Below are 72089 nucleotides of genomic sequence, written 5' to 3'. Positions count from 1 at the left end.
CGATATAAATGCACGTTTAATTTTGGAATTAAACGAAATTGGAGAATCAATTAATATTTAAATATGATCTAAATATTAAACTCATGAATAAAGGGTTCATGTTTAATTATTTATTTATTGTTAATTTTATTAGAAAATTAATTTATGAATTAATTTGTAAAATTAATAAATGTTTCCAATTTTGAAATTAAAATTGATTTTGGAAATCATTGTAAATTGGAAAAAGATTGGAAAACACAATTTGAAAAGTGGGAAAACTCCATTATCTTAACCAAGTAGCTCACATTAATCCCACTTGATTTTTTATCCAATCTTCCAAGAATGAGGAGCAGCTCATGCAGCAACCTTAATTGCATGAATGTCTTGCAATAAATAGAGAAGATTGAAGTAGAAATTGGGCATGCATCTGTTTTGTTTTTGTTGAAAAAATTGAATTGGAAAAGGTGTTCTTTAAAAGGGTGCAACAATGAGCTTCTTCTCCAAATTCCCTTCATTCAAGCTTATTTTGAGTATTGCAACTCAATCTAAGGCTCCAAGAGAATAGTAGAGAAGACCTTGAGGTGGTTCACAAGAAGATTTGGAGAAGATTTGCAGCTGAAATTCAAGTTTCAAGAGGTTCTATAAAGGTATGTCATGAAACCCTCTTATTATTGTATGAGCATGCTTTATTTTTAGCCAAAATTAATGAATTAGAATACTTATTGATCCTTGTTACTTCTGTTGCATGCTGATATATTCTTACATTCCTTTACCCATCTCTAGCTAGGGTATAGTCCCTTAGATCTAGTCCTTTTTGCTCAGTGTTAGAAACTGCCTCTTCTTCTTCTTCTTCTTCATGATGAGGCAACTGACCACTAGAATTATTAGAATTTGAGCTTGAGGGATCTGTTGTAGGAATTAAAGAGTGCTCCACCTCAATTGTTTCTGTCTGGCCTTATGGTGTTGAATCAATAGGGTTAGATTTTTGCATAAACATTTCTATCTCTCTGAAAATAACATCTCTGTTTGTTATACACTTCTTCTCTGTTGGATGCCACAGTCTAAATCCTTCCACTCCGTCGGTGAACCCCAAAAACATACATTTTACTACTCAGGCAATTAGTTTTCCCTTATTCTGATGCACAAAACCATTACACCCCAAAACCCTTAGGTTACTTAGGTTAGGTGGATGATTGGTCCACTTTTCCTCTAGAGTGAGAAAGTCTAGAGAGGTATGAGGGCATCTGTTTAGTGTGTAGACTGTGTAGGAGGCTGCTTCAGCCCAAAATTTCTCTGGTAGGATAACGTCTAATAAGAGACTTTTAACCCTTTCCATAATAGTTATGTTCAGCCTCTCTGCCACTTCATTTTGTTGAGGTATGTATCTCACAGTTCTGTGTCTAATTATCCTTTGATGTCTACAAAAAACATTGAACTCTTCTGCACAAACTTCAAGTCCATTATCTGTTCTAAGGTATTTAATCTGACAATTAGTCTGTTTTTCAACCATAGGCTTCCACTATTTGAATTTCTCAAACATCATATCTTTAGTTTTAAGAAAATATATCCAGCATTTCCTAAAGAAGTCATCATCAAAAGTTAGGAAATACTTGGCACCACTTAAGGATTGGAATGGTGAGGGGCCCCATAGTCTAAATGCACATGGTCAAGTATGGCTTTAGTTATGTGTTGAGCCTTAACAAAGCTCTACCTCTCACACAATGCTCACAGAATGATAGGTTTTGATGAACCCCCTTTGGTAGGATCCCTTGTTTGGCTAGAGCTTGTAGGCCTTTGGCATTAATATATGAGAGACTTTTATGCCAAAGGTCTCCTTCAGTAAGCTCCTTAGTAGTCACTACTAGAGCTAATTGCATCTTCTAAATTCCTTGAACTACATAGACACCATTTATTTTAACTCCTTTGAAAATTGGCTTACCATTCTTCAAACTTCACAATAGCCTTATTTCCCTCTATATTCACAACCAATTGAGTCAATCATGCCTAACGAGATCAAATTTCTCTTCAATTTAGGCACATGCCTGACATTTCTCAGTAGTTTAACTGTCTCATCTTCTAGTGTAAGAGAGACTGAGCTAATTCTAACTACTGGACATGAGTGATTGTTACCCATGTATACTGAGCCCCCATCTAAATCCTGATAGGTGCCGAACCAGCCCATGTGAGGGGTCATATGAAAAGAACGCCTTGAATCAAAAACCCAATCTAGGTTCTTAGCTAGTTCTTCATTTTTGCCCTTTGATTTGAAGTGGCTAGGGCATCTGAGTAGAAAAAAGAGTCTTCCTCCATTGAGGCTTCTCCTGACTGAGTGGACTGATTTTTCTGTTCATTTTTCCATTTCAAAGTTCCGCAGTCTTTGATTAGATACCCAATATTTTTGCAATACTTGCATCTAATCTTTTGTTTGTCCTTGCTTTCTTCTGTGGAGGTTTGTTTGCCCTCTTCTTTGTTGTGGTGCTTAGACTTGCCTTTCACAAATAACCCTTCAGCACTAGGTTTTTCTTCTTTACTGGTTAGCAATTCCATTTCTTTAATCCTGAGTGTTGAAATGATGATATCAGTAGTGACAGGATCTCTTTCGTACTTTAGAGTTATCTTTACATCTTTGTATGTGTCTGGAAGTGAGTTTAGAAGCACAAAAGCTTCATTGTCAGCCCCAATGTTTTCACCTTGAGTCTTGAATTCTGTTGTAATCTTTCTAAACTCATCAAGATTTTCTGTCAAGGTTTTGGAAGAACTCATTTTAAATGTAAAAAATCTTTCTCTCAAGAAAAATTTATTAGGCAAATCTTTGGTTTCAAAAAGTTCATTTAACTTTGTCCACATCTTAATTATTCTATCTTGATCAATAACTTGTCTAAGCACACTGTCAGAGAGATTTAGGACAAGTGTTCCATGAGCAATTAGCTCCATATTTTTCCTTTCTTCTTCTATTGCAGTAGTAGGGAGTTTGGATGGATCTTCAAGAGCTTTGTGAGCTTTTTGTTACATCTTTGATTTTAGCCTTTTATAAACTGAAGTCTCTTTTCCCATCAAATTTCTCTATGTCATATCTTGCAATAGCCATCTTTAACCTTCTTTAAATGTTCTTTGTGCTTCAAGATTATTGTCGTAAAAATGCTGATAGATGATTGATGATGTTCTATGTTATGCACGAAATGAAGCGATACTACTGCTAGATATGCATTAATTATGGATGTTCATGTAGTATGCCATGCGTTGTCACAAGTTTTTTTATGATGAAATAAAGTGTAATTCCACCGTAAGTTTCTCGGTGTGATCCGAGGTCAAACACAGGAACTATTTTAGGTTATTGTGGTATGTTCGTGATATATGCGACTAGGTTTTTCAATCTTTAAAAATAAGTTTGTACAAGTTTATAAATTGCGGTAAAATAAAGTAAGCAGTAAAAATGCGATAATAAAATTAAATACAATAAACCTAAGCTAGATGATACAAGATACAGGCTCCTGATATAAGGTGCTGAGGTCAAGGCTGGCTGTGAAGGTTATGCAAAGAACGTGGAATGTGGCGGCAAGTCTTATAAACAGAATAGAAAGAGAAAGATTAATAATAAAAACAACGCAAGTTCTCAATTGCGTTAAAGCTAGAAATACTGTTCCGCTTTTCTCTTGGCGTACACCTTTCAATGATCGGCCACGCTCCCACATGTCTGTGGTGAAACAGAGAATAACATAATGAATGCAAGGTTGATTCCATGTCTGGAAGTATTACTCGCTTTATTAATGCATTCTTCTAATCTTCTCTCGATAGGTCAGAACGGCATCTTCACTTATGCTCTTGCAGGTCAAGATGCCGTCTGGCATGCCTTAGCTAAACGTATTTTATACCTTTAACACAGATTAAGTACTTGTTTTATTCATATTAACTACCAGGGGATTAAAAAGACATCATGGAGAAAGTGATTAATGGAGGAACAGAAATAGACAGAGTATGGTATATGAAAGCTATCGAAACATTTAATATGTCTATTAAGCGTTTGATACATGGTGTGTGAATGAAAAGATAAAGAGAAAGTGAAAAGAACGATGAAAGAGACAGAACAAATACAAACATGTGCCAATGTCTTGGCACCGATTCAATGGAGATCTGCTTGCCGGATAGGATGCATCTGATGGTAGGAAGAGCTTCCCTCTCAGGCTTGCTCCCCCGGTAGCAGGTTTCTATACACAGAGCTTCGGATCGGGTATTTGGCAGATTAGATCTGAGACTCACCTCTCAGCCTTGTCTCGTCTTCTTCCCGGATTTCTTCATTTAAGCACTCAGCTCAGCCTTTTCTCTCAACACTTTTGTAGCAATTAACCCCGTATCAAGTAGCATAAGTTTTCTCTGAAATCTATGGGGTATTTATAGGTGCAGGTCTTTGACTCCGGCCTTGTGGTCCCCACTAATGGTTATGGTAATTCCGAAGATGGAGGGATATTATTCATTCTATTATACAATTAGACCGTCAATTCTGTACAACCGTTAGTTATACACATGTCTCAATCCTCTGCTTTTACGTTGCTCAGCTGCATCTTTCGATCGTGAGTTCGCATGTGGTGTTGTTTTTATTACCACATGCGGTTGAAAGTCAGCTCTGGATCAACTGTCGCATTGCGCCGTCGTTGCAGTAATTGTCTCTTCATTGTTGATTGACAAGCACAATGTGACAGAGATGCGTTGATCGGCTTCTCGTGAGCCTTGAGCACAAGCGGTGACTTGATTTCCTGCAAAACAAAGTAAAATTCGGCTTGTCTTCCATCTTTATGGTGTTAGTGGGTGTAATTGCGATCATTTATAATTATTGTAATTCTAAGTTAATTTTCATACAATCGACGCATATTCACTAACTTTTGGCCTCAATATCTAGATAAGGTAAATAACTTGTATTTCTTCAAGTTTTCAATTATCTTTCTTGATTCTTGACTGATCTTTCTCTCGTTCTTGCAGGCTCTGATACCACTTTGTTGGGCTTGTCAATATCCCACCGAGGCCCAAATCAGAAACCAAAAAGAACTCTAAAAAGCTAAGAAAACCATTGGCTTAGAAATCAGCTCGCTAAAAGCACAATCCTCGTGATACTCAGATCTGGCCGCACATGTTGATGGTTGTGATCTAATTGATCCACTTTCGATTAGAATGGTTTCTAAATGACTAACTCCATTTTTCTGTATTTACAGATTATAGAGAGAATGAGAGAAAAGAAAGAAAGAGAGGGAAATGTTGTACAATTTTTTGGAGAATTTCAATGTAGAAGATGAAGGTGGCTCAGTGCATAAAGAGTAAAGAGAAGAAGAAGAGGAAGAACAACCAGATTTTACGTGATTTGGCAACAGTGGCCTACATCCACGGAGGAGCTGGAAAAAAAACTTTTATTTCTTATCTTGAGATTTCTAGCTAGGTTTCTTTATATAGAACTTTTACAAATTAGTTATAACAGTATGTAACATATGTTTCTTAACATCCACTAATAGTAATCATCCGAACGTTTAATTAATAAAGACAGATAAAATGCTCTTTCATAGACCTCATAGATTTTATTAAGAGAATCCCACATCATAATAATACCACCTGAGGAGCCAATAGCATTAACAGCAGTCCAAACAATGCCAATTAAGCTCCAAAGGTATTTAATGATTTTTTTTATCAACATAAGGTAGCTCGTCTCCGTTAAAATGACAAGAGTATGGACTTGCAGTTATGATAGCTCCTTTGATGATGGTTCTTTTTTGGGCAGAGCCTATACCTCTTACATTCTATGAGAGTATCTTCATGGGCAATCATTTACCCCCTGGTTGCTATCGGATTGAAATCTTTTTGCACTAGAATAGAGATGATAAAAAAATTGTTTTCGTTTAGCCATTCATGCAATTCCTTCATAAAATCGTCTTTGCTTCTCTCTTGCTTGTTCATTGTATTCACCTTCTTAACACAACTTCAAATAACTCTTCCAAGTTATTGCTCTCTAAAGCCTACTCTATTGTGGGTATAATAGTTTCTGTGAACTTCTGTGGTGTGTCTTCAAGGCTAAAAATGGGCACATAATTTGTAGGAGAATATTCTCTCAAGTCAACATATAACTCATCAATTTATTGGTTAACCGTTGTGGGGTCTCCAGTATGGATCAAGCCTTTTTTAAATGAACCGGGGTTTTAATTATCTCAACTGTTTGGTTCAACGTCGAGGGGTTCTGCATGCTTTGGGCTTGGGCTTCAGCGTTTGCAGTTCCTTCATGTATAGTTTGGGCTTTTTCATGGCTATCCTGCTTCTTTTCTGGGCCCATTCGCTTATTCTGTTCCTTGATAATAAAAATTACTGGTGCAACATTAACATCATAGATAGTAGTATTTTCTGGGGAGGGAAAAAATACCTTCTTTTTATTTCTGCAATACGGTAAAATTGTCATTCTATGTTGTGTCAAGAAATTCCATTTTGTTTTTACATTTCATATTCCCCTTTCTAATTCTTTCTTTCTTTAGTTGATTTGATTTATCACTGTCAACCGGCCTTGGGATGCTGGTATAATAGCCTTAAAAACAGAAGGATCCAGAGGTCTGGTATGTTTCATCAAAGCTTGAGGCTGCTTTCTTGGTAAACAAGTTATGGATTTGAGGATGTTTTCTAGTTATCCACTTCCTGTTTGCTGGTGAGATCGTCTTGATCAGGTAACTTTTGAAGGGATCGAACTCAAGTAGAAGCGTGTGATCTTTTTACAATTTTGTTGTTGATTTTACATAAACAAAATACGGTATAAAAATAATAACATAATAATAAACAATTAAGATTAGCATGCATTTAAGAGAAGAAAAGAAGGAATAGCTAAACCTTACCTCTATAGATTCCCAAAATCTTCACAATTCCCTCTGCATCTTCTCTAGATCGTCTCTTCAATGATCAAGGGATGTAAGTGAAATCTTGTTATTCTCTAGGATCCCAAGAATTTGATGTGTTGTCTCCAAGACTAAAATTTGATGTGTTGTCTCCAAACTAGAATTTGATGTGTTGTCTCCAAGACTTGGAAGAAGAAGTAGTAGAGAAAGGATGAGAGATTTTGAGAGAAGTAGTAGAAGACATTCCGAATTCCTAATTCAACTATGTCACAAACATGACCCATGAAGACCTATTTATAGGGGATGACCCCCTTCTCCTTTGTCTTCCATATTTGTTCTAATTTAATTAAATAAATTTTATTTAATTAATTAGTCCAATAATTAATAAACATATATATTAAATCCAATTTAATATAATAAATAAATAAATAAACATAACATATTTATTTATCTTTACTTTTGAAAAATTAATTAATTAATTAACCATTAATTAATCAATTAAACGACTATACTAAATCATATTTAATATATAATTAATCAACATATAATTATCACATATTTATATGTATATATCTTTTTAATATTTGAATCTTATTTAAATATTTTTCTCTCTTAATTATAGATCACATCTATAATTAACTATATTATATTAATCTCATTAATATATAATTGATTTGAACAATTAAAACAATTCCTCTTATTATGCTCGAGTAAGCTAACAAGGGAACTTTATGGACCTACATATTTTAGAAGCTCCAATGATATAAGATTAATCAATTAAACTCTTTAATTAAATTAATCAATTTTCATTAACTACCGGTCACTCCACTAAGACCGATAGCTGCACTCTTCGCACTGTAGATTTATTTCTGTGTCCATGGATATAACCAATCAACAGAAAGTCGACCCTTCACAAATTGGTCATAACTATAGCTGGGTCAAAATACCATTTTACCCTTACCTTAAATACCACTAATCCCTCTAATAAATAAATAGTTTATAGTCCCGCTATAAACGATTACCTCTAGGACCAATGAGAGGCTGAGGCTTCGATGTTCAAGACCCCAAATCGAGCAATTTATCTACTTTCCCTAAGATTGGGAAAGGAGTGGATTCCATCTTGTTTAGTTGTATTCCCTACACCCTACTCGGACAAATCCCCAAAATGGTAGTCTAAACAAAGTAGTATTATATATAAACACTATTCATTTCTCGATTTGATCTGGTCTGGTTTTATACAAACAAAACAATTGTAACATCTAAGTAGGCGATTCGTAGTGTGGTATTCAACTACATTTAAGTTATCACTAAAACGTGATCCACCTGTAACATACACATTTAATTTTCATAAAATAACCTTGAATCTTAGTTTATTAGATTGATTTTAATTTTATTAGATATGTAATTTGTACAAAATATTCGATTTAGAACATATACTCTAACAATTTTGTCATTCGTGGTCGAATATCTATATTATGAATGGAACAAAACCACACCATTTTGATTGTTGTCCCAATTAAAGTTGGGTATCATCTTTGAATCCACCGCTAGCCAACATGCCACAGATGAAGGGGGATTCCCCTAAATTAGCTCAAATTAGCTTTAGTGTAGAGTGGATTGAGGAGTTCCTTTTTTCAATTTCACCATAAATGCACCAATCACAACCCAACCTTTGGTGTAGCAAAGAAGCCTTGCAGTATCTCGAATTGATAATAGAGCTCAGTATGGAAAGGATTAAATGAGTCAATAGCCTCATTTGATTCCCTTAGCGCTTTAAGGATTCAACTTCAATCATCATGAAAGGACCGCCTAGTGAGAATAATCATTGAATCTCGTTTAAAGTTTTCTTTCTTTTGCTAAATTTTTCCATGTTAAAATCTTTTTTTCCCTATAATTTGGACAAAATTAAAATTCAGTCTCTGCAGTTTTTAATTAGAAATTAAGTCCTATAATTTAATAAAATTTTTCTAATTATAGACTATTTAAACTAGAATCCAATTCTAAATATATAATATCAAACACATTTAAACTATTATTTAAACTAGAATCCAATTCTACCTGCACAAATATAAAAACATGAAATTCAATAACTCTAGGGTCGCCAGATATTGCTTTTTAGAATGGCCAAATGACTACCTCTGTATACTTTTTAAAATCTACAAATAGATAGATTTACCCATAGTCAAATCCCAATTATTATGGTGTATTTTAAAAACAAATCTAATAAACTAAAAACAATTTCTAATAAAATCTAAACTACCCATCCCAAAAACGTAGAAAAAAATTTGACCAGTTTAACAAACTGAATAAATAATTTTGTAAAGAAAATACATAAAATACATGGAAAATTCATAACAACCTTTAAAGAAAATACATGTTATAAGGGCACTCTCCTTGTAGGAGTTAAATTGAATGTTTTTATGATTTGGTGTAGACATGGTTAAGCACAAATATGATATTTTATGTGATAGAGCAAAAGCGTCAACAAGAACATACAAAAGTTCACAAGCTATTAAATTATAAAATATTGTGAACAAACATCTACATATATTGGAAATATATTTGCATTTGTGTTAAACCTATAGGGGAAATGTAATATTTATAGTGTATTTATTGTTTACAAAAGCATTTGATATAATAAGTACACTGTAAATGAAAAGCAAAAGAAAGTTAAAAAAAATAATTAATCACTATAATTACAAAATAATTAATAAAATATATAATTTAATCCTACACGATTAAACAGATGATAGAGAGAAGATGTAGAAAATAATGTGAGATAATTAAAATAAGATATGTGACATACAATAGAAACAAAAAATTTGACGTCACTTCTCTCAAGCTTCTAGAACCTTCCCTCCTCGCTTTTGACATTATTATTTATGAGTGTTCATGGGTTGGGTTAGGTTGGGTTGAAAGATTTTCAAGACCTGACTCAATTGTTAAAATAACTCCCGTAAAAGTGGTTACACAACAAAAATCTAATTTAATTATTTTCATATATTGAATTAAGATTAACAATTCAATTTCAATTTATATAGTGGAAATTTTCTTTGTAGGGTGTAAATAAACTATTTTTGAGAGTTGTTGAATAATAAATTATTCAAAAAATATTGAAATTAAATAATATTAAAATCAATATATATAAATAATTGTGTTATAAAAAAAGATTGTTTTTAAATATAGAAAAATGAACCAAAATATTAACAAAATTTTAGAATTATCATGCTAATAAGGAAGGGTTGTAAGGATAAATAAGGAAGGAAACCATAATAAAAATGAATCTAGATTTTGTATTTGGTTTTTTTTTTTTTTTGAAAATGTATTGTAATTAAAGTGCGGTGAATCGAATCTCAAACCTATGAGTGCTATGCCAGGCTCTTGTTGGCATTTGGTCATATTTCATCAAAATGATTTATTAAAATGGTGTTGGCATTTGGCCATATTTCATCAAAATGATTTATTAAAATGGTGTTTTACTTTGGCCATTATATACCATTTCTCATCATTTTCATTTGGATCCTTGTTTTCAAATTCTTTACCAAACAGATTTTATTTGTTCTTGAGTAGTCATAAGACTTTTAATTATATTCAGTAATAGTTCTCTCTTTTTCTTTTTATAAATAAAATTACTTATATATAATTATATTGTAGGTACTAATTGTGTTCTTATTATTTACCTCTAATTTTATTTATTTTCCGTTAAATATTTGGGTTGCATTAATATCATGGCTTTTAGACTTTGCATAACTTAACGGAAAATTTAAACAAATTGATAATAAATGCTATAAATTACTTAAAATTTTGAAACGCAACCGTCTTTGTCTATTTATTTATTTTTTTAATGTAATAAATGCATATAAATACAAAATGATCGTTTCTTTTTTTCTTTTTAACAACTAAGATTGACCTAATATTATTTTCTCATAATTTATAATTATTACATAATGGTTTAAAATAAATATACAAGATAAAATTTAATTTAAATGATAACATTGAAAATTAAATTTTATTAAAAATTACATCTACTTTTAAGAAAATCCAAAAGCTAGAAATAACTCATTTTGAAAAGGGTGTGAAATTAGCATACTAATTTGTGACTTTTAGATGTAATGGCTAGAATATGCTTACTAATTTGTTTCAAATTTTTTAAAAAGGCAACCTGAGCATACAGTTAGTAAATACTGGTTGGAGCTATAAATCTCCCACATAAACTAAATAATAATAATAATAATAATTGTTTAAAATGGTCTATATGGTTTTATTTTTTTTATTAAATAGTTACATTAAAGTAATCGATTTTTTTTTTAAAAAAAGTAAAATACAGTTAAGATTCTTTTGCAACTATCTCCAAGTCAATCCCAAAGCTTCATTCTCATTCTTATCTCTCTATTTCTTTTTAAGAAAAAAACAATAACTTATCGCTCAAGTTATTATTTATTTATTTATTTTTCAATATCACAACTTTGAAATAATTCATTTAATTTAATATTTTGTGTACTTATAAATAGAGAATTATTTGACCACAAAAAAAAAAAAAAGAAGATCTCAATGCACCAAAATGTTGCTCTATTTTTTAATTAAGAAATTTTCTTAACCATAAAAAATTTGGAATGGGATGGATTTGGAATGGAATATAATAAAAAATATATATTTGGATTGAACATTTTCGGTTCGATTTGTAATATCAAATTCATTCCATTCTTATAATTTTTAATCCAATTTTTTTTCCTATCGTTTTTATACTTCACGATCTCATTTATTCTGTCATCCATGGCTGAAACGAAATTTGATTTAATCCTGGGTCGAAATCAATGGCTGTAAATCGCTCAGTTTAAGAATGCAAAAGAAAAAAAAATCTCATGGCTTCAAAGTTCAAACAAGCGAAATCACCGAGATTGCGCCCACATTTGCAACTTGTTAGGAAATAAGAAAACTGGATTTTTTTTTTTTGTATTCTAATTATTGTTATTATTGTTCTAATATATGATTGCTATTGTTCTTTTTAAGCTAGTAAATTAGATTTTTTTAATCGTTTTTCACTGTGATTTATTCTTCAAATTTATTGTGGATTTTAGATTAAGAAATAATATTGTCAGATGGGATTTTTTTTTAATTTTAATTTAAAATTACATTATAACTCTATGAAATAAAATTTCTCAAGTAAAAAGTCTTTAAACAAAATAACAAAGTAGGTAAACCTAAAAAAAATAGCAAATGATACTTTATATCAATTTTTAGATTCTTTACACATTTAACAAAATTTATTATTCAAATTTAACCATTGGTGTAATTCTCTTCCTTTTTCTTTTTATTTGTTGAGACTAGTTATTTTTCTTAGTACACAAGCAAGACAATGGAGAGGAAACTAAATAAAAAGAGGAATATGTTGAATGTCAAAAATGCAACATCTAAAAATTATATGAAACCGAAACATTAAATTATTAAATGACGTATTAAATGTACCCTACAAAACAATAATTACACAAAAACACATTAATCCAAATGGTTTTTTTTAAAAGTATTTTTAACTTTTTTTTCTCTATAGCAAAATATGATGCAGCCCACTCAACAATGAATGAGTCGTAATTTTTATTATAAAAAAAAAAAAAAATTGAGTATATAACTTCCCACGGTGAAAATTAAAGGATTGATTAGAATTTTAGAGAGGAATTTGATTGAAACCGGTGAAAATGCAGCAGGATGTGGTGGGAAGTAAAATCGATGGGAAAACAAAATGGGATAGATTACAAACCGAACTCTTCACTTCACAAGTAAACCAAACGTGGACTTTCAAATCCAACCCATTCACATTTTCTATGTGTTACCGCGATATGCTTTTAAACTAATATTAAAGTAAGATTTATTAATAATTATGAAGATATTACATTCCTATCCAAAAGATCAAATGATCAATCCCCCACTGTTATTGTGCTAAATTTTTAAAAAATTCCAGAAAATTTCCACACGGAGAATTTTTCTAGTACACCTACACTTGAGTATTACTTAAAAAAAATATTTATTTATTAAGTTTTGCCGCCAATGGATTAAAACTTAATTAAAAATTAAAATTAAATATGTTTCCGGAAAGGAAGACGAAAGAAGAAGATCAACCAGGGGAATCGTGAAACGCTCAAAGGAAAGAATTAATATTAATAATAAATTCTTTTCAAAAAAAATATTAATAATAAATAACAATAAAAAGTGGGCCCACAGTCCACATCCTACAACCTCCATGCTTGTTCCTCCCTATTTGTAATCTCTTCTATTTCTTCCCCAAAAGTCGCTTACAGATTTTCCCATTTGAATCTTTCCTTTCCCCCTCTCATCCGTGTGAAAATTCTGTAATTTCACTCCCACAACCTCTCGTCCATTTGAAGCGGGAAGAAAGTGTTTCTGGTGAGTTCTTTCAAACTCTTTTTTCTCTCTTTCCGTTTCCAGCTCTCTTTTCAATTTCACTTCCCACTGATTTTCTGTTTTTCTTTTCATACGGCTCTCTCTCTCTCTCTCTAGTTGCGTGTTTGATTAATCGATTACTTGAATTTGATCGGAAGTAATCGGTTTGATATTGGAAGTTCTTTTTCATTTTTCTCTGTTCTTCTTGCTTTGTGTTTTTGTAGGTTTTTTTTTTTTTTTTCTGTTTGCTTAATGGACAAGAAAGCTACTCCGGCTACTGCGACGGATTGGAGAACGGAAATCACGAATGAAACTAGACTGCAAAAATTCCGTTTAATGTAATTAATCTCTCCAAAAACTATTCTGGTTTATTTATTGTATGTCTATTTAGACGTTTCGAGATTGAATTAGGAGACTGATCGAGAAATTTGTGTTATGTATTGATTAGTCAAGTTTAATTCGATTGCTGCTCATTGATATTAATTCGGATTACTTTGTTAAAGCTGCATTTACTATTTGCTGAACGGAACTCTTGTTTTTTTCTGATTTCATTGTTGGATTGAAAATTTCACGCATTGCTTGAGTTACTCAAATTCTATTGGTTCCTTGAAGGATGAAGGATATGGATTTTATTGATAATAGCATGATATTGCAGATGTATGATGTTGAATGAACAGTGGTCTGCTCACCATGCTGATGGCATGAATATGAAAGCAATTAGTGAGCTTGCGAGGGAACATGAGATGGAGTTGTTTAGTATGGCGAAGTCTAAGGTATATTAGTAAATTTTCAATGTTTTCTGATATGAAACTGTTGTTCTGACTTTGGGATGCATTTGTGCTTTACTATGGTCTTAAGTTTTCAATTTGCAAATAATTTGATGTAATCTGCTTATGCTTCTCAGGATGACTATTTGAATGCTGGAACCAGAAAGATGAATAGGAGAGAAAATCACCATGGAAGCTCAAGCACTCAAGTAGCCGTGCCTAATCCGCAATATCATCAGTCAGCAGAGCCTAATTCACTTTTGCGGCAACATATTCAGCCAACAACACAGCTACACAGACAAAATCTGAATGTCGGACAGACGCATCAACAATTTGGGATGCACAATCAAAGGCATGTTAGTCCACAGAATACATTAAATTCACAATTCCAGAGACGAGATTTTGGAATTCATCCGTCTCCAGAAATGTTCACACAACATCCAAACTTGGTGAACTTGCAGCCAAATGAGAATTTGACAACTCAAGTTAAAGAGGTATTGGATTCTGTTTATAATTAAATCTTGGTTTTGTCTAGATGTGTGTAATTGGGTAGTTTGCTAGTACATCTCTGGATTAGATATATTGCGTTCTGAAAGTGAAGTTGTACATAACATAACAGGAAGTGAATGGTGAAGGTTTTCAGGCCTCAAAATCCTCACATCAACACCATACTGCGATTGAGCAGTATAAGCAACAACAGTCCATGGGAGCTTCCGCAGGTAAGTTTAAGGTTGTGAAGGGTTCCTATTTTTCAGTCAGACACTATAATTTTAAGCCAAATATAAATTGAGAATGCAGGAGGATTTTGTTTTAGCAATCTGTTTCTTCCATTTGCCTTTTGAGTTCATCATCCTGTTTAATCGGCATTGTATTTTAGCTTTTTATTTGTTAGAGTTAAGCTTGTATTTAAACAATATATACATTTTGTTATTCTGTTTCACTTTTCAAATAGGCTTTTGAAATCTTAGTGACATTTGAAAAACAAAATATAAAAATTTTGGGCACTATTTTGCTTTTTATTTTTTTCTTTACCCAAAAGGTTGGCCAAAATTTGATAAATGTATTGAGAACAGTGGATTTGTGCAAACAAGCCTTTAGTTTACATGAATCATTTTTGTCACATTTAAAAATGGAGAACTATCGACAAAATCATTATATAGTGAAAACTTAATTACTACCCTCCTGTAGTGCCATGATGGCGGATTACAATTTATAGTTTCATATATTTCACTTCTTTTTAATGTTCTTTCCTTTGATGGTTTCTCAGTTTAGATGACTTTGTATGTTTAAAAACACGGAGCTTCAATCTACTTTTCTAACGAACATTTGGGAAATGGAACCATACCTAGGATAGTAGGATGTTCTGTGCTAATTTTTCATTTTGTTGTACAGTTCCAGAAGAAATTCCAACTTCAGAAGATTGGCATGATGTTGCATTTGCTGAGGTAATTTGTTTATACTAGCATCAGTGTGAATTTGTAATTTTATTAATGCTGTAAATAAAAGCACCTTTATTATTATTCACGAAACTTGATATTTATGATTGTTTGAGTGAGAAATGTGAACTAAGAATGAGAGGAAACTTCTGAATGCCAAACAACATTCAGGAAGTTGTAAAAAGGGCATCCAATTGACCAAAATCACAAAGAAATCACAAAGAGCAGTTTTATGTTATTAAACTTGAATAACTATTTGTAAAACTGTTATTATACTTATGTTATCGTTTATTTCTTGTTATATCAATATTTAATATATTTTATTCAAATAGTTTTATATTTGAAAAACAATCGAGTAAATGAATACATGAAACCATTTTGTACACTATCATTTCTTATGCTTTGATTTATTTCTTGATATATCAATTTTTAATATATTTTGTTTAAATCATTTTATATAAAAAAACAATGGATCATATGCGAATAGACTACCAAAATAATAAATAAAAGGAAAAATAACTCTATTAGTCACTGGGATTATGGTTAAGTTGCCTTTGGGTCCCTCACTTTTCAACTCAACAATTTCTTAGGTTGGTAGCATTATTGGTCTATTTTCACGTGGCACATATATTTTATTAAGAACGATTATTTTAACCAGACGCCCAAGGGATTTTTAATTTTTTTTTTTTAATATTATTAGTTTTTAATATGGGAGTTAATAAGTGCTAAACCACTTTTTTCTTATTGCAGATGGAGCGGCTCAAGAAGACGTACTTGCCTCTTTTGGAGAAGGCATGTGAACTGTCTCTGCAGGTACTAAACTGACTTTAAATTAATATTTTATGGAAAAGCCATGCATTGATCTTCATCCGACTTATCTCATCCGTATTTTAAACTTCTTTTGTGTTAACGTTGTATATTCTATCCATATTTCTTGGTGGATCTTAATTTTTGTAGGTTGTACAAGCAGAGCAGATCCAGCAGCAGAAGCACGATCCATTGCGTGGAATGATGAAGTTTTTGCAATTGCCTAGAGACAAAATCATCTTAACTTATGACAAAGAGAAGTTTTATCGATGTTTGCAAACAATTGAGAAAGTTGGAAAAGCAATTAAGAGTAAATTTAATCTTGGTAATAAGCAGCAGCCCCTTCATGGTGGGCAGCCTGGCCCCGGTGGATCTCGCTTAAACCCAGTTCAGCAAAGTAATAGTGTGAAACTCCATCGTCAACCAGTGATCCGAGCCACAACTGGCTTTCCTGATGGTACTTCCCCAATAGCATCACCAGAGAAAGGTTCTGTAAGGTCAGAAACTGATTGTATTCAGATAAATCTGTTGCAGAATAGGCAACATTTTGAAAACATCGAGTCAGAATTTCGGTCCCAGTGGTTACAGCCGAAGCAGAATGCAACAGGAAACATCCCAGCCATTTATAGATCAGGAATGTCTTTGAATCATTATTGCTCAAACGTTTCTCCTCAAATACATGAGGCTTCACAGCTTTCTCAATTTGCTGAGCGACCTCTTCCAACAAATCCTTGCGGTTCTTCATTGCATGGAAGAGCTTCTCCAGCTCCATCTTCCTCCATAGTTAGGCTTGACAAAAGCTCTCCAAATGTTTCCTACCTTTCAAGTTCGAACTTTCAATTCCCTCAAAATTGTAATCCTCTTGAGTTTCTTCATCCCAAAGCAGAAATCGAAGTCCAGTCTCAGAAGATTAGAAGCTCCAGTGCAATGACCTCTCCGTTTGCAACACCTACTAGTCTTGGAAGCAATGGGCAATTGCCAACAGCAACTCAGGCTCATAATCGCTTACTTAAAGCCGTAAGTCTACGTTGTATGCAAGAACATCAAATCAAATGCATATTTCAAATACCCTATCGAACATTGTATTATTTTGAATGTGAACTGACAGGAATATATGTCGCATTTGCCCAGTCTACTGGATTTACCTAGGATGATAATTTCATTTTTCTTTTTTCCCTTGGGCACTTACAAGTAGTTGATTCTGAGATGTGACAAAATTTGCAGGTTGAGTCATTATCAAATGAAGCACTGACAATAGCTGTGTCTGGAATAAGTTCAGTTGGGTATAGCGATGATGCAATGATAGATCCCTGGTGTCATGCAAAGGTAACAGATGTAAGGTTGCAAGACGGATCCGGTTCCTCAAATAATATGAAGCGCAAAATAAATGCAACGGCCTTAAACAACATACCATCGCCTTGCAGTGATATTACTGGCTCTGAACCAACAGTTACATCAAGAAGAAAGAAGCTCAAGAAGCTGGTATGGCACCATCTCTATCTAGTCTCTTTGGAACCGGTACCTCTACACTTTTTTCTTTTTAATAATGTTCATTTTCTCTGCTGACAATTGTGCAGTCCGATTATTCCCTCTTAGAAGAATTGAGAAACATAAACAAGCAGTTCGTCGAAACAGTCTTGGAACTAGATCTGGACGAGAGTCTCAATCGAAAATTAGCCAATGCAGGTACGGTTCTTCGATGCTCATATAGTGCTGCAACTGAGTGTAAAAATTCAGAAGCCTGTCCTGTGAAGCTACCAGTACTTTCTGTGAAGTTGCTCGTTCCTCTTGATTATCCAGAAGACTACCCCGTGTTCCTAAGCAAATTCAACACGAACTCCGGGTAAGACCGACTTGTTATATATGTGTCCTTTGAGTTTAAATGGCTCTAGTAGTTTCTTGTACCTATCGCTGAATTTCTTGCTTGTGTTTATTGTAGCAATGTGGATAAAGAATTTAGAGATCTGTCAAACGAAGCAACGTTGATGTTACGTGCATTCCTTCGCACTGCTCCGGATTGCTTGTCACTTTTAGAGTATGCAAGGGTATGGGATGAATGTGCACGCTCTGTGGTATCTGAGTATGCTCAACGTGCGGGCGGGGGATGTTTCAGCACTCAATATGGGACTTGGGAGGACACCGTCGCCGTTGCCCAATCTCCCTTTATTTTGAACTGAATTCAACCCACCAGGTCGTAAAATGGATGAACTTTTCTTTCCCTTTTAATATATATATATGTTTAGGTTCACGTGGATCTGAATTTTAGTTATGCTTAAAATTTAAAACTAAATGTTCTTTGAATGGAAAAAAAATGTTGATAATACTCCAATTTTAGCAAATGACAATACTCTAATTTTTAGTAAACAGACAACGATCACTAAGTCAATTCTATTGATCGATACCAACAAAATGTAAAGAGGATTATGTCAACAAAATGTAAAGAGGATTATGTCAATTACTATTGAGATAACTCACTTTGGCTATTTTATTTTTTTAAGGATAAGAATAAAGATTTCTTATTTTTTTAAGGATAAGAATAAAAATTTCTTTTGATATCTTATAATATTTATAGCAGATTTATATATATTTTTTTGGTGGGAAACTGAGGTTGAGGACGAGAAAATCCTTGCTTAAGAATCAAACAATTAATTTTCTTTTAAAAGATGTTGAATATACTTTAATTATATATACACACATTTACAAAATACTTTTATTCTTGTGTCCTAGGTTTTCAAAGTTTCACTTTAATCCTTAATTTTGTTTCAAAATTATTCTCTGAGAGATTTTCTTTTTAAATGAAATCTTCAAAGTTTTTCTTTCTACAAATAGAGTATGAAAATTTGTAAATATGCAATTACGATTGAATTATACTCACCTTCTTTTAAAATGTATATAAGAATTATATAGTTAAAACATATTATAAATACAAAGGAGTATAATGTAAATTTAATCATAAAACTAGATTACTTTGTTGTAACTTTTAAAATAATTGTTCAAAATGTGTTCTCATTAGTTTGTTCAATTTCAAAATTTTAAACATAAAACATTAATAACCAAACTAGACAAATAATTTTAATAATTTATATATTGGTATTTAGTTTTTTTTAGTAAATTGATGTTCAGTATAATTTACTATAACTCGATTACTTGTACCTTAAATTACAAACTAGATTTTGTTATTATTCATAAATTTATGATAGAAGACTGAGAAAATAATCGTTATATAGAATTGTGATAAATAAATGTAATTAAAATTTAAATTGCTCTCTTTTTGACACCATTATTCTTCTAAATCGTCCTAAATTGGACAAAGTACAACTTTCTTTTTGGAAAGAAAAACAATAAAGAAATAAAATTTTAAAAATTAGAGAGAAAAAAAAAAAAAAAAAACAAAAATAACCTGGTTGCCAAGCCAAAAGCTGCATGGGTTCACACATTCAAATCTTGAATTTGACCCGTTGGAAACAGTAGAGTCCTTCGAATGACGAATGTAAACCCACGACGGTCAGGTAGAGTCCTCCGAATGAGGAACTGTTAAACCCACGACGGTCAGGTAGGGTCCTTCGAATGACGAACTATAAATCGTCAAGGCACGATAATCAAGCAAAGAGCAAAACCTGCAAAATAGAAACGGTCTCGGTTGCAGAGACCGCTCTCGCCTTTTATAGGGCATTCAGCGTGTCAAAAGGTAGGTAGGGAGTGAGAAGAGCTCCGGACCATTTCCCCCCTTTTTTCGGTTAAAAAAAAATAATAACTTTTATTAAAAATAATCACACATGGGTACCTACATTGGTCTTATCTCCTCTCAACATGGGTATCCACATTGGTCTTATCTCCTCACTCCCTCCAAAATATGGGAACATGGGTACCCACATTTTCAAACTACATCAAATTTTCCAATGTGAGATTCTCCAATAAAAAAAGTTAGTTCCGACCCAATAGGACTAAAGAACAAAATGAGGCAAGCTCATCACGAATATTAAATTAAATAATTTATCTACTAATTTAGGATTATTGTGTACTCGACTCTACACATACTGATTCAATTATTTGTTCACTACCAAAAATATCACTTTTATTGATTCAAGAAAAATGCAACTGAAAGCTAAAAGTTGTCACTAAAACTTTTAGGAACGTATAGAAGTTCGTCGCTGTGGGGAGGGCCAGAGGATGGAGAAAGTCGGCTCCATAACTTATTCTTGCAAAATAATAATAATACTACACCAGTATTCTCCTAATTCAACCAATCAAGAAATAAAATTTTTAAAGAATTAGATTGGAAAAAAAAAAAAAGAAAAAAATTGTAATTGAAAAAAAGATGATGGTGGCCAAACGAAAGCAATGGAAAATTTGGGAGAAAAAAAAAACAAAAACCAGAGACTTATTTTTAGGCAAATAGAACTTACAGCCACCCTAACCGACCACACCCAAAATCGAAATAACAGTATACGAAAAAAACATCTTTCTAAATAAAAAAGCATCTTCGAAAGTAGATCAAGGCTGCAATATCATCAACGGACTTGAGCGATAACACAAAATTAAACAATATATATATATATATATATATATATATTCTTAATGAAGATCCCAATTTCAGGAAAAGAAAAATCCTTGATGGAGTCTTATGTTGATGCAAACAAAATCACAACCTTGATATTTTACTTGAATTTGTTTCAAATCTTTGTAATTGTTTAATTACACAAACTCCATAACAAGGCTAGAGGACTTGAAAAAACAATCATTATTGATGAAAAAAGACATGGTTTAAAAAGAAGCTAATTATTAGTGAATCTAAAATCAAAAGCGGTTATTTAGGAGTTTTGAAAATCAAATACTTAAAAAACGATTTTATATATAAATTCTTTAAAAATCTGTATAACTAAACACCTAAAACTGTTAGGATTTTTCCAAAATACATTTATATTCTCCCAATGCAATTTTAAAAGCAGTTATCTATTTTACTAAAAAAAGATATTTTTTTGCAGCGCGCGCGCACATATATATATATATATTAAAAAATATCATTTTGGAAAAAAAAAAATTATAAAGAAAGAAATTTGAGTTGAGGTTGTGACATAAAAGTGGAATACATAGAGAATATGCATCTTCGCCGTATCCATCTTTTACCGAATAGAAAAATCTTATTAATATTATTTTTCTAAAAAAAATTCTCACGTATCAAATTATAATAATTTGGTGAGTTGGAAAAGATGAGTAGAGTAATTTTCTAACAAAAAAAAGACCGAAATAATCTTATTGAGCAATTTTGGCACATTTCATTTTTCATTACATTATGATCAGATAAATATGGGTAAAAATTATAATTTTATCAATTAAACTTCTAAATTTTCATAAGTGAATCAATTTAGATTCTTAATTAAAATTTTCTTTGAAAATTATACATGCATCAATTTTAATAGTTCATTTAGTTAATCTGATATTTGAAAAAGTTTATACATATATAAGAATTGAATGGATTAGGGTGTTTATGGGTTGGGTTGGGTTGGGTTGAAAAACTTTTTAGACCCAATACAATTGTTCGGGTTGTAAATTTTTCAACCTAATGACCCTTATTAAAAAACGAACCCAATCCAACCCAGGTTAATCGTGTCATTTATTTAAAATTTTATTCTAAAAAGAAACGAACGTGAATATGTAAAAATCTAATTTAATTATTTTCATATATTGAATTAAGATTAACAACTCAATTTCAATTTATATAGTAAAAATTTTCTTTCTAAAGTGTAAAAAACTACTTTTAAAAGTTGTTGAAAAATAAATTATTAAAAAAATTAAATAAAATTAAATTAAAATCAATATATGTATAAATAATTATTTTATAAGTAATAAAAAATATATTTTAAAGTTAATAATAAATTCGGGTTGATTTAGGTTATATTAGATGAACTTATAATCGTCATATTTCTTTTTTCTTTTTTTAAAGATGCCAAATTGAGCTATGCTGATTTTGGCATAATCGTTATATTTCTCTTCTCAATCTTTGCCCATCAGTGTAAGCAAAACCCTAACCCTAATAGCCATCACCACAACCCCATTGCCACTTTGCAGCCCCGCAGCTTGAAATTTATTTTAAGTAAGAGTCAAATTGATTAATATATGAAGCATTAAGGTTAAAATGATACCATTATTAATTTGAGTTTCAATTGATAATTCCTTTAATGTTTAGGCGTTTAAATTGTTTTTTGTTTCCTAAAACAATGCCATTAATTAGTCATAAATATGGATATTAACCCTAATAATTATAATTTAAAACGTTTTTTTTTCTAGTTTTAAGGGGGTAAAATTAAATACATGGTTTTAAATTTCTGCCTTTCCATATGTCTACCACTTTGTTATTGATATGAATAAAAATTTCTATAATAAGATAGAAAATCCAGGAAATATACCAAAAATATCAACACATCAACAATGTGCACTAACATAGCAATAAATGGAAACTTATTTAAAAGGGTTGTTTCTAAATATAGAAAAATGAATTAAAATTTTAGAACTAATGTTGATAAATTAATTGAAGTCTATCCGTCATTGATAGTTCTAAAATTTTGTTATATTTTATAAATATTTTCTGTTTTACTATTTGAAATAATTTCACTTTTTAGTGTCTAATTTCATTATTTCTTATAAATTTTTCACAAAAAAAAAAAAAAATCAGATTAAAATTATTTTAATCATTAGCTTTTTTAAAAAATAATAGTAAAAGAAATTGTGCAGGTTCGTTCTTTAACGTTGGCTAACTAATTCTCTATAGAAAACGTGGGATAACTAATTAATTTCTTTCTGTTAAATTACAAATTTAATTTTAGTATTTAAATTTTTAATAAATATTAAATTTAATCCCCACTTCCAGTTTATTATTGATTTTTAAATTTATTTATTATCTATTTTCATTTTTTAACTATTAATTTGAAAGTAAGAGACTAAAATAAAAACAAATTTAAAGTAACAAAGTCGTATTCTAAATTAAATTTTATTACACCATATGATTATTTATGATGCTTTATTATTCTAACTTTTTCAAAGCCAATAAATACTTCCTTTGTGAAAAAATAAAACAAAAATAAAAAAAAACCATACACACTAAATTTGTAGTTTTTCAACCAATATTTTTATTTTTATTTTTTAGGTTTAAATCTTATTTTAATCATTAAATTTTGAGTCTTATTTATTCTAGTCTCTGAATTTTTAGATGAAATCTGTTTAAGAATGAAATTACATCTAGCATGAGTTGAAAAAGATAAATGCAAAGTAAAATATCAACAATCAGCGTGTCAGAAAATCCTTATAGAATAAGAATCTCTTATAAAATATCAACCGCTCAAAATGACTTTTGAGATCTCTTATAGAAAATCGTCTTACCACCCAATTCAAAAATTAAAATCTTAGATATTTTAACATAATTATCTATTTGGCAACCTAATTATAAGAAAATATAAATCATCTCACTATTATATTAAAAGCTCATAGAACCTTAATAGTAACAATCAAAATAATCATTTTTTAAAAATTTAAGGATTAGAATAAATATTTTTAAAATTTAGAGATTAAAATAATTGGAATGATTTAAAACTACTTTTTATATTTCATTAACAAACTTTAAAAACGAAAATAAAAAATAATAAAAATAATATAAAACCCAAAACCGTCGCGTTTCTGATTTCTCAGTGTCCCGTCAGTCATTTCTATCATCTTCTTTCACTGAAAAACCAGAACCCTACGCCATTCGCCGTCCGCCATGGCCATTCTGAGCATCTCCGACCGCCAAATCCCCCTCAACTCCCACGACTACTACGATATCACTTTCGACAACGATGCTATCCTGACTCTCCTTACTGCCTGTCTTTCCGTGGTCGACATGTGGATCTCTGAAATCCTCCGCATCCACCGCCGCAGACTCCACCGTCTCGTCGTCGGGCTTGACATTGAGTGGCGCCCTAACTTCAATCGTCGTTACCGTAAACCCGTTGCCACTTTGCAACTCTGCGTTGGTCGCCGCTGCCTCATCTTCCAACTCATCCACACCTCCGAAATACCTGAGTCTTTGATCGATTTCTTGGAGGACGATACCTTCACTTTCGTCGGCGTCGGAATCGATCAGGACGTTCAACAGCTCTACAATGACTACGATCTGAAAGTCGCTAACACTGTCGATCTTAGGGAGTTGGCTGCCAATGAGATGGAGAGAGATGATTTGAAGAATGCGGGACTGAAGATTTTGGGAAGAGAGGTTCTCGGAAGGGAGATTGATAAGCCGAGAAATGTGACGCTGAGTCAGTGGGATCGTCAATGTCTGAGTCCTGGTCAGGTACTCTATGCTACTGTTGATGCTTTTTTGTCGTTTGAGATTGGAAGGTATCTGCTGAGTTAACTGGAATCGAATCGAATCGATATGAATGTTTAGGGATTTTGATATTGGTTTTGGTTGTGAAGATGAAGGGTTGTTTGTAGGATTTGCTTTTATTTCACGGATGTTTTCATGAATTCTGTATAGGATAGTTTCTTTGGGCTTTGAAAATGGAATATCATGTTCATAACTGTTCTTCTGGTATAGAAATTTCGTTTTGGAAATCCATGTTCATAGGATTAATCTGTTTCATTTTTGTTTGTTTCTTGTAAAATCTGCTTCTCTCTGCTTGTTTTCTTGCAGGTATTAGTTTTAGCAATCCTTTGATTATCAGTTTCTTCCATCATTCAAGCCCTTTCCTTCAGTTTTCTTTTCTCTATTTTGAATCATTTTGAATTGTTCTTGAATAACATTTTTCTTCTTCATTTTTTGTTCTCGTTTTTTTAATCACTTTTAGTCCCTAAACTTATATATAACAATCTAATCCCGGAACTTTCTTAATTTGTAACAATTTAGTCTCTATTGTATGTTTCGATTTAACGAGATTTCATGCATAAATAAACCGTTAAACTAATTAGAAACTTGATATTTTTACAAAATATAAAGTTTTACATAAAAAAGAATTAAAAGTTGACATCTAATTTTTTATTATTTTTTTATGTTAGGAACTAAATTGTTACAATGTTGAAAGTATAAGGACTAAATTGTTGCATACTAACTAAATTATTAAAAAATTGAAAATATAAAGACTAAATCATTACAAACTAAAATTTAGGAACTAAATTGTTGGACAAACTAATTTTTTAACCTAAAACTATAATGAACGTTTTAGTTTTAATTTTATTTTGGTCAATATATTTAAATAGCCGTCTAAACTAAAATGCTCTAAAATGCTTTATTCCATCCTTGATGGGTTTTTTTAAGATAGGAGATTTGGCCTTTGGAAGAAGATATATTTTTACGGCAATTGAAGTATGTTTATATTAGCCCATGAAATTTGCTTATGCAACTATGCCAACATGAACATACATTTTGTTTATTTTAAAAATGTTAATTTTAATTCTTAAATCTAGATATTGATAAATTTGTGAATTGTGTTTATCTATATCTAGATTGAATGTGTTTAATACTATTTTAGAGGTCTCTTGAAATCTTCCAAAAAGGCATTAATTTGTGTTAATACTTTTTTTAGGTAATTTTGTCTTCATTTTTGTTTGAATTATATATATATATGTATGTCCCTCAAATGATATTTAATACGAAATCCAATTATTGAGTCTCAAAATTTGACCTCTATATCACCAATATTAGTTTTTCTTTTTGTGTGTGTTTTTTTATTATTATTTAAAATGATATTTCCATATGTTCAAATATGTTAATGAAATAATAATACAATGCAACATTACTTTTTCTGTTAGCAAATTTTAACCCAAAAAATGACTTGATTAAAAATTTTCAAACTCATTAATAGAAAAATTGATGCCTTTAAAAATCGTCAATAAATGCCTTGGTCATTGATAAAAAAAGAAAGTTGCACACGAAAGCAGAAGAAAAAAAGAAAGTTACACATCAAAGATGAAGGAAAGAAGGAAAAAGCGGATACTTGATATTAAAACTAGTAATTTTACCCAAGTAGAAGGTCAAAATTTATTGGTTTTCAAATTTGGGGTTAAATTTCATTTGGACTCCTTTTTACAATTTTTTCCATGACAGTGAACCATGAATGCTTTAGTCCTAATCAATGTTCAGAGATTTTTTTTTTTTTAATTTTTATTTTGAAAATTGTTTAGTTATTACTTATAGTATTAAATTCTCGTCAGATTCGATATGGAAATACAAATCCTTGTCGAATCCCAATAATGGAAATACATTTCTCTCAACCAAAGAAAGATAATGGAGAGTTAAGCTGAAATAGAAAACTTGTGCAGCAAGCCTTATATCGGAAAAAGAAATATATATATATATATATATATTAAATATCTATCAAATCATTTCTCAGTGTGCTGTCCCTATCAACATCTTCTTCCTCAGTTTTCCAAAAAGCAAAACCCTCAGCCATTGATTCCGCCATGCCTCTTCTGAAAATCTCCGGCTTCTACTTCCCCTTCAACTCCCACGCCTACTACGACATCACTTTCGACGACGATGAAATCCTCACTCTTCTCACTTCCTCCCCTTCCATGGTCGACAATTGGATCTCCAACATCCTTCAAATCCACCGCCGCCGCCTCCGACCTCTCGTCGTTGGCCTCGACATCGAGTGGCGTCCTAGCTTTAGCTCTAACCCTAACCCCGTCGCCATTTTGCGCTGCCTCATCTTTCAACTCATCCACGCCCCGGCAATACCTCAGTCTTTAATCGATTTACATCCATCACTTTCGTTGGCGTCGGAATAGACCGGACGCTCTAAAGCTATACGCAGACTATCGTCTGAATGTCTTCAACACTGGATCTTAGGGAGTTGGCTGTCAATAAGATGGGGAGAGTAGAGTTGAGGAATGCGGGACTGAAGAATCTAGGGGTGGAGGTACTCGGGAGGGAGATGGATAAGCCGAAAAATGTGACTCTGAGTCAATGGGATAGCCAATGCCTGGATTGTTCTCAAGTACTCTATGCTACTATTGATGCTTTCATGTCATTTGAGATTGGAAGGAATCTCATTAGTTGACTGGAGCAAAATCAAATCGAATAGAATGTTTAGGGATTTTGATGGGGAAATCAGGTTTGTTTGTTCTCTTTTGGTGGCTGTTTTGATGGATTCTGTTTAGGATACTTTTCCTGATCTTCTGGTAGAGAGTTCATTTTGGGAATCCATAGATTAGTTTGTTTCATTTGTTTTTGTTTTCTCTGTTCTCTCCAATTTTGAATCTCTGTGTGTTCTTCACCATTATTAAAACTAATCATGAATGCTTAGATTTTAATTTCATTTCATTTTAGTCAACATTTAAATATGTGGTCGCCTTTATATACCTTCTTTAATGATCTTACTACTCCACCCAACTTAATAAACATTTTGTGGATTTTTTAAAATGTTTATTTCAATGGATGGATCTGATCATTGAATTTTGAAATACATTATCTCGAGCTTGGAGTGTGAACGATCCCAAATTGGTTAGATTTGATTGGTTAGGTCTAGCGGTTTGGTTATTAGCATAGGATAAGTTGGTTGAAGTTAATCAAATTTCATTTTTAATATAAAACATTCGGTGGAGTCCGCTAAATTTGGCACCTAAATTGCCAAACCAAATCGATTTCAACTTCATAGAAATCGAATTAGGTTTGTGTTTTTCAACTCGAGTAGACTTCAAATAGTGTTCTTTTAGGATATGGATGACCTATAAATTGGATAAAAAATGTCAAATCATCCAAATTTTTTTAAAAAAATGCTGAATGATCCTTTGTTGATGTCAAATTCGAATGAAATTACCAAAATATACTCGTGCACATGTAAAAATGCATCTTGCTCTTGCTTTCTCTATATTTCTCGCTCCTTTTCTTCTCTTTCACTCTCTCTATATCTTGCTTATATATCTCCCCCTCTCTTTTTCTCTATCTCTTTCACTCTCTCTTTTCTCATTTTCTCTCGCTTTCTCGGTATATATCTCATTTTCTCTGGCTCTCTCTCTCTGACTTTTTTAGAGTTTTACATGCACTTGCTAACAATTTTAACCTCGGCGCTAAGCAAAGCTCAAAATCTCACAGTCTTGTTCTCTCTTGATCTCGCTTTCTCTCAGTCTCTCATTCTTTCGTTCTATCAACCCACCTTAATCTCGATGCTAAGCAAATTCCCATGCAATCGGCTCAAAATCTCATGGTCTTGTTCTCTCTTGATCTCACTCTCTCAGTCTCTCTTTCTTCCATTCTATCAACCCTGGTTTTGCTGAAGTTGATTGGAGAAGAAGTTGTGAGCATCATCGACAGAGAAGTGTTGAGTTGCATGTTTTAAAACTCATGGTTTGTAAACTTTAAACATATTTTATTTTGCAATAAAGATGTTACTAAGGTTTATTCGGTAAAAGATGTTATTGAATATGTGAATTGCACCATGGAGAGAAATAAAAGTGGATCAAGTTCGAGTAATAACCAAAACGGTTTATAGTATAGGGATTAGGCCGGTACCTTATGACGCTAGTGATGCGGCCTACCTTGTAATTGTTACAATAGTTGTAAAGTATTACAAAAGACGTGATCCTACCTTGTAAAGTGTTAGAAATGTGGCCTACCTTGTAATTGTTACAATAGTTGTAAAGTGTTACAAATGACGTGATCCTAAAACGTTATGTGGAGACATGCGAGTGGGGTATCCTAAGCAATGAGATTGCATAAGACGGGGCTACGAAATAGTCACTTTTACTTTATAACGCCGTTTACTATTAAGATTGACTATTTTAACTCTATGACTTAGGTAATTCAATCTTAGTTAATTATGAACCATTGTTTATTTGAGATTATCCTTTAATCTGCATAAACAGGATAAACGGGATATTATCTTTTAATCTGTATAAACAGGATAACGGGATATTATCTTTTAATCTGCATGGTTTGAGATTGTCTTAACATCGTCAACTCAATAAGCCTTCTATTTTAGGAGTTACTTGGGAACACGGTTTTGCAAGATGAAATTCACTCCTATTCGCTCTAGCGTTAGTAGATAGGTTGTTCGAATCAAAGTATTGAATAAGGAGTCTCACCTTCTTTAAGGCTTGAGAGGGATCCAGTTTGAAAGCAATTATGAACAACCTTTCGACTTATTACTGGGTTTTAGTAAAGTGTCTCAATAGCTAACGAATATTGGTTAATTGGTTAATGAGATTAGTCGATTAATCTTAGATCGTTACCTTGAAATAGAATGTTGAGAGAATTTGAAATGTTCAAATTAAGTTTATAGAATTATTAATTATATGCGATATAATTAAAACGTTTAATTATCGAATTAAACAAATTGGAGTTTAAAATATTTAAATACGATTTAAATATTGTAAACATGAATAGGGATTCATGTTCGAGATAGATGTTATATTAATTTAATATTTGATATTAAATTAATTAAATTATTTAATTAATTGTTTAAAATTAATTTTATTTTAAATTAATTATTTGAATTAATTTTTTTTTATTAAAACTAAGTTAACTCATTTTAAATGAATCAATTTAAAATGAAATTTTATGATTTTGTGAAAATCAATTTTGAAAAAGAAATGATTTAGTGGGTTTATCCCACATTTTCCATTTACAAAACACCTATTTTCCACTAGTTTTAAGATTGTTTTGGTGTCAATATGTCATGCATTTGAATTGCATGATGTTACTCTTTAAAAGAGAAGAAAATCACATTGAGAGAGGTTCATGCAAGTTGGACATTTGAAGGAAAAATAGTTCTTCCTTATTTCCACACCAAAACTCTCTTAAAATTTCTCAAAGGATTGATTTAATTTTGAGTTCTAAAAACGGTTGTACTCTCTAAACCCTAATTATTAAATATAATGTATGATTGTTTTCTAAAATTAATGAAACTAGAATGCTTAATATCCAAACTGTTTCTCCATATTAAATGTTAACACCTTCAAAAAGAACAATCGATATCTTATATGTTGGTTTTTCAACGCCACTAATAAGAAGAAAAGAGAAAAAGAAACTTCACTCAACATGACATCAACAAAAGGTCATTTGACATTTTTCTAAAAAAATGTGTCATTTAATATTTTGACTCTCTAAAATGAGTCAGATTTTCCATTTTCAACTTTTTTGGTGTTTTTTTTAATTATTATTTTAAATAACTATGATATTTTAAATTAAAGAAAACAATTTTAGAAAAGAGATCCAAATGTTTTATTCCACTCCTTTCTCATTCTCCGTTCAATCGACGAATCCTTATAGGACGGTCTCAGGGAAAGTAGACATCTCTAGGCAATAAGCTCCCCCATGAATGTGAAGAGCTTCTAACCAATAGAGAATAGGAAAATGGTATTAGGTGGCAAATTAAGTTTTAAGTTTAGCAAAGATACCTCAAACTTTTTAAATTTTGTGAATATGGTAAATCTTTCACTACCTCAAATCACGTTACAGCGAGGAGATATTTTCGGGTCAAAATTTTCTCTTATTTCAAAATTTCCCTGGAGGGATTTCTTTCCTTTTCTCCCGGTTTTCTCCCTACTTCATTTTCTGATTCTTCTATCTTTGACATTGCATTTGTTTGGGGACGATTTCATCCGATTGAATAATTTTTTTTTTTGATTTAGTTCAGTAAAATAGATTAAATTGTTTTCTACACTGATAAAGAGACGTCGCCGAAGCAACGATCGAAGAGAGTTTTGGCTATGAAGTATAAGATCACAAAGGATAAGCTCTTCGGGATATAAAAAGCAAGAACATGAGCAAAAATGTGCCCAACTATGTCCAGAGCCTCAAGCCTGATAAGATGAAAATGGTTGCGAATGTTTCAATAAACCATCTCTTAGATGCTTTCTCCATTCTTTTCACTGCTTTGTGGATGAGTTTCATATAATTTCTATTTTGTAATTTTCTCATGTAGTTGAATAAATAATGGAAGATTGTTACCAAATAGACATTAGAGAAGGTCGTTGTGTCAAATACAACTGAAATATAAGTTGAACAAACCAATTAGCGGATTGTACATTCTAATTGATATACTGACCATTATGCAATTTCATCTCTTTGTTTATTTTTCTTTTAAGTTTTTTTGTTTAGAACGTTTTTTTGAAGTGTTTATCTAACAACAATCAACATATAATCTGGAACTTCTTTTGAAGTAAAGCAAATGTGTTTTATGTTATAAGTACAATATTTCAAGTGCATTGAAAGTATATTAATTCTAAGACATGAGTGAATTAGACATATATCAATAAGTGCTTGAAGTAATATATGAGTGTATCAATGGTATATCTAACAACAATCAACATTCTAGTGTATCAGTACATCTAACATCAATTGACATTAAATTAATAGCTTGTTTTGAAGGTAAGTATGTGTGCTTCATTTTATAAGCATAATATTTCAAGTGTATCAGAGATATATTAGACCTAAAATACGAGTGTATCAAACATCAATTAATAGATATTTGAAGTAATCTAACAACAATCAACATTTTAAGTGCATCAACCATATATTTCAAGTGTATCAAGTGTATAAAGTGTATAGTAATAGTGTATCAAAGTATATCAAGTGTATCAATTACATACCAAATATAAGACATGGGTGAATTAGATAGTAAATGTTTGATTAATTAATGTAATTAAAGTGAAGTATACCAATATATATATATATATATATAAGGTATATCACTTCGCAAATGTACTTGATATTTAGTATATCAACGACAAAAGGTATTTTAGACTTTCACTTTTCTAATGCCTTAGGCTGGGTCGGATTTTGCTACATCTACAAAAGAAGAAAAAGTGAGACACGCCTACAAATATCAAATCCTATTTTGATATGCATACAATTGCCACTAAAAAATATTATTAAAATTTTCAAGAGTTGAAAGTCGTCTGAATTTCTTTTAAGACAGATAAAATCAAAGTGTTTTAGTTCGGCCTCATTTTGATAACCATTTTATTTTTTGTTTTTAGTTTTTGAAAATTAAGTTTATTTTCTTTCCATTTCTTACAATGATTTGCATCTCTCTTAAATACAATGGATAAATTCTTAGTCAAATTCCAAAAACAAAAACAAGTTTTTGAAAGCACGACCCCATTTGGTAATCATTTCATTGTTTTTTTTTTTTTTTTTTCAAAATTAAGCATATTTCCTCCTCATTTCTTATCATGATTTTCATATTTCTTAAGTAATTATGATTTTCATATTTCTTTAAGTACAATCGTTGAATTCTTAGCTAAGTTCCACAAACAAAAACAAGTTTTTAAAAACTATTTTTTTTAGTTTTCAAAATTTGACTTAGTTTTTTTAAACCATTGGCAAAAATAATAATAATAATAATAATAATAAATAACAAAAGAAGATATTTGTAGATGATAGAAGAAAAAAATTTGGAGGTACAAGTAATATCTGTAGACTTAATAAAAAACAAAAACAAAAAATCAAATGGTTACCAAATAAGATCAAAATATTTAATTAGTTTCTCTTTCAAAAAATGCTCGTAAAGAAAATGTGTAACTCTCAAACGCTTTTTAAGGGAAAATTGACAAAAATGACCTATTTGGAGTTTGATTTTATTTTTTTACCTATTTTTTATAAACAAGTTTTTTTTACCCCTTGATGATGAAAATAATGTAAGCATTAAAAATAGTAGTTGTACAATTACTCTTATGCTCCTTTAAATTCTTACTTTCAATTTCAACAACCAACCTACCAAACTAATTCACAAAAAATTCTTCACCTAAAAAATTTAGAGGCAATTGCAATTTTAATTAAAAAAAAAATGAAAATTGAGCATGTGTCTCTAGGTTTTGCTTTTTTGCAAACATTTTAAAAAAACTTTCACCTTAAAATTTGATTGTTATCTGATTTCTATGTGATTGTTATGTGATTGCTATCTAGATTTATATGTGATTCCTATGTGATTGCCCACCTGCAATTACAAAAAAGTTGAAGTCATGTCTTTGATTTTTTAAAATGTATTTACCATACAATGCAATTTCCTTAAAATTTATTCACAAAAAATCAATTTATCCAAAATTAATTGACAAAAAATTATTCACATTTCCACACAAAAAATTCTCCATTAAATTTGATTTATTTACAATCTCACAAAAAGTTCTCTTCACCAAATTATTTTCGAAAAGTTTTTCGTCAAGTCCAAAACTTGTATTTCACGAAGTTGTACTTTTGTACACTTCGTGAGAAGGTATGTATTTCATTTTATACGTATTTAATTGTTCGATAATTTCTGAAAAAATTGACAAAAATATATCACTTTTTTAGAGTTTGATTTATGTTTGCTTTGTTGATTGTTTTTTTTTAAAAAAAATTATAATGCCCTGCACCTGATATTTATAAAAAAAAATGAAAAAAATAGAAACTTTTTTTAAGATACCTGATCAGGCTTCACCGTGTAGAAATAAAATGAATTAAAATTACCTGATCGGGCTTCATCGAGTACAAAATAATTATTGAAATAAGTTGGATGCCCAGTCGGGTCTCACAGGGTATTCACCGTATAGAAAGCAAATGAGTTAAATTACTCGACCGGGCACACAAAAAGTACGAATACTATTGTTTTTTGGCCCGATGTTGTAACCGACTGAGCCACTTTTTTTTCTTTTTAGTTTTTTTTTCTTTTGCTTTTTCTTTAACCACATTACATTAATACATTTTTGTTATAAATTGTAGAAAAATGCCTCGTGTTTGGATTTGTTTCGATGGCGTTTGGAATGAAAGGGAAAAGGACTACGATGGAAGAGAGTTGCGGGGGTTTGACATTGAGGTCGGCACAACGTATAATGAATTCTTGACCGAAGTTTATAAAATAAGTGGTATAATATTAGATGAGTATAATCTTGTTATAAGATGTATATTTCAATTGAGATTCAAAGCCCCCGCATTTGTAATTTGGAATGATGAAGATCTACACACATTCCTCACATATATCCAACGCTTCCAAATTGTTAAAGTAATCAAGGATTTCATCCAAAAAAATTCATATATCCGACGAACTGAAGAAATTCCTTCAACATCTAGGCTAGTACATTGCAATATAGAGTCAGATAGTCCATTTTTTCCCACATATTTTAATTCATCACTTATTTCGTCACCTAGTAATTTGGCGACATAAACTAAGGGATATATGGACCAAGGTCAATATTTCAATTATTGGTCTTGGAGGGAGAAGGATGATGGAGAGGAACCCAAGAATAATACCCACCATACACCTCATGCAGAAGAACAAACAATGGAAGACTATGGAAACTCGTCACATGCAATGGGTCGTGACTTATCACATTCATCTAGTAGCACAATGTCATGCTAGGTTAGTCATATTCTTATGAAGATGTGCAATTTGGTAACATATTTATAACTAAGAAGGATTTAAAGATGCGGTTATCTATGTTAGCAATTAGAGGTACTTTTCAGTTTAGGGTGAAGAAGTCGACCACAACATATACAAAGTTATATGCTTATTTGAACAATGCAAATGGAGACTTTGAGCCGTTAAATTGAAAAATTGTGAAATATTTAAGATCTCTAAGTATGACAATGTCCACACATGTAGAAATGAAATATTGACTAACGAACATAGACAAGCTTCTAGTTGGGTTCTTGAACACTTAATAAAGTCGAAGTTTGAAGACGTTAGTCGTTCATATAGACCAAAGGACATTGTGAAAGATATAAAACAAGATTATGGTGTGAGTTTAAGTTACGACAAGGCATGGAAGGAAAAGGAAGAAGCGTTAGTGCTTGTTTGGGGGTCATCAGAAGAATCCTACAAGAAGTTACCTAAATTTGATGAAGTCTTACAAATTGAAATCCTTGTTTCAGCATTCGAATATGATCTATAGGAAGATAAATATTTCAAGCACGTTTTCATGGCTCTTGGTGCTTCCATTAGGGGGTTTGAACTACATTCTCCCTGTTTTAATTGTAGATGAAACATATTTAACGGGTAAGTACAGTGGTAAACTCCTGCTTGCGACTGAGGTCGATGGAAATAACCAAATATACTTAGTCACATTTGGTATATCTGGTGAAGAAACTGATGAATCTTAGGTGTGGTTTTTTCATCAATTAAGATGTGCAATTGGGCAAGTTTGTGATTTGGTTATTGTATCAGATAAACACACAAGCATAAAAAAGGAAATTATCACGATCTTCCCAGAAACATTTCATGTTATTTGCATCCATCACTTGAAAGCTAATTTATAAACTAATTTTAAGAATAAAGATATTTTGGATATTTTCGACAAAGCAACCAAGGCAAGTCATGAGTCTATGTTCAACTACCATTGGAGTCAATTTATAAGGTATCCAGGTCCACGCAAATACCTAGAAGATATTAGTCTCGAGGTAGGGTGTACCGATGCAACAGAAGGTATAATCAAATGACGAAAAACCTTTCCAAGTGCATAAATGGAGTGTTAAAAGATGTACAACAGTTACCAATCACATCATTTCTAGACAATATTAGAGGTTGGTTACAGGACTTGTATTACAAACGTCGAACGGATGCATCAAATAGTACGTCAAGATTGTAGCACTATCCGATGGCAATAATTCGTGACATGACAAACAAAGCAAATAGACAGTTACGCCAATTGACCAACATGAGTTCGAGGTGATTGATGGAGGTATAAAAGGTCATGTAAATATTCACGTAAGTGTTGGGATTGACATCCTAATTCTCCCGGAGTCTCGTTGTTTTGTAAAGATACACATTGTTCAATGAATAAAATAAGTGTTATTTAATTCTAACATTTACTCATATCCAATAAACAAAGCTCCTTGGTTATCTTATGTGAACTTAAGCATGTATATGTGATATACAAGTGGATCATGCCTTAAGTGATAACCTGAATAGGTCTGTAGTATAAAGATTAAGGTAGGATACCTGATCCTGGTGACACTACGGATATGACCCGCTTTGTAGAGGTTTGCATAACAAAGAGTTTGTATAAGACCTAAACCACGAGATGACTAGACTCTGTATATAACGTCGTTGATACTAAAGAGTTACATCTCACCTAAACGACTATAGGTGACAGACGTCAATCCTGAGTGTTTTGGGAACTCCTGCCTTTGGGGGCAGTTCTTTGATTAGTATGGGTGAGAGTGGCCAGATTGCCAACTCAACATGACTACCTTTTTGGGGACTTGTCTGATCTGGAAGCTGCGAACTCAATCCACAATATAGAATTCACTCCTTTCTCGAAGCAGAGATAAATAGAGAGATTGCTCCCTTAAGGGCTGATTCCGAGGCTTGAACATAGTGGCCACAACTTCTCTTTGGAAGAGAAGACTCAGTCATAGTAGGACTATGACTTATGTTCATTAGAGGGTTCAGTGGTACTTAAGGAGACAAATGTAACTACAAGGGCATAATGGTTATTGGCCCAGCTGTACTTACGAGCAATTTGTGAAGGGTTGTCGCACTGCTGATTGGTTAAGATGGACACATAATATATCTGTGGTAAGGAGAGTTCAGCTGTCGATCTTTAGTGGAGTGCTTGACAGTTAACGAATGGTGGATCCCGTGACTAGAGAGTTTAGTCAGTTATTCACATACCGTTGGAGCTTCGAGCTACAGGTCCATGAGGTCCCCTTGATAGCTCAATGAATTCAGTTGAGGATCAGTTCTTGATGTTGATTTGAAATGTTCAAATTGACAAGAGGCATTTTAATTATATATGATATAATCGATATGATGTATGAGATACATCTAGTGGAAGATTGATGTAAATGAGATTTACATTAAGTACCATGGAATAGAAAAAGAACTATGGTTTATATATTTCATGATATGAAATATTAAAACTATAGGTTATAAATATAGTATGATAAGTTGGTTATCATTTATGTTTATAATAATATTAATTATTAGATAATTAATTCTTTTTCTTTTAAATAACCAAAGTAGTGAGTGGTTATTGGATCATGGTAATCGTGGTTTTAAAAGGAAAATTTGTTTTCCTATTTTGAAAAGAGTTTTTATAAAAGATTGAAAAAGTTTTGAGTTTTCTCTCCGCGCAAAAGAAACTCACGAAGTCGTCAAGTAAATTCGGATTTACTAAACGACGGCTGGGCGAACTAAACGATCGTGCAAAGTAGAGCTAAACGATCGTGCAGTATTTACTAAACGATCACATAGTTTTTCTAGACGATCGCTGGCCCAAGGTAAACGATCGTGTAGTGTCTGTAGGCGACAGACCGAGCTAAACGTTTGAGCTAAACTAAACGATGAGCTAAACGATCGCATAGCTTTATCTAAACGATTGGGCATCGATCTATACAATAGGTCTCCACCATCTTCCACTTGTCTAGTCGTGTACGCGATCGTTGTTTCCTCCGTTCGTCTGCCTCATACTAAGTCCGAACAAAACCCACCCTCTGGATTCTCACATTGAGAATACCAAGGTCGCCTTGTTGGTGGTGTCAGACTCAACTCGACACCGTCGAGGTTTTCTGGAGAACGTTCGTGGTGTTGTGGAGGCTGTTCGTGTTGCAGAGGAGTTCATGGCCGAGGCGATCGTTGAGGACGAGTGCGAAGAGTTTGTGCTGAGGAGATCGTTCAGAACGAGAGCGAAGTGTTCGTTGCGGAATTGCGGTCGTGTAGATCGGGCGCTTGAGGTTGCTGTTGTTCGAGCATTCGCGCAACGGAGCATGGAGACGTTTCTGCCTATGTGCGTACAATTTTTCTCATTGTTCATTTGAGATTTTCATGCTATAATTTCTGTATGATGTGCATAACTGCTTGTTTGAAGTCGACTGTAAATATTGTTCATTCATAATTGTAATTTGGAATAGTCTTGTTCCGCTGCTCATGGAAATCTCGCTTCCGATTTCCATCAATTGGTATCAGAGCCAGGTTCTCTGATATTCCAAATAACAGATCTGAATTGAACGCATTTTTCAGTCGCAGTAGGTTTCTGCATTTGTGCTTAACCGTTTTCTGCATTTGTGGATGAAATTGATGAACGTTTCGGGTTTTAAATTGCCTTTTTGTTAAAGCTTTCGGTATTACAAAGTGTTAATTGTAAGGGCCCCTGTGTTTTTGGGCGAAATTAACTTTACAATCGAGTCTGTAATTCAAAAAGTTCGAGTTTGTCGAGTCGTTCGTGATGAAGCTTCAACGCATGTTGATGCAGTTCTCAACGAAGAAGAAGACTAAGCGTTGGTCGGATCATGTAGCCTCAGGTAAACGATTGTTGGGACTTCAATAAGCGATCGTTTAGATATTTTTTTCTAGACGGTGGTGTAGTATTTTCTATCGATCGTTTAGCTAAACGATGGGGTAAATCGTTTACCATATTGCATAGCGTTGGTTGCGCGATCGCGTAGGCACTGGAGGTAGAAGATCGTAGTGGGAGCATGCGATGTTCATCGTTTAGTAGAAGGCGCGCGCTAGACGATCATGTAGTTAGCAAGCTTCATCGCTTAGTTACTACCTATGCGATCGCACGTATGTGATATGGAGACGCTAGCTAAGCGATCGCTTAGGCGATGGTACTTCGCGACATCGTAGTCGCTTAGACGATCACAGAAGGCGGGCATTTTGCGGAGCGCGCTAAGCGATTGTGTACTTCAGGCTTCATCGCTTAGTAAAGGTACACGATCGTATAGTAATAACTAACGATCATTTGGATTTTTTTAAACGATCGTATAGTAAATGCTAAATGATCGTTTTAACTCTGAAGCGCTGGTAAGCGATAGAGCAAAGAGTTTGTTTTATCGTGTAGGCGATCGTGGGGTGCTTGGTACACGATGGATGGTTGGAGAAGCGATGCTTTGCCAAGCAGTTCAAGACTCGATTCACCTGTTTGAACTGGAGACTCCTTGTCTTTGTAATAGTTAGCTTTCCTTTTTGTATTTTAAAGCAATTTTACCCGGTTCATCAACTTTTATTGCTTATACATGTGATGTATTGTGCTTATATGCCAAAGTGTTTGTCATATAGTTAAAAATCCACCTTAGGTTGTGCAATTATTCATGCATCATGTATTATAATTGTTATAATATTGCATGAAGAAATTACTTGAAAGCATGCACATGCATCATGAATTATAAGAGTTATATTTTGCATGCATTGAGCATTATCATGCATCATCCTTTTATTATATTTGTTTTAGTCTAAGGGTGAATGAAAGCATGTTTTGCTTGTTTCATTGTTGTTTTGTATAAGTATTATATAAAAGAAGTAGCAATGAATGGACAATTGATGCTTGAATTTATGAAGTGTGGAATTATGGATGATATGTGTTGATGGATAGTGTTGTGCACTCAAGTTTCCCCAGTGGAATCCAAGTGTAAATTCCTTTGAGTTTCCTGGTAAGTCCAGGGTCGAACACAGAGACTTGTGAAAATAATTGCGTTGGAAATTTTTATGAAAACTTGTGGTAACCGGTTAAATAAACAAGTGTTGGGTTGTTGTTGTGTTGATGAAATTAATAATAAATGTAGCGGATTTTGAAAAGAGTTGGTAACGGGAAATACGATGAATATGCGGTGAACGGGTTGAGAAGGATTTCGGCTAACACTCCCTAGGAGGTGTTCATGCCTTGCGATCATGCAACATGCATACAATAGTAAACCACCTCTCGGCGTGAATGCCACGGCTTCTAAGGCAAGAACGCATGCGATAATTATGCGATAAGTCTACAGGGTTTACACATAAACCTCTATCTCTATTTATGCGATAACGACATGACATTCACACAAATATGCGACCACATAATATCACTCCTATTCCTAGGATGCATGTGATGCAAGTTGACAAACATAACTTATCTCTAAGTCCCTATCTCTTGTTTATGCAAGCCTAATCCTGCTTTTTTGAGTCCAGATTCTAACCTAGCTCTCTCGAGACATTAGGTTCTTTCTTTAGATTCTCTCTCGAGTAACTCTAAAAGGGTATTTTGCACAACATAAAACAAGACAATCGCAGGCAATGAACTTCCTAGGTCATGTTAGCTCAGTTTCTCTCAACCCATTTAACTACTTTAGTTACTCATGCGTATTAAAAGAGTGATCAAATGTAGAAATAGAACTTCCATTGAATAGATGTAAGATGAAGTACAGAATAACAATGCAAGTATAACAAAGAGCCTGGAGCAATTTCTTGCCATCAGGCGTTACACTGTTTCTACTCGTGCTCTAAAGATATTCTCGCTTTTGCGAGAATCAGCCCACTCTCTGCTCTTACGCTCCAATGTTCTCTCTCAAGCTACCTTGGACGATCTCTGACGTCACAACTCTTCTCTAGCTCTGTCGTAAAATGGAAAAGAAAACTATGCACAGAGGTTATAAAGTGATGGAGTAGTCGACTGCTTAACCCCTTCTCTGAAGAATGCATTTGGTATTTAAAAAACATCAAAAGTGAGAGGCGGCTTCTCTCTCCTAGTTGTAAAGATGGGACAGCTTTAATTCCTGACTGACGCGTCGGAGATTTGTCACTGATAAAGCTAGATGTACTTGTGACTGTTATCGACTGTCAACTTAATTAGGATCCGACTGCCGTTAGCTTTCTGTCCCATCGATCTTAATTGTCTTTTCGTCCGGATGCGCCCACCATTTGCACCGACCAAGTTGCGATAATTCTTCTTGGGTGGATGTTTGCGAGCACGATCAATCGCAAAGTCTTACGGTGAAGTTGCGCTCGACTGATGTATTCCTATGATCACATTCTTTGCATTGCATTAATGCATTATTCTGCATAAAAACATAAAGATCAACTGCTTTAATGCGTTGGACACATGCGACCGCAAAAGTATAGAATTTATGCTTAATGGACACAATTTAACATATTTTATCAACACAATCCAACATTGTTTAAGAACTTAGCACTAGAATAACGTGCATTTCTGCCCGTTATCAACAATGCATTGAGCATGACACTTAGGCCGTTTATAATCGTTATAAATGCCTTGCGTGTGTTAGCTTCGCATTGTGGTGGTTGTTTCTGTTTATAAGTGTTATAAAGAAAATTAGACCTAAAATCAATAATTCAAAGTTGCATGCGGACTTAGGGTGAACTCAAGTTTTTTTAAAAGGGTTTAAAAATTAGATTGAGATAGACTTAAGTTCAAGTGGTTCTAAAGAGTTTAGTAACCTAGATTAATCTTTTAAAATCGGTTTAATAGGATTAAATTGGTTGAATAAAAGATTAAATTTGTTGTAAACCTATCTATAAGGGACCTTTTGTCTAAGGCAGGTTCTGGCTAGGTTGAGGTTCTTAAGTTGACGGAAACATAACACCTCTACCTAGGAACCTACCTGGAAAGGTGAATTAGATAGACTTTCAACAAGCATGCAGCGTTTTGGTCAAAGACTCCGTTAAAGAGTTTAATGGATGATGATCAAAAGTTGTTTCACTATCCAAGGTAAAAGTTACTCTTGAGAAAACCTAAAAGTCACTTAGTTAAAATCCTTAGCCGTGTTTTTTCTAAGTAAACCCTAGGTTATAAAACACTCAGTGGGAGGAAGAGGCGTATCAGATATGTCTATGATTCCAGTCACATTTCTCCCTGTATGTTCACACGGTGAGATTCATGCTTGGCCTCGAGATGCCCAGGATACATCCCCTTTCGAATGGTGCTTGCATGAGTAAATATCAAGATGGACGGAGAGAGTATTTATAGTAAGTGGATGAAGGGTGTGTGTCAACACGTCCTATGGTCTCTATCATTGGTTCACATCGTGAGATCATTCTATACGCCCTTGTGTCACCTTCGGAGCGTCCCCCTTCGGATGGATTTTATGCAATTGGTCAATATCAAAGTGGCTCCAGAAATGGATAGGGTCGCTTTAGGTTTTGCCCCAATCGGATTTTTTCCTTTCGGATTGGCCTTTTGAGACGGACCTCTAGGGCTTAAAATGGCGAGTCACACTTACGGGAGATTGTTAAGTAAATTAATGATCTCTTAGCGAAATCAATGATGGCTTGTCGTTATAGGAACAAGAGTTGTTCTAGTATTAATGACTGGTTGAGAACTTCTCAATTCAGAGGAGGGATGATTGACCTCCCTTCGGTGGCTTTTGTTCTAAACCTTTGAAGCGTCATTACGAAACTAGATGCCACACAGGGTTCATGTTAGTTTTGCTAAAATCTTATTAGATGTTGTTTTGTTTTACAACGGGTATTTGCTTAAAACCTAACGTAGGTCAATGTGTTTTTCTTTTCAGCAACTCATTAGTATTTCCATTTAAAGCTTTTAAATATGACCGATTATTTACAGTGGAAAGAATCGTGTGAAACAAATTTCGTGGCAAACGACCTCCATCCCACTACTCTCCAAAAGAGGAGACGAGACAGTAAATATGATTTATTGGTCTTGAAGACATGTCTGGTAGAGAATGATGATTCTGTCTAGATCCTTGATTCAAGTGCTACCAATCATGTCAGTTCCTTTTACCAAGGATTCAGTTCCTGGCAAACGTTGCCATAGAGAGAAATGACTCTTCTAGTCAGTATTGGTGAGGTTGTTTTAGCTGTTACTGTAGGCAGGCTGAAGTTATTTGTTGATAAAAAACGTTATCTGTTACTGGATAATATTTTTGTAGTTCCTCATATTAAAAGGAATTTAATCTCGATTTCTTGTCTCATTGAACAAAGTTACACTGTCTCCTTTTCTGAAAATAAAATGTTTATTTTCAAGAATGGAATGAAGATTGGTTATGATTCAATGGAAAATAACTTATATGTACTAAAACCGTTAGTCATAAAAGCCTTGTTTAATACTGAAATGTTCAATACAGCAACAATAAAAGACCAAAGGTTTCTCCAAAGGAAAATGTCCATCTTTGGCATCTTAGGTTAGGTCACATCAACCTCAATAGGATTGAGAAGTTGGTGAAAAGTGGACTTCTAAAGAGTTTAGAAGAAAACTTCTTGCCGGTATGTGAATCATGCCTCGAAGGCTATATAACCAAACGACCTTTTACTAGAAAAGGTTACAGAGCCAGGGAAGTCTTGGAGCTTGTACATTCAGACCTCTGTGGTCCGATGAATGTTAGAGCTCGAGGTGGGTATGAATATTTCATCTCTTTCATAGATGATTATTCAAGGTTTGGGTATCTCTTCCTAATGCAACATAAGTCTGAAGTCCTTGAACCTTGAAAGGTTAAACAAGAGTCATAATGGGAAGGATGAACTTGAAAATTCAAAATCAAAACCCTCATAAAATGTACATACATACTTGATGAAGATGATGAACCAAAATGTTAAAAGAAAAACTGAAAGAATGTGAGAAGTTTTGAAAGGAATTTGAAAGGTTAAACAAGAGTCATAGTGGGAAGGATGGGGTTTTGAATCTTTTTCCTAAAAAAGAGGATATAATGATCTTTTCCAACCTATGTTAAATTTTGAGGGGTCAAAAATACATTCTTTTTAAAAATAATCATTTTTTCCAAAGAAAAACTTCTAATGGGTCATTTTTGTTAATTTTCCCTTTTCAACCATATCTCAAATCATGATTTTTCCCTACTGTCTCATAGATATGTGATAAATTTGATCTTCGAAAAAATTGATTGATGTATTAGATAATAGTTTAAAATTTTAAGTTAAATAGAACCTTGAAATTGTCATTTGATTAGCAATATTAGAAAACAGAATAGCTCATCACTAAAAAAGAAAAAAAGAAAAAACCAGATATTATCAGTAAAGAAGAAGCCTAAGAAGCAAGAAGAGTTGATGATGAGGTGAGAATCTGGTGTACAAAAATCCATCAAAGAGCCAGAACAAACAAAAACCCTAACAAACAATCCCGAAATTCCCCTTCAATTAGACGATGATTGCAAATGCCTTCCAATCTCAAAAGAAAAAAACGCATCAATACAAGCATACTTAACCTGATTAAGAGTCAGCCATTCTTGATCCCATCTACTCATCGTCACGCTCTTTGGCTTATGAATCTCTTTCCCCAATACCTCTTTCCCCAATCTCTTCAATCCCGCATTCTTCAGATCTCTTCTTCCCGTTACACTCTCAGCCAAATTCCTCAGATCCACCCTCTTCCCCACTTTCAATCCGTAGTCACAGTTCAGCTTCTCAGCATCCTCGTCGATTCCCACTCCAACAAATGTCAATGATTCGTTTTCCAGAAACTCGAACAGAGATTTAGGGATCTCGGGTGTGTGTATCAGCTGCAAAATCAGGCAGCGGCGGCCCATGCAGAGTTGTAAGGTGGCCACGGGATTGTCGTACGACCGGTTGTTAGGGCGCCATTCGATGTCCAGCCCCACCATGAGAGGTGGGGTTTGAAGGGCGAGGGTTTCGGAAATCCAATTCTCTACCATGGATGGTGAATTGGTGAGGAGAGTCAGAATCGGCTCGTCGGAGTCCAGAGTTATATCGAAGTAATTGTGGGAATCGGACGGAACTTGATGGTCAACAATGGTGATCGCCATGGCAGAGAAGAAGAAGAAGGAAGGAAATTCAGAGAGTAAAGCAGGTGACGTTGTACGAATTAGAGAGAGTTTTTACTTCAAAATTAATTATTATTGCCTTATAGCTTTTATTTTACTGAAATACCCTTCAAATTTTCAAAAGCTTTCCCTCCCCTTTTTCCTCTATTTTTTCCTATTCTCTGAATCAGAGTATCTTTCCATTAATATATTTATTTATTCTTATTCTTAGTATTTGGGCATAGTTTCCATTCCGTCCTAATGCTATACTTTTTGTCTTCTATTTTTTTTTTTCAATTTCGTCACAGTTTTATTTTTTAGATTTGAATTTAGTCTTAATTTTTTATTAAAATATTTATTAACTAAATTAAAATTTTATTTTCATAATTGATAGACATTGACGTCAATAATCAATATTTAATTAAAAAAAACAAGGTTAAAAGTTTGAAATCTAAGGATCAAACTAAAATAAAATTCAAATCTCGAAATTAAAATTGTAATATTTCGAAACTTAGGAATTCTTTTGAAGTTAAATTAATTTTTCTCGATCCATCACGGGCAACACCGACCACGAACACCATTGAGATTTAGTTAAAGAAATTAACTCCTCTTAGTACATTTTTTACCTATTGTCGCAACATCATTGCGATGGGTTCTCTTTTGAGGTAAAAGACTTGGAGTCACCACCAATCATTTTAAAGTGTGATTGGTCACCCATTAAAAAATAAAAATAAAAACAGTTACTTTTCCAAAGATAGGTTTAGGGGATATTGAGTATAATGAAGGTATTAGCACCCTACAATACCTTTTAAAAAGACGTATCCAAAATTGTAATGAAAATTAATAAAACGAAAACTTATGAGAATTGACTAGTTAAACAATTTTCAGGTAAAGGTGTTGGTCAAGTTGAGTACCTCGGCCTAGACAGAACTATTATCTTAGTCAATCATATTTAAAATGTATTTGGTAAAAAAACGTGTCACTGGGTTTCACAATAATTTTAAGAATAAAGTATAGTTGAATTTCGTGAATAACAATGTATGTCAATTTATATTTAGATTCTCTTATGAAATATTGACTTTTAGGCATTTAGCAACATCAACTCTATAATAGGATTGTGCAAATGTCTCATTTAGACTAATTCACACTTCAGAAAAATGTGAATTAAAAATTATGAGTGGCACAAGTCATTCAAGAAACGTTTGAAATTCATTTGAAAATTTGAAATTTAAAACTAACTGAAGTTTATTTTGGAAATTAAATCAATGCTAATTTAAAACTTATCTAGGAATCTAAAACATAATGAAGTTTGAAATTCAAAGACAATTCTTAGATTAAATCCCAATAAGGTATACTTATAAAATTATAAGTTCAAGTAAAATTAATTTTCATTTTGCAAAAATGTGAATTACAATCTATAAGTTCATATTTAAAGTTTATAATACAAGCAATTTTCTTCCTTTATTTTGTAGGTGATGGCGGCCGTCGTGGGTCTTCACCGGAAGTTGCAATAATCCGTTGGAATGGAGGTCCATCCGTCGTTGGAGTCGTTGTTCATCGGATTGGTGCTCGTCGGAATACTTCTTTTTCTTTGCTCTCATCTTCTATACTTTTCACTCTATTCTCACTTAGTCTCAATATGATTTTTTCCTTCTTCCCTTTGACTTCAATCTTTTCCTTCCTCCTATTTTATTTTTTCTTCCCTTTCTTCTTTCTATATATTTTTTTTCTTCCCCTCCAACATTGTGATCAATTTATAGGAGAAGCAAGGTGGGAGAATTGAGATTTTTTTGTAGATTAAAAAATAAAGAAAAGGGAAAAGAAGAATGTTGGGAGAAAGGAAGGAAGTTGCTGAAGAATAGTTAAAAGAGAGAAGAAAAAAAACAATAAAATAAATAAATAAATAATAATAATAATAACAACAACAATAATAAATAAATAAATTGAATAAAAACAAACACACAAGTCACTTAAAAATAAATTAAATTAACTTAAAAATAAAAATAAAAATATGAAAAAGAGGGGGAAAAAAACATAATAATAGTAATAATAATAAACATTGGACCAAAAATGGTGTCTACAGTTTGCCCTCTTTGTGTATCCATGAAGGATTGAAAGGGTAGACAAGGAAAAGACAGAGTGTTGGGAAAACGGATATTTAATTTTAAAATCACAATAGAATTTTAAAAGATGCCTAAATGGTCCAACCTTGAATTGGACTAAATTAAACAAATATGAAAAGCAAACAGACCTGACTCGACTAGGCTCCAACCTCAATTAAATAGCCGCGTTCGATTTAACCAATAGTTAAAAAAAATGAAAGTGACTTCATCAGGCTTCGAACTTTAATCTTGAATTGGGTTCAAATTAATAAATATGAAAAGCAAATGGACCTGACTGGACTAGGCTTTGACCTTAAAAAGTTCGATTTCACCAACAATAAAATAAACGGACCTAACTTGACTAGGCTTCGACCTCAACTAAATGGTAAGATTCGATTTACCCAACAGTAAAATAAATGAAACTGATTTGATCAGGCTTCAAACTCCAATCTTGAATTGAGTTCAAATTAATAAATATGAAAAGCAAACGGACCTAACTCGACCAGGCTTCGACCTGGACTAAGTAACAAGGTTTGATTTAACCAACAATAAAATAACGAACCTGACTTGACTAGGCTTCAACCTTAACTAAATAGCAAGGTTCAATTTAACCAACAATAAAATAAACAAACCTGACTCGACCAGGCTTCAACCTCAACTAAATAGCAAGGTCCGATTTAACTAACAATAAAAAATTGAAATGCTTTTATTGATGACAAATGCTTGAATGCATGAGGTGAATGTAACATTTTATATTACTTCTTATTTTAAAAAAAGATGATAGCTCGATCACCATCTTTACTTCTCATTTCTCCAGAAACTTGAGGTGAATCTAGCAGCTTGATCTTCACAACACTATCTTTGTGGCACTATAAATAAAATGGCTTTGTCCCATTTTCAACTTTTTGATGTTTTAACACTTTTCTCGAAATAGTAAGCTACTACAATTGTTTTGATTATCAATGTAATTATTTAGGTAATGCCAACATTCTCAACTTAAAGAAGAAGCAAATGACAATTTATTTCATAACGAGTATTTTATTAGGACCAAAGTATAAAATATACATCAAAGGTTAAAAATGAGAATGAGAAAGAAATGCAATCCTCTTAGATACTTGCTGAAAGTTTGCCTTTTGAAATTTAAGCATGGTACTCCCACACATGATCTGAATTCACTGGATTAGGCAGTCTTTTACCATCCATATTTTTCAAGATTAGGGCTCATCTAGAAAAGGTCTTTTCTACTACGTATGGTCCTTCGTAATTTGGAGTCCATTTTCCTTGGTGATCCTTCTGAAACGAGAGAATTTTCCTTAAAACTAGATCTCATTCTCTGAAAACTCTAAGGCATACCTTCTTGTCATAAGCTCTCCCATCCTTCTTTGATATGTTGTTAATCTTTTCTTCCACAAAATTCAATCGTTCATAGCGATTTCAGACCCATTCTACTTCTTTTAAATTAACTTCCATAAGAACTTGTAACAACGAAATTTCCACCTCAATATGAAGAATAGCTTCCATGTAGTAGACTAAAGAAAATGGTGTTGCCTTAGTTGAAGTCCAGACCGATGTACAACATCCATGTAGTACAAAGGGAAGCATTTCATACCAATCCTTGTATGTTACTATCATCTTTTGCATAATTATTTTTATATTCTTGTTAGCAACTTCCAATGCCCCATTCATTTTTGGCCTATAGGAGATTGAATTAAAATGCTTGATCTTAGACTGTTCACACAACTCCTTCGTTGATTTGTTGTTTAGATTATGGGCATTATCAGACACTATAGTTTCAGGAAGACCATAACGACAGATAATCTCATTTTTTATGAATTTAATCACCGCTTCTTCATCACCTCTCGATATGAAACTGCTTTCACTCACTTGGTAAAATAATGAATTACTACTAAAATAAAATGGCGCCCATTTAATGCTTTAGGTTCAATAGGGCCTATCACATCCATCCCTCACATGGAAAAAGACAAGGGAGCTTTCATGACATTTAACTGAGAGGTAGTTGCATGCTTTATCTACATATATTTGACATTTGTGACTCTTCCTCACATGCTTAATGCAATCTGCTTCCATGATTAACCAATAATAGCCATCTCTCAATACTTGTCTCGCCATCATGTGTCCATTTGCATGAGTTCCGCAAACTCCTTCGTGGATTTCTTTCATGATCTTATTTTCTTGTCTCGTCTACACATCTTAAGAGCACCATGTCGTGGTTTCTTTTGTAAAGTACCTCTCCATTTAAGAAGAACTTCATTGTTAGCTTTTTGAGTGTGCGCTTGTCATTCTCTGAGATATCCTGTGGATACTCTCTATATCTGATGTACTTTTTAATGTCATAATACCATGGTTTACCATCAAATTTCTCTTTAATGGTCATGCACGTGACCGACGCATTTCACTTTCCAATTTTAATAGGTTGGACCTCTTGACTGAGATTTAAATTGAATAACACCCCAACGTGGCTAGAGCATCCACCATCTGATTATTTTCCCTCGATAGATAATCAAAAGTGTCTTTATCAAATTTCTCGGATAATTCCACTATTAGCTTTTTATATGGGAGAAGTTTAGCGTCTCTTGTCTCCCATTCTTCTCTTATCCGGTGGATCACCAATATGGAATCTCCTAAAACTTGAAGCTTCTTGATTTTCATATCTAGTGCTACCTGAATACCCATAGAGCATGCTTATTCAGCCATATTATGAGTACAATCAAAATTTAGCTTGGCTATGAAAGGGAATAACTTTCTTTCTGGTGACATTAAAATGTCACCTATTCCATGTCCTAATTCGTTAGAGGCTCCATCGAACAACATGGTCCATGTCTTTGGTTTCGATACTTCTTCCTCTTTTGCTATGGTAGAGACCAATTCATCAGGAAAATCAAATTTCATTGGCTCATAGTTGTTTATGGGTTGCTCAACTAAGCAATCAACTAGTACACTTCCTTTAATTGACTTTCGAGTAACATAGACTATATCATATTTAGATAAAAGAACCTGCCACTTTGCAATTCTGCTTGTACTTTATGGGGTCCATCTTTGAAATGAGCCATGTTGTGTAGTACAACATGTATGGTCTTAAGCGGCGACCGACCTATGCTAATTCACAACACGTCTTTTCAAGCAAGGTATATCTTGTCTCACAACTGGTGAACTTCTTGCTTAAATAATATATGGCCTGCTCTCTTCTGCCTAAATCATCATGTTGTCCTAATACACATCCCATTGAATTCTCTGTCACAATAAGATACAAGATAAGTGGATGGCATGGGGTTAAAAGAACTAACACGGGAGGATCTGTAAATATTGCTTGTTTGTTTCGAATGCCTTTTGACAGTCTTGATTCCAAACTCCGACATCATTTTTATGAAATAGCTTGAAAATGAGCTCACATGTTGCTATTAAATGTGATATAAATCTCGCGATGTAGTTTAGCCTCCCCAAGAATTTTCTAACTTCTTTTTGGGTACGCGGTGGGGGCATTTCTAAGATAACTTTTACTTTATCAGGGTCAACATTAATCCCCTCTTGGCTTACAACAAATGCCAACAACTTCCCTAATGTTACTCCAAATATACATTATTTGGATTCAGCTTAAGTTTGAACTTTCTCAATCAATCAAACAATTTTTTTCTAGAATAGTTGTGTGATCCTCCCCTTGTTTAGATTTAACGATCATATCGTCCACATATACTTCAATTTCCTAATGCATTAAGTCATAGAATAAGGTAACCATGGCACGTTGGTAGGTACCCAACATTTTTTAACCCAAAAGGCATAACTTCATAGCAGAAAGTTCCCCACAGTGTTATAAATGTAGTTTTTTCTCGATCTTCTTCTAGCATTCTGATTTGATTATAGCTTAAGAATCCATCCATAAAGGAAAAGGTGGAAAACTAGCAGTATAGTCTACCAACACATCAATATAAGGCAATGGAAAATTATCTTTAGGACTTGCTCGATTCAAATCTCTGTAATCAACACACATCCTTATTTGCCCATTCTTTTTAGGAAGAGGAACAACATTCGGCACCATTCGAGATATTTCGCTATTGCGAGAAATCCTACATTAATTTGTTTTCTCACTTCTTCTTTTATTTTGACAACATGTCAGGCTTCATTTTGCACAACTTCTACCTCACCGGTTTACACTCACGCTTGAGTGGTAAATGATGCATTAGGATATCCGTATCTAGACCGGACATGTCTTGATATGACCAAGTAGGGTTGGCAACGGGCCAGAGGTGGGGGGGGGGGGGGGGGAGGGGGGGAAGGCGAAGGAGGGTCTCTCGTCCTCGGCCCCGTGGGGGAAGTTCCCCCCCATCCCTGCCCCCGTCCCCACCATTTAATGGTGGGGATTCCCCGTCGGGGAAACGGGTCCCCTCGGGGACCCATTCCCCGTTTCCCCACAGGGATTCCCCTACTAATTCCCCGTGGGGAATCCCTTATTAGATCCCCGCGGGGATTTTCCATTTTTTTCTTTTAATTTTTTAAGTTTGGGCTTGACTTTTGGACTTAATTTAGAATTTATATATTCAATATTGGGCTTACAACACTATAAATCTATAGTATATATTATAAACATACATATAAATAAGTTATTTTATATATTAAAAATATATATTTATAAAATATTAAAAATATAACTATATAAAATCGGGGTCAGGGTCGGGGATACCATCCCCGTCCCCACCCCGTCCCTAGATGGGGCCCCAAAAAAATTTCCCAGTCAAACCAGGGATTCCCCGCCCCTATGACCAAGCACAGACATCAACATACTCATGAAGTAAATCTATCAACTTTTGACAAATTTCAAGTGACATATTAGCACCAATTTTAACTTCTTTTTTATCAGTCGTGGACCCTAACTTCTTTCAAATGACATATTGGTTCTTCATAAGGTCCTAACATTTTTTTTTTTAATCTTCTTCAATCATTCTCAATAACTCAGGGGAAAGTTCAAGGTCTTTTTCATCATTAATTATTCCTTCATTGATTCAATATCATGTGTAAAAGAATCGAGTTTGTATCTAAGATCATTTGGCTTTTAATTTCAATGTCACTGTTCAAAATGATGATTATTTGGTGTGATGAACAGAAAAATAAAGAAATGAATATAAATAAAATAAGATGAGAAAGAAACAACGATTTTTATTGATAGGAGAAATGAATAATAAAGAACATAAAACATTCAAATAATAACAAAAGCAAATAATTACTTTGATAAATCATTAATAATTGATGGTAGCTCCAATACAGTCCAATTATTTAGTTCAAAGTTCTTTGGGCATAAGTAGGCTAGAGGATCTTCTTCATCTTTATCTTTTATTACTATCGTCACTTCAAAATTTTGACTTTCTAGATGAATTGTGTCAGCAAACTTGAAGGATTGATAAAGGTGGGGAATGCTACTTAGCTGCCTTTGAGGCTCGTGATGCTCGAATTTCGCCGTTTGATTTTCCTTTTCTCGTTTCTGTGCTCTAATCATCTCTTCCTTGCTTGGTTTATATCCTATACCAAAAATTTTCATGTTTTTCAACACCCTGAACAAGTCATCTAAACTCTTTCCATTTCCCTCTAAAGGTAACTTTGCAAACCGCGACTTCTTTCTCTTTGTCCTTCCATAAAAAATGGTTATATTTGCAACCTCAAAAGATTGAAATGATGATTCAAAAGCCTCTTCTATTGCTTCTATGTATGGCATTAAGGATGGCCTTAATACAAAAATGTCTTCTTGTCTAGATACGATCACTAGCTTACGGTTCATTACAAATTTAAGTCGTTGGTGCAATGATGAAGGGACTACTCCAACTGAATGAATCCATGGATGCCTAACAGAAAACTATAAGCTGAGTTGATATTCATGACTTGAAAAGTTATTTCAGAGTTACATGGGCTTATTTGAATAGTAATTTCTATGTCCCCAACCACTTCACTACGTGCTCCATCAAAAGCTCTTACAATCATGGTGCTTGGTTTGAGGTGTGACATGTCGACAGACAACTTTTCCAATGTGGACATAGGCATTATGTTCAAAGAAGAGCCATTATTAAACAGAACTTTTGTCATGTCAAATTTCTTACATTTTATTGTAATGTGCAAGGCCTTTGTGTGACCCGTGCCTTCAGGAGGTATTTCATCATCGGTGAAAGTTATAGAACTTGATGTTGTTATGCTTCCGACGATGTGGTCTAGATGGCATGTTGTGATGTCTCATGGAACATAAGTCTAGTTCAGGATATCCGTTAGAGTTTTGTGATGTAGGTCTGAGGATAATAATTAGGCCAAGATGGAAATTCTAGTAGACATTTTGCTCAACTGTTCAACCACTTTATAATTGCTCTGCTTTACAAGTCTTAAAAACTCTTGGATATCATTTTTAGATGCTGGCTCTTTTTCTTCTAAACTTCTTACCACCATAAGTTTCTCTACCTTGTAATCAATAGCATTGTTGACTTTTGTTTTTCCCTTATCCTTGTGATTCAATAGTTTTTCTGGGGTATAATACCTCCCACTACGTGTTATACCTCCAATTTCATCAACATTGATAATAGACACTGGTCCAGATTCAACAATTACCTTGTACTCATAATTCCATGGTACTACTTTTAAGCTTTTATACTCGAAAGGAGACAAAATCTGTATGGTAATTGGTTTTGGATTGGAATTGGTAGTATTAGGCTTCTCTCGGTAGAAGATCATTAATGGTTTTCGCTTCAGAAAAATCTTCAAGCATTCTCCTACCGAGATCTCTTCTATGGCGTATACTTCATACTCGCCCTTTTGTTGTTTGACTGTCTTTTGAGATACTGATAAGAAACGAGAATCTGATAACTATTTCACCTTTTGGCGAAAATGGGGGCACTGATCATAGAGTGGCCTTTTGCCCTAGGATGATACAAACATATCAACTATCATCATATTCGTTATTAGAGACATCAACTTGCAAATTCTCTTATTTGATCAATCCATTGCTGAACAAGATTTGAAAAAGCTCTTCTTTGGATGTAATCATGCTCTTGACATCCTTCGAACCAACCTCCTATACATCTACAACATTTACTTGTGGATTCTGGTGGTTTGGAAGTGGGTTATTACTTGCATTAGGCCTGTTGTCTTTCTTAAATTCAACCATCCTGCCTTGATCAATGCTTGTACCCTGTACTTAAGTGTAGTACAATTCTCAATAGAATGCCCAGTTGCTCCTACATGATAATCACAATGAGCATTTTGATCATACCACTTTGGGTAAGGAGGTTGCAAAAAATCTATTGGTATGATGCTAGTTGGTTATTTTGGAATAGTTGTGGCAGAAACTCAATGTAAGTCATTAGGATGGGTTTAATTTGAGTTTTCTTTCGGCCTCCTTTATTGTTCCCTTGTTCTCAAGCATAATAATTTTATTGGCCTCGAGGTTGGTGTCCCTAATTCACATAAGGGCATGGGTTTTGAGCAGTTGGAGGATAACATTGTACTATTGCATGATTAACATACGGTTGATAGTATGGGTTAGGTGGTGCATAATAGCTATTGAGGTAATAGGGAATTCCAAGATTTGGGTACGCTGATTGTCCCACAGTGCCACGATTAAACCTTTTACCATCTATAGCTCTTCTTTTTTCTTTGAAAAATTAACTTTCTTTGTACTAGAAGACAAAGTCCCCGTCACATCGGTTATCTTGCCATGCTTAATCTCATACTCAATCCTCTCCTCAATTGTCATTATATCATAAAAATTATTTGATGTGCTCCTAATCATTCTGTCATAGAAGGGAGTTTTTTCGAGTATCGATGAACATAGCAGACAACTCCTTATCTATTAGAGGAGGTTGTACTTGTGCAGCAGTGTCCCTTCATCTCTGTACATACTCTTTGAAACTTTCTATACTCTTTTTCTCCATCCTCTGCAGATCCAGATAATCCGGAGCCATGTCATAATGTGCTTGTATTGTTTTAAGAAGGAATCTACCAAGTTCTTCCATGTGTTAGTATAAGCCTCATCCAGTTGCATATACCACCGAGAAGCTAGCCCTGTCAAGCTATCTTGGAAGTGTATGAGTAACTTGTCATCATGGACATACGGTGCCATCTTCCTACAATATATAATAATATGACTTTACTTTTTGGGCACGAGGATCTGTCAAAATTTTCAAACTCCAAAACTTTAAATTTCGCTGGAAGAACAACAATTGGTACCAAGCACATATGAGTAGCATCTATGTTGTCGAAAACGTCTGTTCCTTCTATGACTCTCAATCTTTCTTCTATATTTTCATACTTTCCACTAGAAAAAGTTCTAGGCTCTTACTTTGTCAAATTTCTTCTCATCTTAGGATCATCTAGGTTAGGAATTATGATCGTAAATTTTGATGGATCCTCATTGACGGATCAGAAGCCTCATTGACTTGTCAAATGAGTTGGCTCACTCTTGGTTGAGAAGGGAAAAGGAAACTGCTCAATAGGAACATTGTAAAGAGGATTATATGCAGTGTACTTTGGGATAAATCCTTCAATTGGTGGATACGGTGGCAAATTTGTCGCAGTTGTAGTACTGGGTTGAGTTATATCGATTGTGAATTTGCCCTTCTCCAACATATAAAGAATAGTTTCCATCTTTTCTTTTATTTCCTCGATATCTTTTCTAGTTTTTTCCATTTCTACATTTTATTCCTCCATTTTTCTTAATCGACACTGAGTAATGTGAGTGCGATTGATTCGTGGTGATCGAGCTATCTTATCTTTCTTTTTTTATTTAAGAAAAAAATAAAAAAGATAAAAAAAATTTAATAACGTGACTGAAAAATTTTAAAAACAATGAAGTAAAACATTCAAATTAATAAAAAATAAAATGAACTAAAAAAAACAATAAAAAAGCCAATTGAAGAAGAGGATTAATAAAATCGCCCCCAATATTCTAAATCTAGTACGCAACTTTTCCAAGAATTCGAGCATGTCTTTGTCGCTTGGTTATGTGGGTGCAATGATCAATGTCATGACACGTGCTTCTTCTGCCAGGTCATCTAATTTCTTTGTAACTTTTCTTATTTTTGTAAGCATATATTCCGTTTTGTTGCGCAAAGGCGCAGTATCAAGTATCAAGTCTCAAAATCTCGTAATCTTCTTTTAATCCATCATATTGTCCTTTTAAATTTGTATGATCTCACATTAACCCTTCAACAACATCCTGATATTTGGTAAATCGAATTTTGAGGGACTGGATGGATTCCCTTAAGGTCATGTTTTCCTTGTTAATTTCACATAACTGTCATTCTCTTATATCAACTGTTTGGTGCAATGCCTTATTCTTTTCTTCTAAATCTAGAATTTCTTTATTTTTTAGATCAACTCCTTTCTCCAATTCTTTTACTAACTCATGGAGCAAGGATATATTGGACTGTAATCATGAGATTTGATTATCTTGAGACTTTAGAGTTGTTTGTGCACTTCCTTATCCTTCCTTAATTGATGTGTTTTTCTATTCAAATCACGAGCTTTTATTCAATTTTGACAATTCTCTTTCTAAATTCATTTTTCTTTTTGACACTATCCTTTTGACTTGCGTAGTTCTTTTTCAATTGTAGTGTTACGCAACAAGCATCGATTCACTTCAACCTTTAATCGTTCCTTTCCTGAACTAATGATGCATTCATCCTCTTTAATTCCTCCTCGCGCAATTCATATTCTGTCACTTAATTAGGAATCATTACTTCCTCTTGGGGATGTATTTTAATGCTGGTAGATAGAAATGCATCCATAATATTTACTTTATTCAAATGCTACATCTTGTAATCTTCTGTGATGTCATCATGGAATTTACTGCATTGAATTTTACTAATTTTCTTCCAAGACTTTACAATTTGCTAAATCTTTTCTTCACAAAATTCTTATTGTAAGCAAATTTCGAATTATTGAACTCATGTGTTGTAGAGATGAATTGGTGTATCCACATCTGACATAACACCAACAAAGGAGCGTAGGATATACATCCCCAAGGGCCTAAGAGAGGTAAATTATGGAACTCACCATATTTGTACATCATTGGCCTGATGGACATCCACGGAGCCTTCCATACCACATCCTCGATTTTCAACTCAGCAAAGAAATCTTTCTGAACATTGCAAAAATGTTGAGCTCCAACCAGATTGTACAAACTCCAAAATAGGATTTTGGACTTTGTTCCATGATTTTGAAAGTTTGACTTGAGGACACTTAAATTCCGATAAGCATTTCACATGACTTAGAATCCAAACATACAACAATGGACCACAACCGATAAAATTTTCAGCTTTTTCTGTCCTGCAATGGTTCAATAATCGGAATGTCTCAACCAATATCGATATAATAGAATCTACTCCTTTTTATATCTTAAAAAAAAATTTGCCCATCTGTTCCTCGACATATCCTTTTACCTTTGAGAATAAGATTACGTTGAAGATACCTAAGGCCAACAATGATAATCTCTTGTCCTCATCTACAAATCTCCGTTGAAAGGAAAGTATGTATTCCATAGGCAAGCACATACTCATCCCTTTCGTCTTCATATGTTTTTCAATTTAATTTGTACGAACTTTGCCTAAGAATGCTAACAACACCCTTTTCATAGTAAGCGACCTAATGTAGGAATATACTTCTACTTTCTACTATGATGGTGTTCTTAGAAGGGACTGGTATTCTTCAATAGTTGGAGTCATGTCTATAGACTGGAATGTGAAGCATCGATAGGTTGGATCCCAATGTTGTATTAAAGCTTTTAACATAGAAACATTAACTTGCACATAGATAAGTTAGACTATTTGGCCATATCTATTGATGAATCTTTCCTTCCTGTTGGGGTTGATACCCTAAAGTCTGGTATCCTGTAGTTTGTAAACAGTTTGTACGAACGCTTGTGTTGTATAATATATGATATTTACTTCACATCTTGTTTTTTGCTCAGTTGCATGTTTTATTTGCTTTTCCACAAACCAATAAACATAAAATCCCTGGTTATCTGTATGTAACTTAAGCATGTATGTGGTGACATACAAGTGGATCATATCTTGAGTGATAACCAAAATGGTCTATAGTATATGGATAAAAGAGGGAAATCTTATCCTGGTAATGTTATGGATGCGACCCGCTTTGTGGAATGGTCACAAGTGTTGTGACTTGTCACAGATAGTCTGATCCTGATCATTCGTGTTGGGGACATGTAAGCGGGGGCGTCCTATACAAAGAGTTTGTATAAGACCTGACCATGAAGTGTTAACGTCTCGTTATATAACACTATTCATGACATAGACTTCACCTCACTAAGATGACCATAGGTAATATAACCTCAATCTTGAGTGACTTGGGAACTCCTGCCAGCGGTCCTTTGATATGTATGGGTGCAAGTGGCCAAGTCACCGATTCAAACCTACCATTTTGGGGATTCGTCTGATTTGGGAGCTGGGAACTCAGCTACACAAGATAGAATTCACTTCTTCCTCGAAGCAGGGGTAAGTAGATAGATAGCTCTTTTAAGGGCTGATTCCAGGGCTTGAACAATGTGGCGCCATACACCTTTTCTTGGCCCGAGAGGTGTTCACACATAGTTGGACTATGTTGTATTGTTCATTAGAGGAATCAGTGGTACTTAAGAAGTGAAATGTAACTACGGGGGCAAAACGGTAAATTGGCCCAGCTATACTTACGAGCATCTGTGAAGGGTCATTGTACTCATGATTGGTTATATCTGATGGACACAGAAATATATTTGTGGCAAGAAGAGTTCAGTTGTTGGTCTTTAGTGGAATGCCTGACAGTTAACACATGGTGGATCTCGTGGCTAAAGAGTTTAGTCAGCTATTCGCGTACCATTGGAGCTTCGAGCCACAGGTCCATTAGATCCCCTGGGTAGCTTGGATAAAGTCAAGAATCAATATTTAGGTTAATTTGAAATGTTCAAATTGGCAAGAGGAAGTTCAATTATATATGGTTAATTATATATGATATAATTAACTAAATGTATGAGATACTTTATTTTGGAGAAAATTAGATATAAATATGATTTATATCAAGTAGAGAAGAAATTACTATAATAGATATGTGATATCAAACTATAGGTTAAGAATATAATATGATTATATTTATTAATTATTGAATTGGTTAATTAATGATAATTGGCCTAAAATTTCTCTCGGACGTGCGTTAGTGGGAGCAGCCGCTTCAGTTATGGTAACCGAAGGATAAAATGAAAATTAGTTTCATTTTGCAAAGGTTTGGAAAAATTTGGCATCGATGTGGAAACGTAAGCGATTGCATAAGTTGAGAGCCTATACGATAGTCGCTTAGCGCCTAAACGATCACACACCTAGGGCCTAAACGATCGCATACTAGCCCCTAAACGATCGCTTAGCTTTCCTAAACGATCGTCTAGTATGCTGTGTCTTCTAAACGATCGTCTACCTTTTACTAAACGACCGTTTAGTAAAACCTACACGATCGTGTAGCTTGTTCTAAACGATAAGCATTTAGCTATACGATAGCTTCCTTTTCTCTCCCACTTGCTTATCGTCTACACGATTAGTTCTTTCTTCAACCTCTACCAAACTCACCAAAGACCACTCTTTGGATTCTCACTCCGAGAATACCAAGGGCTCCATTTTGGTGGTGTCGTCGCTGCTGCATACACTTGTTCGTGATAGTTCGTGTTGCTGCCATTCGTGTAGATGATCGTGCTGCTGCAGACGACTTGTTTGCTGGGTGATAGAGATCGCGTAGAGGTCTTCCATTGCATCAGAGTTCATCACTTGAAGAGCATCTTCAACTGGTATGAGAACTCTTTCCCTTATTCTTTAGTGTTCAAAGCATGCTGTTAATTACTGTTTATTTGCATAACTGTATGTTAGAATGTATATGTTGTATTTCGGTCACGGTAAAATCGGAAAGATCCAAATGCGTTCATGGATGCTCTTTGTTAAGAGATCCTACAATTAGTATTAGAGACAGGTTTTGATATTCCAATTTCATTATTGCAAAAAATAATATATACATTATTGGTGGGTGGATTTCTACTTTGTTAAACTGTTAAATTGCTGTGGATATGCAGATTAATGGATGTTTTCATGGATGTAAGCCTCGGTTTGATTTAATTCTTTTACATTTGCGGTTGTTTGTAAAGGCCCCTGCGTTTTTGGGCATTAATAACCATTATCGAGTCTATAATTCAAAGTCTGTTTGGGTCTTGATTCGTTTGTGAAGAAGATTAAAGCAGACATTGCAGTTCTTCGAGGAAGAAGACAATCAAGGGTTGATCGCATCGTGTAGACGATTAGGTAAGTGATCGCTGAGTATCGGGTCGTGTAGACGATGGGATACTCGCGTATCGTTTATCGTGCACGCGCACTAGACGATCGTTTAGGTCAACAAGCTTCATCGCTTAGTAACTGACTAAACGATCGCTTAGTAATGCAAGGTAAATCATTTACTTGTCACCGTGTTAAGCGATCACATAGACGATCAGGCTTCGCAGCCTCGTTGTCGTTTACGTGATCGTTTAGGTTTTGCGTCTATCGTCTAGTGCGCGCTGGATGATCGTTTGCCTCCGGCATTTTCTACACGATGGAGTCCTCTTGGTGGTTCAAGACCCGGTTCGCTCGATGAAAAATGTAATAGATAGAGTTATTTCATTCCGATTTTTGTAAAGGATCATCCCGTTCCATTAATCCTTTATTAATTACATGCGATGTGTGGTTTTAATAATTCATATGATATTAACATATAGTAAATCCCACCTTAGGTTATGCAATGATCATGCATCATATCTTTATTGTAAATGTTATAATTTAGAGAAGCATGATTTAATTATGTAAGAGCATGCTCATGCATCATATAATATAAGAGTTATATTTATGCATGCATAAAAAGTATTAACATGAATCATCTTTATATTATAATTGTTATAGTATAAGGGTGAATGGTAGCATGTTTGCTTGGTTATTACGCGTTATATAAAAGTTATGTATAGTAATAACTGGACATTGCATGAAGCATGACACATGACACATAGGTTTCTTTATAAGTGTTATAAACACCTCGTTGTGTGCAATGGTTTTTTAGTTGTTTCTTTTTAAAAGTTAAAGAAAAATTAGAACTAAAAGAAATAAGAAAGTCATGCATGCTCACTTAGGTTTAATTCATGGTTTTAAAATGTTTAAAACTTAGATCACATAGACCTAAGATCACGGTTCTAATATGTTTAGCAACCCTAAGGTTTTACTCTTTTACTTAGTTTAATAGGATTAAATTGGCTAATAAAAGGTTAAAGTGTAGTAAATCTATCTATAAGGACCCTTTTGTCTAAGGCAGGTTCTGTCTAGGCTGGGGTATTTAAGTTGACAGAAACGTAACACCCCTACTTGGGAACTTACCTGGAAAGGTGAATTAGATAGATTTGATGCATGCATGCAAGTTAAGGAGAGTCCATTAAAGTGTTTAAATGTGACTACTTGAACTTGTTCATATTTCATAGACAAACGTTGTTTATGAGCAGAGTTTAAAAAGATGACTTATACTAAAATTAGTAGCCAAATTGTCTAGGTTAATGAACCCTTGGTAGAACATTCAGTGAGAGGTACTTGGGGCATAAGATGCTTCACTTAAACCTTTCACGTTTCTCCTAAATAGTCCATACCCTCGACCTCGAGGCACCTTTGGCGTGTCCCCCTAATGGATGGTATTTGGGTAGGGCAATATCAAGGTGGATGGAGATAATGTTTATAGTAAGTGGGAACGGTAAGTGCGACAGTATATCCCTCGGTCTCCCTCATTAGGTTGAATAAAGTTACTATGCATTGTCTCGGGGCACCTTAGGAGTGTCCCCCTAAAGGATGGCTAATAAATTGTAGCAATACAAACTATTATAGCATTTTACTTAGAATTATGAGGGCTAATAAGCAGATTATGCGTCAATAATACCAAGAATTCATGTGGAAAAGTGAGCTTACGTCGACCAGCACTAAAAATCCTCGCTAACCCTATATCATGCATTACCCTATGTCAAAATGTCTATTTTTGTAGCAATTGTAGGAATCAATCGTGTGCGTTGATTTCAGACCATCGCAAAGTTGATCGCATGCGTTAATCTTCAAGAAGATAAGTTCATCGCATGAATGTTGCAGCTACAGAAAAATAACCGTGATAGAAGGTTGATCGCAAGGTGGGTGGAATGCGTTGGTACTTTGGGAGAAAAAAGCATGAACGCATACCTTGGGAGTATCAATAAGATAAGGTGATGTTGACATTGCCCATCCACGACAAAGGTAGTAGTGAGTCAGAATGCAATCATCAATGTTGTCGACGTTTAAGCTCTATAAATAGCACCTTGGATCTTCACTTCAAATCATCTAAGGTTCTGCCTTAAGGCGGATTCTTGTGATCACAGATGAGAGCATGAGCAGACACTCTTTGAGGATTCTCCACCTCCACAGCCCCTTCCGAGTGACGACCAGAGTTACGCCAGATATAGCGCTCAAAAGAGACTTGTCCATCATCCATCTATGGCACCACCAGCAGCCTTGATGCATTTTGGATGAAAAGCAAGACATTGCTTTCATCTAGCCTTTCACTTCTCCTCTTATCTTTGTATTGTATTACATTTTGGATTAAGACATTAATACATTTTGTAATAATGCATCTCTTAGTTCCTTCAGCTCCATATTCTTCATCTTCTTCTTCTTCTTTATCATCGTTTACATTCATCGCTTAGTTATCAAAGATACTCACATACTCAGTCATGTTGCCTAGAGATAGAACGCATATAGCAACCCACCAAGAGGTATGCGTTGTGGGAGTATAGTGAGTTAATCTTCTTCGCTTGGCGTGAAGTAGTAGCAACGCTTGTTTATGAGCCATCGCAATGCTTGTCTATGAGCTGATTATCCGCAACTAACTTCCTGAGAAGGTGAGTAGTGGAACACATTAAAGCAAAGTAAGCTTTATTCCTAGAGATAGGTACAATCTTATGCTCGATGCAACCATGCATTATAGAGATATAGGCATACGGTTGGCCACCGAGAGGTGTGCGATGCATTAGTGGGATTACTCGAGCGACTTAACATAATGAACATTATTATGCATTAACAATTGCTGCAACTTTACCAATTCTCATAGTTAAACTTCCATTACTCAATTTGTTTAGTTAAGAGTAGGAGTAGCACATATTCCATTAACTTCTGTCTTTTTACTTTTATTCATCGCCTCAAACACGTCACTTTACAAACATTATTGAGTTACAAGTACCTGTGTTCGACCTCGAATCACCCCGAGAAACTTGCGTTCTCATTATACTTGGCAAGAAAGCAAGAAAACTTGTGACAAGAACGCATGGTCATCTCATGCATACGTAAATGCATATTGTATATTTTCTAGTCTAACGCATGACCATCGATGCATGGAGATCAATGCATAGCATAAGACACATATTTTTCCTCTCTCTCTTTTCCAACCAATAATGGCAGTTTGCATTTCTTTATTTGATCTCCTGTAAGAGGATAAGGTAATTTATTCTCTTATCCTAATATGTTTCTTCCCTACGGTGGGCTCATTAGGGCGGGACTCTGGCACCGAAAGCGAGGGTCACACTTACACGGAGTTGTTAAAGGTTAATAGTTCTGGACTGAAAAATCGTAGTTGTTAGATTCAGTTCCAAGAGTTAGTTCTGCCTAATGGTTGAGAATGTCTCATCCCAGGGAAAGGGCAATTGATCACTACACTGGTGACGTTTGTCCTGCCTCACTGGGGCATCATTGTAAAATAGAAGTCCTTAACTTAGGGTACTTGAAACTGTTTTGCAAAACTGATTGGTTTAAAAGTGGTTTAGCAAAATCTAATAAAGTTTTGTTCGTATTTTTAGCAACAACTCTTTTTTTTTTCTTTCAAAATGGCAACAGCCACGTTGGCTTTGTTAAGCACCGAAAAACTAATTGGCGATAATTTAACAACATGGAAACATATGATCATGACGATCCTAATCATCAAGGATCTCATATTCGATCTCACGAAGGCCTATCCTCCTATTCCAGCTCCAAATGCCGCTCGAAATGTTCGGGAGGCATACGAGCGATGGACAAGGGAGAATGAGAAGGCCCGAGCCTACATCTTGGCAAGTCTTTCTGAAGTCTTGGCCAAAAAATATGAGCCTATGGCCTCAGCGCGTGAGATCATAGAGTCCCTGTGGGGGATGTTTGGACAACCGTCTGAACAGCTTATGCATGAGGTTCTTAAATACATATTCAACTCCAAAATGGAAGAAGACACCTCTGTTCATGAACATGTGCTTAACATGATGGTCCACTTTAATGTGGCGGTGTTGAATAGGTCTACCATCGATGAGGGCAGCCAGGTTAGCATAATCCTGCATTCTTTGTCGGAAAACTTCCTGCACTTTGTTAGTAATGTGATTCTTAACAAAGTGAAATATAACCTTACAACTCTCCTCAACGAGTTGCAGACTATAACACAGGATTTGATAGATATGATTGATGATGTTCTATGCTCGAAATGATGTGATACTACCACTAGATATGCGTTAATGATGGGTGTTCACGTAGTATGCCATGCGTTGTCACAAGTTTCCTTACGATAGAACCAAGTGTAATTCCATCGCAAGTTTCTCGGTGTGATCCGAGGTCAAACATGGGGACTGATTTAGGTTATTATGATATGTTCATGATATATGCGACCAAGTTTTCAATCTTTAAAAATGTGTTTGTACAGGTATATAAATTGCAATAAAATAAAGTAAAGTAGTAAAGATGCGATAATAAAATGAAATATAATAAACCTAAGCTAGATGATACAAGATACAAGCTTTATGTACAAGATGTTGGGGTCAAGTCTGGTTGTGAAAGTTGTGCAAATACATGGAATGTGGCGGCAAGTCTTATGAACAAAATAGAAAGAGAAAGACAAATAATATAAACAACGCAAGTTCTCAATTGCGTTGAAGCTACAAATGTTGTTCCGCTCTTCTCTTGGCGTACACCTTTCAGTGATCAGCCGCGCTCCTGTATTCTGTGGTGAAATAGAACTAATGTAATGAACACAAGGTTGCTTCCATGTCTGGAAGTACTACTTGCTTTAGTTAACGCATTCTTCTGACCTTCTCTCGATAGATCAGAATGGCATCTTCACTTCTGCTCTTACAGGTGAAGATGCCGTCTAGCATGCCTTAGCTAAACGCATTTTATATCTTTAACACAAATTAAGTACTTAGTTAATTCATATTACTTATCAGGGAATTAAGAAGACATCATGAAGAAAGTGATTGATGGGTGAACGGAAAAAGACAGAAAATGATAAATGAAATCTATCGAAACATTTAATATCTCTATTAAACATTTGATACATGGTGTGTGAATGAAAAGAGAATGAGAAAGTGAAATACAACATGAAAGAGATAGAATAGATACAAACAAGTGCCAACGTCTTGGCACTGATTCGATGGAGATTTGCTTGCTGGATAGGATGAATTTGATGGTAGGAAGAGCTTCCCTCTCAGGCTTGCTCCATCGGTATCAGGGATCTTTGCACAGAGCTTTCAAAGAGCTTCCCTCTCAGGCTTGCTCCACCATAGCAGGGATCTTTGCACAGAGCTTTCAATTAGGTGTTTGGCAGATTTGTTCTGAGATTCACCTCTCGACCTTATCTCATCTTCTTCCCGGATTTCTTCACTTAAGCACTCAGCTCAACCTCTTCTCTCAACAGTTTTACAGCATTTACCCTGTATCCCGTAGCATTCTTTTTCTCTGAAACCAATGGGGTATTTATAGGTGCAGATCTTTGACCGGCCTTGTGGTCCCCACTTTACTGTCATGGTAATTCCGAAGATGGAGGGATATTATTCCTTCTGTTATGCAATCAGACCGTCAATTTTGCACAACTATTAGTTGTACACGTGTCTCAATCCTCCGCTTTTGCGTTGCTCAGCTGCATCTTTCGATCATGAATTCGCATGCGGTGTTGTTTTTATTACCGCATGCGGTGTTGTTTTTATTACCGCATGCGGTTGTACATAACTTTGGATCGACTGTCGCATTGTGCCATCATTGCGGTAATCGTCTCTTCATTGTTGATTGATGGGCGCAATGTGACAGAGATGCATTGATCAACTTCTTGTGAGCCTTGAGCGCAAGCGGTGACTTGGTCTGCCGTAAAACAGAGTAAAATTTGGCTTGTCTTCCATCTTTATGGTGTTAGTGGGTGTAATTGCAAACATTTATAATTATTGTAATATTAGGTTAATTTTCATATAATCGACGCATATTTACTAACTTTTGGCTGTAATATTTAGATAAGGTGGCATAAATAACTTGTATTTCTACAAGTTATCACACCCCCAAATTTAGATATATGTTTGTCCTCAAGCATATCTTCTACTAAGGCAATCATGCTCAATTCCCATCCTTTATTTTTTCGACGATTGGTTGCTCCGAATGTTACGATAGGCACATTACTTGACATCGCAATTTCCTTTTATCCTGCTAATTCTTAGCAAGCCCTACTTTATTCTTCTATATGACAAAATTCTTCTCAAAGATGCTTTTCTAGTTTTCAAAATAGAATGTTTATCTCTTCTTTGTCAAAACAATTCGATGTATCTACATGCGGTGAGCAAAACTTTGCGTCATTTATTCACTTAAAGACTGTTGATCATGGTTACATTATTCGTTTTGGCTTGTCCCCACGGGTGTCATGCGAACATCCAACTATGGTTGTGTGCCAATTTCAACTTTAACTCATGATAATCAGAGGAGTTGTCTCTTGCATCCTTTTATTTTTGTTTTTGTTTCTTTCTTTTTTTTTTTTCATACTGCGTTGTTCTTGGAAACCTACCTTCGTTGGCTTGCTCCTACGGGTGTCATACGAACATCCAATTATGACTAGACTTCTTTTACAACTAAACTCTTATCAGGTTGGGATAGTTTTGAGGTTTTCCCTTGCGCTGACATTGGAGTTTTGCATAATTTTTTTTAATCTGTTAATCTTTTTATTTTTTAAATGAAAATGGACACATTTTCTTAACTACAACATAATCTTGATCTCATCTGCTCAGACCTTCCCCACCTCCAAATTTAAAGATGAGCAAGGTCCTCATTGTGTTGTTTGGAGAGACTAGACAAACACTTAGAAGAAAATTTCAAGAAGAAGGTTTGAGCAGAACTTTAAAAGATAAAAGATAAAATACTGCTAAACTAAGAATTAACTACGTGTTAGTCATAATTTACTAAGTATGGGAAATGTTTCTAAGTATAAACATGTAATACATCATAGCAACGCAATAAAGATCGTAAAAATAAGAGATTTAGAATGTCACAAAAATTGACAAAGGAAGATAAAGAAAAAGGCACAGGCAAAAAGTGGAGTGAATATATACTCTGTTTGTATTGACTATTAACAAAGTATACAAATAAATTACAAATGAACGCATTATAAAATTTTCTATTGCCTGTACAAGAGTCAAAGAATTTGATTAATTTCCAAATAATAAATGAATTGAATACAAATAAAGAATGGTTGCATAAAAAAAATCGTATTGGAAGAAAGTGTAAATATTAAGGTTGAGGAGCAGGGGGATCAGGCGGATTTTAAGGTGGTACAGGAGGCGCTCCTTCTAAATTTAAGTGTTGTCGAAGATGTAGGGGCACCATTGGACCATGATGATATGCGGTGAAAAAGTTGAAGTACTCTCTATTACGCTCCGCAACCATTCTCTGGTGCAAATGGACTTTATAGATGTAGTGCTGCATGTTGATCAGCGCCTCTCTTGATGTGGCGGCACTGCGTTGAATATCATCAATGAGCTCCATTACTCCCTCAAATCGATTGTTGAAGAAGTGTTGTTGTTGAGAGAAGAGTTGTTGTTGTTAGAAGAAGAGGGATCTCATTTCTGCTAACTCAATAGCCATTGAGGGGATGGAGGGTTATGCCTGCGATGTCTCACCAGCATCGTTTTGGGGTTGGGCAGAGGTGCCTTCACCCAAACCATGTGGGTCATCAACTTGCAGTGGTGAAATGGTGGGTTGTGGTGGTGATGCTAATGGTGAAGGTAGGGCTGCTGGGTAAACAGGAGAGTTGGGGACAAGAAGAAGGTTTGTAAAATGCTCATGTAAGGGGGAAGAGGGTTGCGCTGGTGGGCTCGGAGGGCTTAGAGGCCGGATGACTAAGGGAAGAGGATCCATAGTTTCAAGATTTTGTGTTGGTGACTCTTGGACTTTCTCTTTTCCCTTATACTCTCTTCGTCTTCCTTTTGGTCTAGGTTCCAGCGGCGTATTTAAATCGATCGCAGGTGGCAGCTCGGGGCAATGTGGAGAATCTTTAAGGAGCATCCTCAAGATTTTTATGTTGATGAGGTTGTGGAGAACGCCTACACCCATAGACAGATATAGACTTGAAACGATCAACGGAAAGAAGTACTACCCCCGAACATGCCCCATTAATGCTCTGATCTGCCTCGCGATCAACTGCCCTACGTCGATAGGAATGTCGCGGGCTATGTAGTATGCGGCCATGACCCGATCCCTTGATACAGTTCTGTCATGCATCATTGGGATCAACTGCTTCTTGACCAAATAAACCCAGAGGCTTCCCTTCGGTAGCAAGGACTTGGACTCTAGGGTGTTGATGCCTTTGAGCAAGATCGACCACTTCGTGCCCAGTTGCGTTAGTATCTTCAACGCGTCCTCCATCTGCTCTTTTGTGGGATAATCAATAATCTTGTTCCCTGACGCATCAGGGTTGTCCTTCATTTGATAAATTTCGTTGATGTCCCTTGCGTTGAAGGATACTGTCTCTCCCTTAAAGGTCACCACATCCCTATTTTCATGTAGGCGCCCGCGGTAAAAGCTTCGCACTACCTGAGGCACTATGATGGATGGGCACTGGCAGAATGTGTCCCACCCATACTTCACAATTACGCTCATGATGAGGTTAGGTAGTGGCCGCCGCGGGTTCGCTGCTTTCTGCTATAGCCTTGCCTTTTGCCAATGCAAGGCGGGCTGCTTGTCGTTCTCTCTTTTCCCGCTCTCTGTGTTGCTCTTCTTTTTTGCGCTCAGCGAGTTCTTTGCCCTTGCTCTTATAAAAGCTCTTCTTATTGGCTTCACGCTTCTTCCTCTTCTCCTCCAACAACAATCTGTCCTCTTCTTTCTTCTTCCTCCTCTCTTCTTCTTCTTCTTCTTCTTTTTCTTCTCTCGCAAACTCTTCTTCGAATTGCTCAGGCGAGGCTCATTGTTGCGTCGCAACAGGCTTGCTCCAATTTTCTTGCTTCTCCTCCTCTTCTTTTCTTTTTCTCTCTCTCTCTCTTTCAATGCCAAAATTAATCTTTGAGGGTCAATTGTGGATCCTTGCGACACATTCTCCTTGTGACGCTGCATTAGGGGGGTCCCCTCTACTTCTTCTCTTTCTTCGTTTGCAACTATTTGCGTTAGTATAGGTTGCGTCGATTCCATTAACTATGTCGTTTCCCCTTTATCCTCCCCTATGGAGGTTGATTCTTCATCCTTCTCAGGGCTCGCAGCCCTCTGCCTTGCTTCTTCTTCTTTTTTCAGGCGTATCTTCTCACGTCGGCGTAATCTTCTCTCCTTTTTCTCCTTCTTCTTCCTTTCCTTCTTGGCCTTTTCATCTTCATTATCATCCTTTTGCTCTTTTTTCTTTCTTGCCTTGCGATGATGTGAAGATTCCACCCCTCCAGCCTTCTTTTCCTTGCTCTTCTTCTTCTTCTTATCTTTCTTCTCAGTCTCTTTTGGCTGCGCATCCCCTACAACCTCCTCCATCGCAATGCCAGGGGTCACTAATACAACCTTCGCTTCCTTGTCCTCCTCGACTGTGATCTCTTCTTCTTCTCCTTCCTTGATCGTAGTTTCCTCTTCTTTTCTTCTTGAAGGTTCGTCATAAATTTTTGCGATGACAATTGCCTTCTGAGTCTTCAGGACCAAAGCATCATTCTCTTTTTCTTCTTCTTCAACCACCACTACTCCATCCTTCACTGGTTCATTCGCCACTACCGCTGCCGCCTCCTCTGTAGGCAGTGGTTGGTTTACAACCCCTGCCCCAGGCAGTCCACCTCCTTGCTCCAAGGTACTTTGGATGTTGCCAAACATCTTCGTATCATCTCGTCCTTTCCTTTCACTTTTAGTGGAGACGGCAGGTGTTGGCCTAAGCATACTCTCGGTGCTTCCTCCTCTCTTGAACACAGGAGGCCTAACGGTCAAGAGATTTCTCTGGGATCTTCTGGCGAGTCTGGGGATGGTGTGGGCTTGGGCGGCAAGCCTGTGACTGGCAGCCAGGAATGCTGCCTCTCAAATGGTTACTTGATCAGGGGTGGAAGGTGAAACGGATTGATTTGAGGTTTGGTCAGCCATGGATATGAGCTTGGAAAGGTCTGGTAAAAACTCGAGCTGCTGGGGAGAAAGAAAGATTTGGGATGCAAGACGCTTAGGGCTTTTGGTTTTTCAAAGTGAGGTAAAAGGTTTCCAATGAAGGAGGAGGTCGTATTTATAAGTTGGGACGTGGTGGGGCCCAATGCGATTTTTGCGGCAATTGACCTCGAGCAGCTCAACAGGCGCGCCGTCTCACCTCCCTCATTTATGGAATTTCAGAAAAAGTTTCCTTTCATCTGCCAAGTCATAATTTCTTGGGGATACGAATTGATTGAACTTCTTCCCAAATTGCCAAATGAATTTTTCTTTAATATTTTATTTGAATGGATGCATGAAAAAGAATAATGCATTGTGCTCACCAACGCAACTGTATCTTTGCAGAGGACGGGCAACAACACATATATCCCCGCAACACACCCCTTAACCAATGCATTTCTGGAGGATATCTCAACATAGTGCATTTGGCTAAGGACGGGCAAAGGACATATGCGAACGCAGCACACCCCTCAACTCAATACAGTTGAATTAGGTGAATGCAAAGCATTCCTGATTGGTTTGATATGCGTCCATTGCCGCCTTGCATATTTGTTGTTATTTTCCTTCATTACTCAATCATTTACCAATTAAAGCACAACACATTGATTACGAAAAAAAGTCAAAGAATTAAAGACGAGACATAATTAAATGCAGAGAAGTGAATGAGGAAATAAATTCATAAAGTCAAAATTGAATTAAATGAAGAATTGAAGACAGAATTCAGAATTTAAAGAGACAGAAATTCAATAAAGTAGTAAACATAATATTGAGATATGGACCGAAAATTGCGTTATCCTGGGTGATCGCAATCCATATCTCCATAGGCGGTCAGACTTCCTGCTCAATGTCTTAAGGACATTGCTCCTTCCCTGTAGATCCTGGGGCTTTTGAATTAGTGGGCAATGTTTCTTGTGTTTGACTTCTTAGCTCAGAGGCCAGCTGGCCTACTTGGATCTCCAGATTCCTTATAGAAGACGCTTGTGCTTGCATCATTGCATCATTTTTATCCATATACTGCTTCAGCAGCGTCTTTAACGAGCCTCTTGAGGTGTTAGACAATGATGGTTACTGGTTATGCGGTCTTGGTTGCCCTTGGTTGTGGTGAAAAAGGGGATTTCCTCTACTGCCCCCTTGATGGTTCACTGGCTCCCCTAGGTTGGGATTGCCTCCCCAACCGAAGTTAGGATGGCTCCTCCAGCCCGGATTATAGGTGTTGCTGAAGGGGTTTTTCTGGATAGAACACACTTGCTGAAGGTTCAATGGACACACATCAGCTCCGTGAGCCCCTCCACAATTGACGCAACTGATTGCGATCACTTGAGCCAGTGCACGCGAGTTGCGCTGATTGTGGAGCAATGGCTCCTTGGTTGATTGCCATTGACTGAAGGATCGAGATCACCGTGTCCATCTGCATGGCCAACGTGGTCATTGTCTCCACAGGGACAATGGCTATTTCAGTTTTCCTTCTATCGGTGCCTCGGTCAAGGATGACTTTGGCCTCCGTGTATGTCTTATCCATAAAACCTCTTGCCGCGGAGGCATCAGCAACAGCCTGCATTGCTCTGTTCAAGCCATTGTAAAACGTTTCCATCAAGAAGTAATCAGAAATCCCGATATGTAGGCAGTTTTTCACCTGTCTCCTGAATCGCACCCAAGCGGTGCTTAGGGTCTCATTCTCCTTCTGTTCAAAGTTCAACACATCCTTTCGTCACCTTGCGTTGACGGCAGGTGGGAATAACTTCTTCATGAACCGTTCCACCAATTTCTCCTATAAAGTGATCTCATTTGGTTCCAGTGAGTAAGCCCACCTCTTAGCCTCGTCCCTCAAGGTGTAAGGGAACAGATACAATAGTATATTTTTTAGGGTCACGCCAGGTAAGGAAAAATTGCCGCACATCTCGA

General features: G+C 34.8%; 3 protein-coding genes and 1 pseudogene across 7 annotated transcripts; 3 read left to right on the top strand and 1 right to left on the bottom strand.

Annotated features, from left to right (window-relative positions):
- The first annotated feature begins 13081 nt into the window (after positions 1 to 13081).
- LOC120089764 (uncharacterized) lies at positions 13082 to 18603 on the top strand. 2 transcript variants are annotated; one of them, XM_039047152.2, is made up of 11 exons: positions 13082 to 13232; positions 13454 to 13567; positions 13885 to 14002; positions 14134 to 14490; positions 14616 to 14715; positions 15389 to 15441; positions 16183 to 16245; positions 16390 to 17256; positions 17464 to 17721; positions 17817 to 18082; positions 18179 to 18603. In XM_039047152.2, the coding sequence occupies exons 2-11, from the start codon at positions 13482 to 13484 to the stop codon at positions 18414 to 18416; spliced, it is 2406 nt and encodes an 801-aa protein (XP_038903080.1). In that variant the 5' UTR covers positions 13082 to 13232; positions 13454 to 13481; the 3' UTR covers positions 18417 to 18603. The 2 variants fall into 2 exon arrangements, with proteins under 2 accessions (XP_038903080.1, XP_038903081.1); XM_039047153.2 differs by lacking the exon at positions 13454 to 13567 and having other exon boundaries at positions 13089 to 13232.
- Positions 18604 to 23975: 5372 nt separating this feature from the next.
- On the top strand, positions 23976 to 24625 carry LOC120092175 (3'-5' exonuclease-like). The gene has a single exon (XM_039050408.2). The coding sequence runs from the start codon at positions 23993 to 23995 to the stop codon at positions 24623 to 24625; it is 633 nt and encodes a 210-aa protein (XP_038906336.1). The 5' UTR covers positions 23976 to 23992.
- A 1988-nt stretch (positions 24626 to 26613) lies between these two features.
- On the top strand, positions 26614 to 27569 carry LOC120089678 (3'-5' exonuclease-like; annotated as a pseudogene).
- Positions 27570 to 31727: 4158 nt separating this feature from the next.
- Positions 31728 to 44759, bottom strand: LOC120089952 (3'-5' exonuclease-like). 4 transcript variants are annotated; one of them, XM_039047399.2, is made up of 2 exons: positions 44078 to 44724; positions 31728 to 31999 (listed from the first exon to the last, which is right to left on the bottom strand). In XM_039047399.2, exons 1-2 carry the CDS (start codon positions 44633 to 44635, stop codon positions 31994 to 31996), a joined length of 564 nt encoding a protein of 187 aa, XP_038903327.1. In that variant the 5' UTR covers positions 44636 to 44724; the 3' UTR covers positions 31728 to 31993. The 4 variants fall into 4 exon arrangements, with proteins under 4 accessions (XP_038903327.1, XP_038903326.1, XP_090162618.1 ...); XM_039047398.2 differs by lacking the exon at positions 31728 to 31999 and adding an exon at positions 40265 to 40939 and having other exon boundaries at positions 44078 to 44725; XM_090306492.1 differs by lacking the exon at positions 31728 to 31999 and adding an exon at positions 42943 to 43341 and having other exon boundaries at positions 44078 to 44726.
- Between the last annotated feature and the right edge of the window lie 27330 nt (positions 44760 to 72089).

Source organism: Benincasa hispida, chromosome 11 (assembly GCF_027475165.1).
Source record: "Benincasa hispida cultivar pf3 chromosome 11, pf3_genome.v1.1, whole genome shotgun sequence".
Taxonomy (NCBI): Eukaryota; Viridiplantae; Streptophyta; class Magnoliopsida; order Cucurbitales; family Cucurbitaceae; genus Benincasa; species Benincasa hispida.
Note: the sequence above shows the minus strand (reverse complement) of the source record. Positions and strands in the feature narration are given on the sequence as shown.

Bases quoted from the DNA above. Each gene is read 5' to 3' on its own strand.
- LOC120089764 (XM_039047152.2), top strand. From the start codon at position 13,482: ATGGACAAGAAAGCTACTCCGGCTACTGCGACGGATTGGAGAACGGAA. The intron at 15,442-16,182 runs GTAATTTGTTTA...TTCTTATTGCAG, and splicing joins ATGATGTTGCATTTGCTGAG to ATGGAGCGGCTCAAGAAGAC. The intron at 17,257-17,463 runs GTAAGTCTACGT...CAAAATTTGCAG, and splicing joins ATAATCGCTTACTTAAAGCC to GTTGAGTCATTATCAAATGA.
- LOC120092175 (XM_039050408.2), top strand. From the start codon at position 23,993: ATGGCCATTCTGAGCATCTCCGACCGCCAAATCCCCCTCAACTCCCAC.
- LOC120089952 (XM_039047398.2), bottom strand. From the start codon at position 44,635: ATGGCGATCACCATTGTTGACCATCAAGTTCCGTCCGATTCCCACAAT. The intron at 40,940-44,077 runs GTTAAGTATGCT...GTTTTTATGCAG, and splicing joins AATGGCTGACTCTTAATCAG to AATAATGCATTAATGCAATG.